The 72089-nt window shown below is 35.9% G+C and overlaps 4 protein-coding genes across 4 annotated transcripts; 3 read left to right on the forward strand and 1 right to left on the reverse strand.

The window, feature by feature from the left end:
* The first annotated feature begins 12881 nt into the window (after positions 1–12881).
* Positions 12882–15440, forward strand: LOC116118806 (monooxygenase 1-like). Its single transcript, XM_031404767.1, has 5 exons — positions 12882–12901; positions 13397–13568; positions 13736–13964; positions 14536–14698; positions 15197–15440. Exons 1-5 carry the CDS (start codon positions 12882–12884, stop codon positions 15438–15440), a joined length of 828 nt encoding a protein of 275 aa, XP_031260627.1.
* Positions 15441–16887: 1447 nt separating this feature from the next.
* LOC116118807 (monooxygenase 1-like) lies at positions 16888–20413 on the forward strand. The gene is made up of 5 exons (XM_031404768.1): positions 16888–16973; positions 17133–17285; positions 19593–19649; positions 19749–19920; positions 20045–20413. Exons 1-5 carry the CDS (start codon positions 16888–16890, stop codon positions 20246–20248), a joined length of 672 nt encoding a protein of 223 aa, XP_031260628.1. The 3' UTR covers positions 20249–20413.
* Positions 20414–20487: 74 nt separating this feature from the next.
* Positions 20488–27071, forward strand: LOC116118789. Its single transcript, XM_031404758.1, has 2 exons — positions 20488–21053; positions 26737–27071. Exons 1-2 carry the CDS (start codon positions 20730–20732, stop codon positions 26788–26790), a joined length of 378 nt encoding a protein of 125 aa, XP_031260618.1. The 5' UTR covers positions 20488–20729; the 3' UTR covers positions 26791–27071.
* Positions 27072–59440: 32369 nt separating this feature from the next.
* LOC116118808 lies at positions 59441–59899 on the reverse strand. The gene has a single exon (XM_031404770.1). It carries the CDS (start codon positions 59897–59899, stop codon positions 59441–59443), a length of 459 nt encoding a protein of 152 aa, XP_031260630.1.
* Between the last annotated feature and the right edge of the window lie 12190 nt (positions 59900–72089).

Consider the following 72089-nt stretch of genomic DNA (forward strand, 5'->3'; position numbering starts at 1 on the left):
GAGGCTCTCTAGAAAATCCTGGATGTAAAATATCAAAGATTTCCATGCATCAGAGTCAGCTGGATGTCTTAGAATGCCATCTTGGGGACGCTCATGATGCCATCTCATATCTGAAGCTGTTTTTGATGACATAAATAGTCTTGTAATCTTTGTTTTAGTGGAAAATAACGTAACACTTTCCTAGGAATCTTCTTGCCACTCTTGTTAGGATTAATCGCATTCTTCTCAACTGTTTCCATCTAGATTCACCACAAATCAAACAATTTCATCATTTGCATTGTCCTTCCAGAAAGAACACAATCATTCCCACAAGCATCTATTTTTTCATAGTGAAGACCCAGATCTCTTATAAGCTTCTTGCGTCACAAAGATTTGGTAAATTTTCACCACGCGGAAGTGCTTTTTAAGCAATTGCATTATGCAATCAATGCTTATCACTTATTCCATAAAGACATTAATCTGAAATAATTCCACAATAAATGACAACTTTGAGAACTCATCACAACCAGGATAAAGTTGTTGTTGGGCATCTTCTAATAGCTTAAGAAATTTAAGGGCTTCTTTATTGGAACCAAGGTGAAGCATCAGGTTCAACATTATTAGGATTGTTAGGCTCGATAGTGTCGCACACAAACATCTTGCATTATAGCATCATTAGGTTAGGTCCAGCTGCATCATGAATCATCCCAATTATATCATCTTTTTCTTTGTTTTTAAGTCATTAGGGACATGTTTCTTTTAGGGATGAATTCACCATGTATAACCAACGAGTATATCCTTTGACGATTCATGCATTAACAAGTGACCATGTACATCTTTTGTTTTGTGCAAAACTTATATAACTTCATACAAGGGACAGGGATCACACACCTAAGTTTGTGTGACTAAAAGCAAGTCAAGAAAATTCTGAACTCCGTCCTATACTCATTACACAATCTATCTGTACATTGATCCATTGTTTGTCCATTGCAATCCTGTTTAAGTATAATAATAATAATTAAAAAATGAAATAACTACTTGATCCAAATAAACTAAATGAAAAATAACTAATGAAAACATAGACAGTAATTTAGAAGTCATCCACTAAATCTAGTTCTACAAAGAAGATTACAACCTATATAATATATAGTTGTTGTTATAGATGAGTGCTAGATGTCCATATATAACTAAATGTTTGATTGATAGAAGGAAAACATGTACCTGAATAAGAAGAGACTTATGTTTTGCTAATATTATCCATTCCAAACAGAGAAAATGTCAAGAACAATGTATCATATACTGATATCTTAAAAAATATTGCAAGAAGCCAGAGTGGACTTCACCTGCCAATCATTTGGTCTGTCATCTCATGTCAGTTTTCAATAGAAAATGGGGGAGGAGACAAGAAAGGCAGACCATCAAGGATTGATCACAATTCTAAGTCTTCAATTATCTCAAAATTATCAAATGATCACAACCATGAAATAGGAATAATAAGTGTAGAATCAACAGTCTACATTTTCTAAAATCAAAATACAAGTTACTAACTTCTGTTTTTATTTTATTTTAATACAATTATCTTATAAAGATACAGAGTTAATTTTCTCCTATCTTGATCATGGTTAGTTTCTTCCTTCTATAAAAAAAAAAAAAAAAAAAAAAAAAAACAAAAAAACAAAAAAACATTTATCCCCTGAGAGATGAGTAATTACAATAAAGCAAACAGCAAAAAAAAAAAAAAAAAAAAAAAAAAAAAAAAAAAAAATAACAGATTTTACAAACTGAAAAGACCTCGGAAGCTTTTTACGAATTCATAAATGCTGCAAAAAAATATTCTATTATGCTATACAGGTAGCTCAGTCAGACCACTGTTTTATCATCCAAAACCAGAGAGTCAGTAACAAAAGTAACACTCATGATGTCTTCCACCTGCCCCTAGCCATTATAATGCCCATGGTCCACACTAGCAAATTTTTGTCGGTTGAAATTTGAAGAAATAGCTAGATTTCCTTATTGCATATCGTTTTATTTTGTTTCATGTTTGTAGGCTGGGCAAACCATCAAAACATTAAGCTCTTTTGTATGAATTTGTTCTAAAATTTTAAATAGACAAAAAGATATAAATTGAATTAATTCAATAGAATAATGAATAATGTGATAATAAATAAATAATCACTGAATGTTCTAAAAGTCATCAGACTCTACTAATTTTTATATTTTTTTGGACACTTTCTACAAACAGATGATGAGCTTGTATTAGATACAAAATTCAAAAATCAGAAAACGAAACAAAATTCATCAATATAAGATAATGCAAAAAGATGATGGTTACTGACCTTTGAAGTTGAATATTGTCTGGGAACTCTTCGATAATTGTAATTGTTTGCCGCCTTGTTCTTGATTGCCCCAGGTTTATTATAAAATAAAAAACTTCAAATAAAACCCTAAAAAAAAAAGCGCCATGAAAAGATAAGAAGGATAAAAGTGCCGCCAGTTTACTTTTACAATTTGGGAAAATATTTACTCTTATCCTATTTAATGTAAATATATTTTATTTATTTTAATTATTTTATATAACTGTATCAAATAAATAATATAAAAACTTTGATTTATTTAATTAAATTAAATAACCACCTCTAAACGTGATAATCTCAATTAAACAATAATGTTACAGACACAAATATTTTTATACCGAAATTTTATACCAGTCTACGTGTCTCGTGATTCATACCAACAAACAAAAACAATTCACGTTATTAAATTTTTTTCTAGTGAACGGTCGTTCATCAAATATGGATGATCGTTCACTTAAAAATGGAACCCGTCCATATAATATGGACAAAAGTCCATGTAAGTGAACAGTCATCCATATTTGATAAACGGTCATTCATAGAAAAAAATTTAATAACGTGAACGGTTTGATGTGTGGTATAAATTACAGGACACGTAGGTCAGTAAAGATTTCGGTATAAAAATACCAGTGTCCATAATATATATATATATCAACTATAGTGGTTTAATGAGCAACCATGCTAAAGACACTGTATTTTACACCGAAATCTATACTGGCCTAAGTGTCTGTGATTCACACTAGCAAATCAGACACATTCACGTTATTAAATTTTTTTCTGGTGAACGGTCATTCATCAAATATGGATGGTCGTTCACTTATATGGATCATGTCCATGTTATATGGACGTGGTTTATTTACTACGGACGAATGTACCCATTTAAAGGACAGGCGTCTATCAGTAAAATAGATAATTTTTTTTTATAATAAATTCTAAATAAATTAAACATAGAATTTTTAAAAAGAATGTAATGGATGGGCGTCCATTAAAATATGAATGCTTGTCCAATATTTAACGACAATCGTTCATAACCTATGAATGGCCGCCCTAATTTTATAAAAAAATTTATTCCATTTTACTGATGGACGCTCGTCCTTTAAATGGGACACTCGTCCGTAGATAATAGAATCCGTCCATATAATATGGATAGAGTCCATGTAAGTGAATGATCGTCCATATTTGATGAAGACCGTTCACTAGAAAAAAATTTAAAATGTGAAACGTATTGGTTTGCTGGTGTAAATTAGGGATACGTAGGCCAGTATAAGATTTTGATGTAAAATATCAGTGTCTTTAGCATTGTTGTCCAATTAAACCACTATATATATAAATATATATATATATATAATATAGATATATATATAATATATATATATATATATATATATATATTATATATATAATTAAATCACTATATTTGTATATATATACGGACACTGGATTTTTATACCGAAATCTTATACTGGCCTACGTGTCCTGTAATTATAACCAACAATCAAACACCTTTCACGTTATTAAATTTTTTTCTAGTGAATGACCGTTATCAAATATGGAGACTGTTCACTTACATGGACTTCCGTCCATATAAGAGGTTCCATTATTAAGTGAACGATCATCCATATTTGATGAATGATCGTTCACTAGAAAAAAATTTAATAACGTGAAATGTGTTTGGTTTGTTGGTGTGAATCAGGGCCACGTAAACTGGTATAAAATTTTGGTATAAAAATATTTGTGTCCGTAACATTATTGTTTAATTGAGATTATAACCAGCTTAGAGGTGGCTATTTAAGAATTTAATAAAAAATAGAAAGCTTTATTATTATTTATTTGACACAGTTATATAAAATAATTAAATAAATAAAATATATTTACAATTAAATAGGATAAAGAGTAAATATTTTCCCAATATGTAAGTAAAACTGGGCGCGGCACTTTTATCCCTCTACATCTTTTCAATGGCGCTTTTTTAAGGGTATTTGAAGTTTTTAATTTTATCATAACATGGGCAGTCAAGAACAGGGGCGGCAAACGATTTCAACAATCAGAAGAGTTTACAGACAATATTCAGGCTTCAAAGGTTAGTTTTCTTTTTGGAGCCAATACAACATCATTGAAGTTTTATTTCTAGTGTTATGTGCTTTTTTTTCTTTTGCAAATTATTTTACTTGCAGTTTTCTTCCAAGAATCAGTTTTCTTGAAGGTAAGTTTTCTTTTACAACTTACTTTATTTCTTCCGTACATTAAGTATTTATATTGAGATGAAATCTCATAACTTTTAGGGTTTTAAAAAATATACTTATTTGATATTTATTAAATTTTTTTTAATGATAAATTATTGATAAAACACATAATCAAACAACACCAAATACATAAATCAAATTTGTGAAAAACTAATATTACTATCATATTAATAGGTCATGCGTCACACATCAACCACATAATACCAAAATTTGAGAAAAATTGTATTTATAATATAATATTAAATTACCCATGCGTCAACATATAAAAGAGTTAAGAAAAAAGTCATAAAAAGTCATAGCAATAATTACTTTGATTACATGTCTAATATCCTCTACAGCACCTCTGCTTTTAAATGATAGCTTGCTACTTTAGTTTTCGAGGACTTTTCATGTCTACTGCATAAATGGTGTCATCAGAGTTTGCTAATTATATGTATAATATTTTGACATTTCGATCTTAACTTCCTATTTTAGCTTTGAGACTTTTCATGTCTGCTGTGTCATCAGACTTTGCTAATTTTTATATATATTTTTTTTTTAACATTATTGATCTTACATTATTTAATTAGCATTTTGCAACCAAGAAACCAATCTTAAGGTAGATTCCCCGGTACTCACTCTGCTTAAAATACCATTACATAAATATATTCACAATGTATTCTTTTCATGACCCACTTTATTTTGTAGGTGCAGTTTGTTCTTCATTCATAACTTAAGATTTTGGAAAATGGATGAATGATTAATTGACATTGCGGTTTAAGAAAATTTTTCGTATATGGTCATAACTCAATAATGTTTTTTTCTTTCATTATTTATTTATAACTCGATGATTTATTTTTATAAATAATACTTTTTTTTAGAATACCAACAACATGAGTAGGCGTGGAGGTTTAGTTAAAGGCAAAAGAAAAACTAAGCCCACTGATAAAAGAGTGATCCTGCGGATAGTATCTCCAAGTATACAAAAAATCATCATGAAGCACAACTCAATAAGGTGCAATCTACTACAAATAGCATTGAAAAGTCATGTCTTAATCACCATTCTCGTATACAGCCAGAAAAAGCAACTCATCTATTGGTAAACATCATTTAGTCATTATTTTTTTAAATTTTCTTGATCACCAAGTCAATTCATTGTTATGTCTATCATGCACACTCATTATTAATATTGTTTGTTAGTTATTTAATATTCATCTAACTGAATTTACTTTTTTTATAATAGGAAGAATGGGCATACCGGACATGAGAACAATAAGATTTCATTATGGAGGATATTTTGTCTTTTCAACCTACACGAACATATGTCAATGTAGAGTGAGTGAGAAGTACTATGATTTGATTGGAGTTCGAGTTTCTCACATACTTTGCTTTGTTGGATTACATAAAGAAGAACTGTGACTTTGATATACTTCGGAGACAAATTGTTTTACCTGAAGCCAACGAGTATCCTCATGATCTTGTATGGGCTAGTCCAAATTGTTGATGATGATGACGTGAGAGACATGCTTGCAAGTTACAGAAATACTAAGGGAATGCATGTTAACATGTTTACTCTCTTAGAAAGGATGATATAGTGTCTTGCTATCCTGAAGAACATAATCGGAAATGTTTCGAGAGAAATCAACCAGACATTTTCGGAGGAACACACATCAGATGTTGGAATTGAGGCATGGACATCAGGTTTTAATTTTAATTTTTTCGTTTTACTTTCATGCATTTTCATTTTCTAAATGTCATACAGTTCTTAATTTGCTAATTAATATATTCATATGATTTTTAGGTCTAACACGAAAAAAAGGAAAACAAGAGGTCCTACGCGCTGCATAAAAATCATTACATTAGAAAAAGGAGAAAAATTGCCCATAGAATTTGATGAGGATCATCAGGCTGTTGATGAAAACTCAACAGATTTTGTTTGGTTTTTAGGACAAACAGTTCGGAATAAGTCATGTTGTCCTTTACAAATAAGGAGTGGAAAGAACTTAAAGAACATGAAATTGACCATATGTGGACCATTATCAAGGTAAGATGGATAAAATAAATATTTATAATATTTTGTATTTGTTTAATTATTAAAGTGTAGAATTTGAAACTTATTTATCTTATATGCTTTTCAGGAGAAGTTTGTATTGAAGAAGTAGAAGGAAGGAAAGAAGCCATTTTGGTCACATGAATGCGTTATATAGGGATTACAGATACAAATGAAGAAAAAATATTTTGATTCGAAACCAACTTACCAAAGTCGTTTGAAAAACAAGCCCAAACTTGTTCATATGGACGATTGGAAGTATTTGGTTAATTATTGGAGTGAGGCAACCTTTCAAGTAAGCATAGCTATTAAGTTACTTTTAGCATAATTACTATGTAATTATAAGATATAATATTATTGTTTATTTTATATATAAAGGAAGAGTAACAAGAATAAGACAATAGATCAAAGCGGTCTATGCCTCCTTACACGGAACTAAAAGTTATGCTCGACTCAGACATCAAATGGTATGAATTTGTTTTCAAATATTAGATTAAGTTTAATAATTCACATTCATATTTTTAATCATATGTTCATAACTTTTATTATGACAGCAAAAGAAAATGGATATGCTCCTTCTCGTGTTGAAGTTTGGATAGAATCTCGCAAGAAAGAAAGATAAGCAAGTGAATCCATTAAGAAGACATTATTGTAATAGCTTTGTATTCTCTTTAACTACTTATTGATTTTTTATTACGCCACACATCCAAGCTAATACCATAAATTGTTTTGTAGTCACAGTTTGATCAATAAAAAGCACAAGTAGAAGACAAATCTTATGAATGATGATGAAATATTGAAGAGGTCCTTGGTCCAGAGAAGAATGGCTATTTGCGTGCTTATGGTCCAGGAAAAGTATTACCGAATATTTTGGAAGTAGACCAACTAAAGCACACTTATGAAACAAGTACAAACAACTAGGAAGAAGCAAATGAAAGGGTGGAGGAGGCAAAGAGGGAAGCAAATGAGAATTAGAAGATGTGAAAAGCAAATGGAGGAGATGAATAGACGATGGGAAGAGAAGTTCATGACGATGCTTACAACTAAGGTCAACAATCTTCAATAAATAACCAAATCCCTTTGGATAAAATTGTAAGTTATTTTGAAAATTGCATATATACTATGAAAACCATTTTGCTTTTACATTAATCATAAAGTGATATGCAATGATTACATAATCTATATGATTAATCTAAGTTCTTTTTCAAATTTGATATTGCAGGTTGGTGGAAATTCTTAATGGTCAGGAAGATTGCTATGACATTGAAGATTCATATTTTGTAAAAGAAAATTAGTTGATAACATTTTAAATGACTAGGAGAAGGATTTTATGAGTAGACAATTATTTGGTTGGAAATGACTTTGCTAATGTATAACTTTTTATGTTAGAAATTTTCGTATGACGTCATATTATCTATTTAATATAAAAGAATTCCTATAAATTTGTTAATTATTATTAAATTTGTTAATTATAGCAATATTTGTACAATTAATTTTAATTGAAGCAATAAATTAATAAATTTTATATAAATTATTTGTTCCATAGCAAATAATTATAATTTTAGCTACAAATTAAAAGTATTATAGCAAGTTATTTCAATATTTAGCTATGAACAAACTATGTCCAAGTAGCAACTGAATTTCACATATAGATATGACTTCAATATGTCCATAGCAAATAATTATAATATTAGCTACAAATCGAAAATATTCATAGCAAGTAATTTCATATTTAGCTATTAACACACTATGTCTATAGCAATATTTTTCATATACAGATATGACTTTCATATGTTTGTAGCAAAAAAATTAAAATTTAGCTATAAATTCACTATATATGTGGCAAATGATATTTTTATTTAGTTACGATTTTAGCTGTCACCGTAGCCAAAAAGTTAATATATTTGCTATGGATATTATTTTTGTAGCAGACATTTTCAAGATTTAGGTATAAATTTATATTTTTGTAGCTAAAATGCAAACATAGCTACACAGACTATTCTCCGTGGCTATAAAGGCAAAGTTTTTGCTACAAGCTTATTATTGTTATGGCAAAAACTTTAAGTTTTTAGTTACAATATTAATCTCATTTATAGCAAAAAATATAAATTGTTAGCTACGTAAGCAAAAAGTTACATGGCTAAATCTTAGCTAAGCCCACTTCTAGCTACGATAAGCTACAAAGATTGCATTTGTAGCTAACCATTAGCTACGTAAATTCATACTTTTAGCTACAATGAACGCCATGGTAGAAATGCATAATGTGTAGTGAATGTAGTTGAGTAGGAGCCTTAAGAAATTGACTCAATTTATGACTGAGTAGGCTATATCAGGTCTTGACAAAGTGAGATATTGTAAGGCTCCAATGGTACTTCTATAAATTATTGGATTATAAATAGCTCACTATCCTAAGGGTTAATTTGTTGCCTATAGCCATCGGTGTAGAACATGACTTGGAGTCCATCATTCCAGTTTTTACTAGAAGATCTTTGGCATATTTTTCCTGACTCATTGAATGCCTAAGTCATTTCTAAGAACTTCAAAGCCTAGAAAAATTTTAGGGAACCCAAAGTCTTCAAAGCAAACTCAATATTCAATTTGTGCAATTTCACTCACAAATGTAGCATCACTACCAGTTAGGAGAATATCTACATAGACAACGACATAAGCAACCTGATCATTGTGTTTGTAGATAAACAGACTAGAGTCAGCCACAGAATTGACAAAACCCCACTTGAGAAAAGCAGCTCTAAGTTATCAAAACCAGGCTCTTGGGCCTGTTTTAGGCCATATAAGGCTTTGACTAGTTTACACACATGGAGAGGGTTTTTGACATCCACAAAACCTTGAGGTTGAGACATGAAACTATTTCACTCAACTCACCATTTAAGAATGCATTGTTTACATCTACTTGTGAATATCTCATCAAAGGTGACTGCCAAGCTTAGCAACAACTCGAGTTGTAGATGATTATTAATGATGAATGTCTCTAGGTAATCAATTCCAGGAGTTTGTTGGAACCCTTTGGCCACTAATCTGGCTTTAAACCTTTGAATTGAACCATCTGCATTATGGTTAATTCTAAATACCCATTTGCACCCAACTACATTCATGTGAGGCTTAGCTGGAACTAGTTCCCAAGTATTATTAGCGACCAAGGTAGTAAATTCACTGTTCATGGCTTCTTTCCAGGCTAGGTGGGAGAGAGCTTCAGCAACACTTACTGGTTCAGTTGTGTCAAGGTGAGAGGTGACTAGCATTGTTTTATGAATTGTGGTTTTGGATCTAGTAAGCATAGGGTGAGTATTTAGAGGTTGGGGAGTAGCAGGTAAGGGAGCTGTAGGCTGTGTATTTTTGGTAGAGTTATTGGAGGGAATATGAGAAGAAAAATGGTTGTCAAAAGGCAGTTCTACAGCTAATTGCATGCGGTCAGGTTGAGAGTGGGAAGTAGTATGAGTAATGAGTTGTTTTTCAAATGGTCGGTCAACAACTAACTGGATGCTATCAGGATGGGGATTGGAAGTAGTGTGAGAGAAAGGTTGTACTTCAAGTTGAACAGATTCAGAAGGGTGACTAGATAGTGTTTTGGAACTTGAGGGAATGTGAGATGACATATGTATAGTTGTATCTTGCTGATCATGTGATGCAATAGGACAGTTAAATAAATGTTCTTGTGACTCAGTAGGTGTGGTAAAAAGATGCTCATGGGATTCAGCATGTATGGGTGAAGCAGAGAAGACAAGAGGGATTTGAAAAAATGAAACAGAGGAGTGATTAGCAGACATATCAGAATTGTAATCTGATGATGCAGAGGTGGATGTGTTATTGAGAGGAGATGAAGAACTTGTAGCAAAAGGAAAACTAGACTCATCGAATTTAACACTAGGACAAATGTAAATTTTGCCATTAGAGTCCAAACATTTGTATCCTTTGTGATTTAAGCTGTAGCCAACAAATGTGCACTTGGTTGTGTGAAAATCAAACTTGTGAGCACTGTATGGTCTAGTAAATGGATAAGTTGCACATCCAAACACCCTAATAATGGAATAGTAGGGTTTTTGTTTAAATAAAACTTCAAAGGGAGAACAGTTAGACAGAACATAAGTGGGCAATCTATTGGTGAGAAAAGTGGTAGTTTGAAAGGCAAACCACCAGTATTTCAAGGGCATACAAGCTTGGGCTAACAATGTCAGACCTTGTTCCGCTATTTGTTGGTGTTTTCTCTCTACTCTTCCATTTTTTTGGTGAGTGTAGGGACAAGGATGTCTAAAGTGAATCCCATGGTCAAGAAAATATGAGGATAGACTTCTATACTCACCAACCCAGTCAGTTTGAACAATTTTCAGAACTGTATTGAACTGTCTCTCTGCTAACTTATGGAACTGTTTAAAAATGGTTTGAGTTTCAAATTTAACCTTTAAAGGAAAGATCCAAGTGAACCTACTATAGTCATCTAAGAATTGAATGTAGTATCTAAAGCCTTCAGGAGATGGGACAGGTGATGGTCCCCATAGGTCAAAATAGACCAATTCTAATGGTTTATCAGCTCTAGTATTAGAATGAGGAAAGCTGGACTGACTTAATTTTCCAAACTGACATGCTATGCAAAAATCAAAAGTACTTTGAATAGAGTTATTGAGCTTCAACGAATGTAAAATTTTAGCAAGAACATGTGCATTGGGGTGTCCTAACCTTCTATGCCACAACATACCACTGGTTTTTTCAACAGGAAAAGACTGAAAAATATGCACTTTATTATTGTCAACAACTTCATTACACTTGGATACAAATGAAGGAGAATTAAAAGCAACATTATTCTTGTCATTATTCTGAAAAATACAGTCTCTGCTAATATTATTGTGCTCACTACATTGTGAAATAGAGGATGACAGAGACTGTTTTGATATGGTAAAATCTTGAGCAGATGAATTAAGGGCTGAAACTGGAGATGTGAGAGAATCAACAAGAAGGTGTGAGGGCAGTGAAGCATCCGGAATTTGGAGTTGATATAGTCCAGCCTTAAGCTTTCCTTGAAGAAGGACAATTTTGGATTGCTTGTCCTTTACAACACAATGATCAGCAAAGAATTCAACTATAACACTATTGTCTCTAGTGAATTTAGATATGCTTAACAAGTTTTTAGTAATGTGAGGCACACATAACGCATTTTTAAGGTAAAGAGATCTAGCATTGCATGGTAATAAAGTGAAACCAGTATGTGAAATAGGAAGTAACTCACCATTGCCAACCTGAAGCTTCTCATTGCCAGTGTAATTAGATTACATTGTTAGCTGAGATAGATCTGATGTTACATGGTCTGTGGCCCCCGAGTCCATGTACCAAGATGTATCTTGGACAGTAGAGGGTGTAGCAGTGTAATTGGCAGTATAAGATGGATAGTATGGGGATTGTGTTTAAGATAGAAAGGCTTGATTGTTGGTATTGGTGCCTCCAGCTTGAGCTCCAGTGTGTACTTGAGCCTGTCCTGAGTGAGAAAAGGCTGTAGTGGAGAATGCATTCTGAGGAGAAGGATTATGGCCAGGATGAAACTGATGAAAACTTTGAGACTGTTGAGGATGTAGTGACCCTTGAAACAGTCCTGAAGATCTGAAATATCCCTGACCAAAATTTGCTCTACCAAACGAATTATATCCTCTTGTAAAGCTGGTATCGAACCTATGATAACAGTTTAAAGCAAGATGGCCAATCTTGCCACAAACTTGACATATAGGTTTTCCTCGGCCTACTCCTCTACCTCTCCCTCGGCCACCAGTAAATGGGGCATTGTAAAACTGGTTCTGTGGTGTAAATTGACTTGTGCCAGTGACAGTTCGTTGGGGAGTGAAACTGTGAGGAGTAAAGTCAAGGAGTTGTCCAGTTTTGAACTGAAGCTGAACATTTTGCTCATTCTGAGACTTCTTATTGGTCATATCAGTTGAGACATTAGCTAAGTGTACTGAGCTTCCATGAAATTCATTACTAATCACAGAGTTCATAACTAAGTTTGCCTTCTCTAGCCTAAGTTCATATTTTTGCAGAATAATCTGAGCTTCTTGTACAGTAAGAGGATCTAGCCTAGACTCCAAACGTGTAGTAATGTTAACAACATCAACATCATACTCTGAGCTAAGACCATCTAAAATGTAATTCATGAGCTCCTCATCGGTAACAGTGATACCACTGGCTGATAAATTTTCAGCAAAACCTTTCATTTTAACGAAATAATCATGGATACTGAGATTATCCTTTTTGTATTTTGCAGTAAACTTTTAACATGCAATGTTTTTGTTCGAGACTCAGTAAGAAATTCTTTCTCAAGAGTGATCCACATATCAGCGGAATATTGACACTTGGAAATAACTGAGAACATTGACTTAGAGATTGAACTTAGAAGCCAACTTACCAGCATTTTATCAGTCTTCTTCCACTGATTGTACTCTGGATTTGGCTTTTTCTCTATCACAGCATCTGTTCCTTCAGCTTGAACTTTGACAAACGGTGCTGGAGGTAACGCCCTACTTGAGGTACGTAGTTTTGTTTCTTCTTTCGCTCTTATTTGAGTTGATTTTGGTAAGATGGTTTGTTTGAGTGTTGTGATGAATGTTTGCCCTGAAATTGGTTGAAAATAGAAGAAGTTCAGTGTACCAAGCTTCGCCGGGGCGAAGAATAGTCTTCGCCGCGGCGAAGATGTGTTGAAACCATGGGGAAGCTNATTCACTGAAATTAATGTTAATTAAGAAACCAAATATATAGTAATCAAATATATTAATATTTTGAAGCCTTTCAATTAGCAGGAATATTGGGGAAATTCGTTGTGTAAAAAGAAGTGATCTAATTGAAGCTCTAGTTCAAGATCTCCCACTTGGCACTATAAGATTTGGATGCCAAATTCTCTCTGTGAAATTGGATACAAATTCTTGTTTTACCATTCTTCATTTGAATAATGGCAATACAATTAGAGCCAAGGTAATTTACATATTCTTCGATACTAATGAAGCTCATAATAATTTCATATTTAATTATTCTGGCGCCCTCATTTATTGAATATTACATTCTGGCTCTCCAAAATAAATTTGTATCATATCTATGTAGTCATTCTGAGGACGTATAAAAAAATTATATGTGATTTGCAGGTGTTGATTGGATGCGATGGTGCCAACTCTGTGGTTGCGGATTTTCGTGAGTTGAAACCCAAGAAGCTTCACTCTTCATGTGCAGTGAGAGGATTTACTTATTTCCCAAATGGTCATGGATTTGTTCATGAGCTAGTCCGAACAAGAAGAGATAACACTTTGTTTGGAATGGCTCCAGTCGCGGATAACCTAGCTTTCTGGTTCTTTATTCACCAATGGCATCTTCAGGGTACGCACATTTATGACTAATTAAGCTTTTAAATATTGGTTTATTTAACGATCACGATTCTCTCATCACTTGAGAAAAATAATTAAGGTTGTAATTAATGTTTATAGATCGTTTATGAGAAATGTTTCAGAACATGAGAGAATTAGACTTATAATATTCTATGGAATAATTAATGGATCAAGATTTTATCATTTAGAGTATTAATCACAAGGAGGCAAAAATAATTCTCACGTAAGCAATCCTAAAAAACTTATGTTTTCGTGCATAATCACCCATCATTAACTTAATTTCAATATAGATAATTGTTTTCTTTGTTTCTTCTTACAAGTCGATGTATAACTCTGTACCATCCATTAAAAAAAAAATCCTCAATTTTCTATAAGATGGAGTTCATTTTATGAATATCAATATCTATAACTACAAGTCATATATAGGACATACTTAAAAGAGGGGTAAGGAAAACCGTTTTAGATCATGACTAATTGATAATTAATATGTTAGGATTATTTTCATTTAGTCTATTAATTTATTTCATTAGCTTTCTATAACATTTTTATCATGTTAATTGCAGATTCAAAGGTGTTCAAAGATCAAGAGATGATCAAACAAATGACTCTAGAGTCCGTCAAGGATTTCCCTTCAGAAAAGATACAACTGGTAAAAAATTGTGACATTTCTACCCTAACACTCACCCATCTGAGATATCATGCCCCATGGGACATATTATTAGGCCTGTTAGATGGAATAGTACTTATTTAATGCTTGATTCATGTTTACTTTATGCTAATTTAATTAGTTATTTTGTAACAAATAATAGAGGTCCTCATTATTTGGTAGAAAATGATTGGCAAATAGCTAAAATATTCATTATTTTCTTAAAAAATTTTACCAATCCACTTTACAACTTTCTGGTGTGTATTATCTTACTAGTTCATTGGTAATACATACAATTATAAAAATTTCAGAGTTATTTACAAAAACAAAAACAATGAAATTTTAAAAGAACCAATAAAGGCAATGGAAATTTTTTTAAAAAATTATTTTAAACCCATTCCTTTTCTTTATTGTCTAGGTGCCATTTTTTATCCTAGAATTAAACAAGAAGGTTTAGAAAATGGTTTAGAAAATGGTTTAGAGACATTAACTGAAAATTTACAAAACTTAGCATTTGTTAATCAAATAGGAGAGGTAAAAAATTGTCTTGCAGAGGTATATTTCCAATATGAAAACAGGTATGGGAACCCGCAAAGACACGAAATACATAGGAAAGTTGCATCAGAAGAAACAAATGAAGACTTCTACACCTGGAGTGCATTTAATAGGTCGAATAGGAACCGAACCCGAAGTACAAGCGCAACCTCCTCTTTAGAAGCACCAACGGCAACAACGAATCTACTGTCTACCATGCAGTCACAGAGTAACAAGCTTCAACAATATTTGGGAACTCCTGAAATGTTACCAACAGATCCACAATAAAGAGCCAACTTTGATGTCTTGGAATATTAGAAAACCAGAAAATGTATTTTTCCGGTATTATCAAGACTTGCCTTGGATGTTTTTGCTGTTCCAGTCTCAACCGTCTCATCCAAACAAACATTTAGTGCAAGTGGATGAATTTTAAATGAAAAGAGAACTAAACTTTCACAAAAAATGATTGAAGTCCTCACATGTCTTCGAGATTGGGAACGGTCGCGCCATCAAGATCAACACGAGGTTCTCGACAATACTTTAATAGAATCATTTCAATTTTGTAATATAGATGATATGGATGAGAGACATCATAGTCAACCCCAAAATTAGTTGTTTTGTAAATTGTAACTTGTAAATTAATTATCAATTATTGTACTCTTTTTTCCTTATCAAATTTTTGTCCCATTGGGGTTTTTTTGGTGAGGTTTTTAACGAGGCAATAATTATTGTAATTCCTTATTTTATTTTCTGATAAATGAATAAATTTAATTTTTCTTATATTACAATTTTAATGTATTAAAATTGAATTAATATTTGAAATGTTAACAAAAAAAAAAAAAAAAATTAATTGAATTGAATTATTGATATTTGAAAAGAAGTTAACTAAAAACAATTACATTTTATTCATTTATAAATTGTTAATTATTCATTTGAAAAGTTAATTAAACATTTAAACTTAAACAAAACAAAACAAAATAAAAATAAAAAAGGGGGTTGACCTAGCCCGACCTGTACCCTAACTCGGCGGGTTAGGGTTGGCAGGCTAGGTTGGGGCCAATCCCCCAAAATTCGCCGGCCTAACCGAACTTGCCTTTGTTGGCGGGTGGGTCAGGACCGACTCGCCAAAATGAGTAACCCACCATGGGCTGGGTCAGGTCGGGTCGGACGGGTTACTTTTCCATCTCTAAATCCAATGTTAGATCTGGATTTTATGTGTTGTAGTATTCTTTTACTTTCTCACACAATAATATTATTCTGAAAACTTTGACAAAGTCAAAAATGAAAAAAAAAAAAAAAATTGTAGTAAAGTCTTCCTCGTGTGAACCTCTACGCGAACATATGCACATGCGTCACCTTTTTTATTAATTAATGCATGAGAACAACTTTAGGTTTCGATTTACCTTAATAAAAGTATTGGTTAATTTAATTAAAGAAACCCATTACATAATCAGACCAATCATAACGTGCCACCTTACTTGAATTTATATGAATTATATATTCTCCATGGCATAATATATTAATGCACTACAAATTATAAAAGATATAATACTCAGTGAAATCATCACTCACCTATGACCTCGTTTGCTGCTTGATCCCCAAGAAAATTCAACTGAAATTAATTAACTAACCAGGAAACTTAGTAGCTCATAACTCAAAGTCTCATCAAATCTCAAGATATAAATAGAAGTAAGGTTAGTACTAGCTAGTAGATAACAAGAAAAGAAAGAAAGAAATGGATCATGCAATATTTGAAGATCTTGATGTTGTAATCGTTAGTGGAGGCATCTGTGGCCTTGCCACTGCCCTTGCTCTTCACAGGTATTCATCTTCTTAATCTTATAACCATCTTCATTTTACAGGTTTTGGATTATGTAATTTATAAATAGACTTGTTTTGGGTGAAAAATAAAATCTTAAACTCAAAACATGTAAGATCTAGTCGATTTTGATCGAACTATGTTGACATTTAATGTTGCAGGGAGGGAATGAAGAGTGTAGTGATGGAGAGATCAGAAGCATTGAGAGCAACAGGAGGTGGAATTGCAATTCAGGCAAATGGATGGAGAGCTTTGGATGAGCTTGGCCTTGGAGTTGCCTCGAAGCTCAGGCTAAATGCCATTCTTCTTGAGAAGTATGTTTAATTTTCTCTTTCATCCATTAATTTCGCAATATTTATTACTGATAAACGCCGCCCATACCAACCACTTCAATAAATTATGTTAAAAGAAGATTTAACCGCCCGAGTTTTGGCCAAATATAACAATCCCCCTTTGGTACCGGCAACTATTCTACCTCCTATTGGTACTAATAATGATTCTCAACCCCCTGCCGTTGGTTTCTTTTTATTACTTTTAAGTTTTAACCATAGAAAGGGTAAATGACCTCAATACCCTCACCTGTTATGCCCATCAATCACAACTAACTCCCTTTCACTTCATCTCTCCTAGCACCCAACATCCATGTTAAGCTTAAAAATTTCTTAAATTATGTAAAAAAATATCACAAATTTTAATAAGAAAATAGAAAAGAAACTAAAAAAAATGGAAAAAATAAAAATAAAAAGGCCCAACAAATGGAAAAAAATAAATCCGGAATAATGAAAAGAAAAAGAAATATATGAAAATAAATAAATAAAATGATCTAAGAATTGAAAAACTTATTTTTTAAAAATTAATACAAATCTGAAAGAAAAAAAAAAAAAATTGAACTTGGCAAATATTTTTTAGATTTTAGTTTTTTTATTTTTTATCTCTTTATATTTTTGTTGTTTTTTTTACCGTATTCTTAATTTTTCAAAATCTTTAAGGCTGCATTTGGTTGAAAATTTGGGGGTTTTGGGAAAAGTTTTTTGAAAAAAGTTAAAAAAAAAGTTGAATTGGGCGGGTATTACGAGGTAAAATTTATAAATTAATAAAATCTCCTTTATGTTTGTTTTTTTACAAAATACCCCCTATAATAAAACATTAAAAGTTAACAAAAATACCCCTAACCCACCCTCAAACACCCCCAGCCGGCGACCACCACCGGAGGTGGCCGGAGTCGCCGTATGGGCGCATGACCGGTTGGATCTTGCCGGTCATGCGTCGCTATGGCCTTTTCCGGCCAGATCCACGGTGGATCTGGCCGGAAAAGGCCAGATCTACGGTCAGATCTGGCCGTCAACGGCCAGATCTGGCCGTATTTACTCTCAACGACGGCCAACAAACGGTCGTCGTTGATGGTCAACGACGACCGTTTGTTGGCCGTCGTGACCGAGTGTTACGGCCAAAGATCTGGCCGTCAACGGCCAGATCTTTGGCCTTAGATCTGGCCTTTTCCGGCCAGATCCACCGTGGATCTGGCCGGAAAAGGCTAGATCGGCGCACTGCCGGCCAGATTCAGCCGGTAGTGCGCCATTCTACCAGATTCCGGCCATTTTCCGGTGGTGGTGGCCGGAATCTGGTAAATTTGGATTATTGGGGTGTTTTTGTAATTTAAAAAAAATATTTAGGGGTATTTAATTAAATTATCAAATTTAAGGGGTTTAAAAAAAGTTGAATAATTTTGGGAGTAGTATTCCCAAAAATCTGAAATTTTGGATAATTTACTGTTTAACTTTTTTGGGAATACTAAAAGTAGTATTCCCAAATGTGAAACAAACGCAGCCTAATAGTTTTTTTTTAATCCTTTTTTATTTAGTATTTGTTTTTTTAAGGTTAAGGATGTTTGTTATTTTGTTTTTTTTTAATTTTTATTAGTTATTTTACCTTTTTGATTTCAAAATGAGTTGTTAATAAATGTTGTGGTAAATTAGTCAAGTTCAAAATATGATTAGGGTAATTCGTAATTGAGTTTGGTCAAATTTAGTCACTTCACGTATTTGTCGGGGCTTATGTGGTAGTTTCAAAACTTTTTGGGTAATAGGTTTGATTTACAAGTAGGGGGTGTAAACTATTAGCCCTTATAATGATAAAAAATTCAGATGCATTTTACTCTTTTATCCTTGATTCCATTAAAACTAACCCAAAAATCTTTAGAGGCCGATGGCACATGGCAGGAAGTTTAGAGTACCAAATTCCATTGTGATACTGGTAATTAATGTAGAATTGATGGATAGGTACTGCTAAACCAAATTCCATTGTGATACTGGTAATTAATGTAGAATTGATGGATAGGTATTGCTAAACCATTCCTGATGATGAAATCCAGAATTTTGTTGGTACCACAAATGATGTATATATAGTTCGATATTGATGAGGTTATCCATAAAATCTCTATATTTATATACCATAGGAATTTCATTTATATCCAACATTTAATCCTATGCTAAAGACATTACTGTTATCTACCATGCATTAATGTTTAATTTTATATAATGTTATACATCTCTTATCCCAAGTTATAATTTCATATGATTACATATTATTTTTTTTTAACTATAGTCATTATAAAAGCACAGGGTTCGAGACATATTTCTGAATGGTAGCAAGCGACTAGAAGAGTTAACCTCCTTCTCGTAAGTTGTTTTTTTAATATTAATATATATTTTCACTGAAATTAATGTTAATTAAGAAACCAAATATATATTAATATTTTGAAGCTTTCCAATTAGCAGGAATATTGGGGAAATTCGTTGTGTAAAAAGAAGTGATCTAATTGAAGCTCCAGCTCAAGATCTCCCACTTGGCACTATAGGGTTTGGATGCCAAATTCTCTATGTGAAATTGGATACAAACTCTTGTTTTACCATTCTTCATTTGAATAATGGCAATACAATTAGAGCCAAGGTAATTTACATATTCTTCGATACTAATGAAGCTCATAATAATTTCATATTTAATTATTCTGGCGCCCTCATTTATTGAATATTACATTCTGGCTCTCCAAAATAAATTTGTATGTGATTTGCAGGTGTTGATTGGATGCGATGGTGCCAACTCTGTGGTTGCGGATTTTCTTGAGTTGAAACCCATGAAGCTTCACTCTTCATGTGTAGTGAGAGGATTTACATATTTCCCAAATGGTCATGGATTTGCTCATGAGCTAGTCCGAACAAGAAGAGATAACACTTTGTTTGGAATGGCTCCTGTTAAGGAAAAAGTAAAATGTGTTTAGTTATTAATCTGTTACAGTTAGGATTGTTCAGTTACAAGTTGTTAGCAATCTGTTACAGCAGTTACATTTAGTTACGTTTCAATGTTTCTGTTAACAGAGCACTATAAAAGTGCTACTTACTGTACAGTTATCTTTAAGCTGAATACAATACACTTTCGTGAGCTTCATTTACTTTTTCTTTACTTTACCTTTTCTTTCTTTTGTCAAGCTTAGGTTAAGAACTGATTTGGTATTAGAGCCAGCCCCATTTGAGCTGAGTGATTCACCAGTGGTGGGCTGCCAAACTACCTCCATTCATAGGCAAGTGGACCATATGGGCTTGACCGTGAGGGCGAGTGTTAGAGATCCCATATCGATTAGGCACACTCAAGCCAATGGGTTTATAAGAGTGGACAATCCTCCCACTCAATAAGGCCTTTTGGATGAGGAGTTACGCCCAACTCCAACAAATGGTATCATAGCCATTAGACTAACATCAAAAATGGTAGATCTGTCACAGCTCACTCCCAATCCGAACAACTCTGGCAAAAAATTAACTGCCGATTCTGTCAATCTCACAAATACAGCTCCTATGTCTTCTTCCACGCTTCCAACAATCTCCCCAAAATTAACCAGAAACAACTACAGATTATGGAAATCGCAAATCTTGTTCGCTGTTGGTTCGCACGATTTAGAGGAGCATCTCACCGGATTAGTTTCTTGTCCATCTCCATTCATCAAAGTTCAAGCTGAGAGTTCTGATGGAGCAACTGAAAAGAAACCCAATCCAGCTCATAATCACTGGAAGAAAGTCGACAAGGTACTTGTAAGTTGGCTTCTTGGATCTATCTCAGAGTCCATGTTTAATGTTGTATCAAAATGTCAATTTGCTGCTGACATGTGGATAGCTTTAGAGAAAGAGTTCCTTACTGAGTCAAGAACCAAAACCTTACACATTAGAAACTTATTGCAAAAATACCAAGAAAGATAACCTTAGTATTCATGAGTACTTTGTCAAAATGAAGGGATTTGTTGAAACCTTATCTGCTAGTGGAATTGTAGTTACAGACGAGGAGTTGCTAAATTACATTCTTGATGGGTTAAACTCTGAATATGATGCTGCTGTAGTAAATATTACTACAAGGTTGGAGTCTAAGTTAGATCCCATTTCTGTCCACGAAGCTCAAATAATTCTGCAGAAATTTGAACTGAGGTTAGAAAAAGCCAATTTAGCGTTAAACACAGTTGTAGGTACTGAATTTCATGGTGGATCAATACATCTAGCTAGTGTCACCACTGATGAGTGCAGAAAAAAATTCCAGAATGAGCAATCTTCGTTCAATACTGGGCAGAATCAATTTCAACCAACACAATCTCAGTCTCTTAATTTCACTCCTCATACCTTCACACCTCACCAACCTGGCTTTGGAGCTAATAAATTTACATCACAGAACCATCCCTACTCTCCTCAATTTGCTAGTGGTAGAGGACGAGGCAGGGGAGTTGGAAGAGGCAGAATCATTTGCCAAGTTTGTGGCAAAAGTGGACATCTTGCCCTCAATTGTTATCATCGTTTTGATACAAACTTTTTGGGAGGAGGTAACTCAGTAGGAAGAGGTTAGTTTGGCAGCACCAATTTCCTGAGAACATCAGAAAACTTTCAAGGTTCATCATACCTTCCCTTCACCTTAACATAACCTCCACCACAACTCCTATAACTCCTATAACTCCACTTCATTACCTTATCCTAACTCAGGCTCACAAAATACCACTTCAACTTGCTTTCCAACTAGACCCAATACTGCTCCAGCACAATCACCTACAAGATCTCATTCACCCACATCTATCGGACACAATCAAGTGTTCTTATCTCAGACTCATCCACAATACTACTCCCATCCCACAACCAACTATATTGCTGCTCCTTCAACTGTCCAGGATGCATCTTGGTATATGGATTCTAGAGCCACTGACCATGTAACATTAGACCTAGCACAACTGTTAGTAAATTCCACCTACAAAGGCCATGAGCAGCTCCAGATTGGAAATGGTGAGTTACTTCCAATTACTCATACTGGTTTTACTTCACTACCTTGTTCTTCTAGATTCCTTTATCTCAAACATGTTTTATGTGTGCCTCATATCACTAAATATTTACTAAGTATTTCCAAATTCACTAGAGATAATAGTGTAGTAGTTGAGTTCTTTGCTGACCATTGTGTGATTAAAGACAAACAATCCAAGGCTGTTCTTCTTCAAGGAAGGCTTAAGGATGGTCTTTATCAACTCCAAATTCCAGCTTCACAATCTACTTCAACCTCAAATCAGGCTACTGGTCCTTCTACCACAGTCTCAGCCTTCAATTCCACAACTTTTTCCACACCACAAACCACCAAGTTCTTGTTTTCTCTATATTCTGTTGCTTGTAATAATGATACTAATAATAATTGTTCTTCGAATCTTTCAAGTAATGAACTAAATAATTCTGCCACTTCATTTGTATCTTCGTGTACTGATGACACTATTAGCAATAAAAGTCATATCATTTCATCTATTTCAGTTGCCAAAAGTAGTGGTTTGCTATGGCATAAACGCATAGGTCACCCTAATGCCTTTGTCCTTGCAAAAATTCTGCAGTCTCTATGGTTGAATCATACTGTTACTAATACTTTTGAATTTTGTACTGCCTATCAATATGGAAAACTGCATCAGAATGTATTCCCTAAATCTGCTTCTAGAGCTTCACATCCTTTAGAACTAGTATATTCAGACTTATGGGGACCATCTCCCATTCCCTCACCTGAAGGTTTTAAGTATTATATTCAATTTTTAGATGATTATAGCCGTTTTACTTGGATTTTTCCCTCAAAAACAAAATTTGAAACTCAACTTATTTTTAAACAGTTTCACAAATTGGCTGAAAAACAGTTTAATACTAGCCTAAAGTGTGTCCAAACTGATTGGGAAGGGGAATATAGGAGCTTAGTTTCTTACTTTAGTGATCATGGAATTATTTTTCGACATCCATGTCCTCATACCCATGAACAAAATGGCAGAGTAGAGAGGAAACATAGGCAAATAGTTGAACAAGGATTGACTTTACTTGCTCAAGCCAACATGCCCTTAAAGTTCGGGTGGTTTGCCTTTCAAACTGCCACCTACCTAACAAATAGGTTACCTACACCTGCTTTGTCTAATCTTTCTCCTTTCCAAGTACTGTTTAACAAAGTTCCAGATTATACAACTATTAGAGTCTTTGGTTGTGCAGTCTATCCTTACCTTAGGCCATATAATTCTCATAAATTTGATTTTCACACTAGTCAATCCACTTTTGTTGGGTATAGTATGCATCACAAAGGATACAAATGCATGGCTTCTAATGGCAGAATTTACATTTTTCAAAGTTTTAAATTTGATGAAACTACCTTCCCCTTTGCTTCCTCCTCATCTTTTCAGTCTCAAACAGCCTCTAATATCTCTTTCCCTGATAATGGTTCAACTCCCTCTTCTTGCTCCATCATTAATCAGTCCACTCCACAAATACACACCTTTCTTGTCAAAACCTTATCTCCTGTTGTAACTGGTCAGCACTTTTCCTGTCCATCCATGAATAATCAGCAGAACTCATCACTACTACACTCTCTTAACTTAGCAGATCAGGTTCATAAATTCTCTTATGTCAATCCTTGTGCTAATCTAATTAGTGAGTCTACTACAAATACTTTAGATTCAGAGAGTTCCACCAAGTCCACTTCAAGTTTAGATAGTCCTACTACACATCAATCTTCTAAATCTACTACTGTTAGTAGCTCTATAGGTCAAAGCAATCAATCCACCTCTGTCACCCTTACACATCACAATAATCATCTTAGTGAGTCCTCTTCTTGTGATAAATCACCTAAACCTGTTCATCTTACAATAGATCTTCCTTTTGATACACCATTATTCAAGCCAGCCTCACATTCAGATTCACTTGAGGGCATTAACCTTGTAGTTGACCTACCAATTGAGTCAAAACCTTTAAATAATCACCCAATGATTACTAGGTCCAAAGCCAAGCTTCTTAACTCTACGTTAGTCCCTTCTATCAACACTTCTTCTCACCTAGACACGAGTGAACCAGTAAGTGTTGCTGAAGCACTCTCTCATCCCTCTTGGAAAGCTGCCATGGATAGTGAATTTACTGCTTTACTCTCGAATAACACTTGGGAGCTTGTTCCAGCAAAATCTCATATGAATGTTGTGGGTTGTAAGTGGGTTTTCTGAATTAAACACAACTCGGATGGTTCTATTCAAAGATATAAAGTCCGATTAGTGGCTAAAGGCTTCCAACAAACTCCGGGGATTGATTATCTTGAGACCTTTAGTCCTGTCATCAAATCTTCTACAATTAGAGTAGTACTTAGCCTAGCTATCACCTATGGATGGGACATCCAACAAGTTGATGTAAACAATGCCTTTTTGAATGGGGAACTCAGTGAAACAGTGTATATGACTCAACCTTCTGGATTTATTGATCCTGCCAAACCACTCCATGTATGCAAACTGGTCAAGGCTCTATATGGACTTAAACAGGCTCCAAGAGCCTGGTTTGAAAAACTCAAAACTGCATTTCTGAAATGGGGATTTGTTAGTTCAGTAGCTGATCTAAGTCTGTTTATTTACAAGCTCAATAATCTAGTGGTTTATGTATTAGTCTATGTTGCTGATATTCTCTTAACTGGACGTAGTTCCCAATTAGTTCAAGAAATAGTGCACAAGCTAAAGGATGAATTTGCCTTGAAAACCTTGGGATCCCTTAAATATTTTCTAGGCTTTGAGGTATGCAGATCAGCCTCCAATATCCATATGTGTCAAGAAAAATATGCCAAGGATTTGTTGTTAAAAACTGGCATGATGGACTCTAAACCATGCTCTACTCTTATGGTGTTAGGAAATAAACTCACTCTGGAAGACAGTGAATTATTTGATAAACCATCCCTGTATAGGAGCACCATTGGGGCCCTGCAGTATTTGACTTTGTCCAGACCTGATATTGCCTATTCAGTTAACAAGTTGAGTCAATTTCTCAATGTCCCTACTCAATTACATTGGCAAGCTTGCAAGAGATTGTTAAGATACCTTAAAGGCACAACTAGCTTTGGGATTCAATTTCATAGAATTCATAGATTTAGTCTAGAGTGCTTCATTGATGTAGATTGGGCAGGAAATGTTCAGGATTGCAGGTCAACCAGTGGTTCCTACATTTTTCTTGGGCCTAATCTCCTTCAATAGAGTGCTAGAAAGCAAAAGGTAATGGCTTTATCCTCCACAGAAGCAGAATATAGAGCTCTTGCTCAAGGAGCTACATAAATAACATGGTTCAAAAGTTTATTTTCTGAAATGCACTTAAGTCTCCTTACCATACCGATTGTGTGGTGTGATAATCAGAGTGCTGGATCTCTTGCCTCAAATCCAGTATTTCATGCTAGGACCAAGTATATTGGGCTGGATGTTCACTACATCAGAGAACAAGTTATTGCTAACAACTTAAAAGTCCAATATGTTCCAACTGAACACCAAAAAGCTGACATCTTCACCAAATCACTGTCAGCCTCACGATTTGAAATTCTTAGAGAAAAACTAACAGTAGCTGCTTTTCCTGTGAAAGCTGATGTTCAATCATGTAACTCTATAAAAGAAACTGCAATTATTAGAGGAGAAGGAAACTGTAGTGGTTAAAGAAGAAGTGATAGTGCTCTAAAGTATTCTGATGATCTTTAGTTACTAAGTTGAAAAATTGTAGTGATTAGAGAAGATGTGATATTGTTCTGAAGAGTTAGTGTTTTGCAAATGGTCTGTGCTAATCTATGCTCTGTTGTGCTCTACTGTGCTTTGCTAGTTTTTCCTTTTGGTTAATTGTTCTGCTAATTTGTAGTGATTAGATAAGTGATATTGTTCTGAAGAGCTAATGTTTTGCAAATGGTCTGTGCTGATCTATGCTCTGCTGGTTTTCTTTTTGGTTAATTGTTCTGCTAATTTTCTTGTGATTGGATGTATTAAGTGCTATGTTGGATTGGTTGTCACTACAGAGAAGAGATATTTGGTGTGGGGTGTATTGCAGAGGTTGAATGTTGCATTAGTACTCGGTTGGTGACTGTTACTCCAGTGTAGGAATATGCTGATATGTGTGATGTGAAGTTTTGATTCTACTTATATTAAGTGCTCTGCTGGTTGGTGTTTTGCTGGTTGGTTGACTGATATGTGTGGTGTGTAGAAGAATTGCTTTGATATGGTGTATATTGCAGGTGTTGAATGATACTGCTTTGGTTGGTGCTTTGCTGGTTGGTTAAATGATATATGTGGAATGTTGCAGATTGCTTTGATATGGTGTATATTGCAGGTGTTGAATGATAATGCTTTGAGAAGGTGTATACTGCTAGTTGTAGTAAGCATGCAGAAAAACAATTTGGAAGTTGATAAGTAAGCAGTTGAATGATAATGCTTTGATGATGTGGTGTGTATTGCAGGTGTATACTGCCAGTTGTATTAGTTGTGCAGAAAAACAATCTGGAAGTTTATAAGTGAGCAGTTGAATGATAATGCTTTGATGATGCGGTGTGTATTGTAGCTGTATACTGTCAGTTATAGTAGTTGTGTGGAAAAACAATCTGGAAGTGATAAATGAGCAAAACTCCCAGTTCAGTTTACGGGAGGATGTTAAGGTAGTTAACTAAGCAATGAGAACTCCTAGTTTAGTTTATGGGAGGATGTTAATGAAAAAGTAAAATGTGTTTAGTTATTAATCTATTACAGTTAGGATTGTTCAGTTACAAGTTGTTAGCAATCTGTTATAGCAGTTACATTTAGTTACGTTTCAATGTTTTTTTTAACAGAGCACTATAAAAGTGCTACTCATTGTACAGTTATCTTTAAGCTGAATACAATACACTTTCGTGAGCTTCACTTACTTTTTCTTTACTTTACCTTTTCTTTCTTTTGTCAAGCTTAGGTTAAGAACTGATTGCTCCAGTCACTGATAACCTAGCTTTTTCTGGTTTGTTGTTCACCAATGGCATCTTTAGGGTACGCACATTTATGGCTAATTAAGCTTTTAAATATTGGTTTATTTAACGATCACGATTCTCTCATCACTTGAGAAAAATAATTGAGGTTGTAATTAATGTTTATAGATCGTTTAGGAGAAATGTTTCAGAATATGAGAGAATTAGATTTATAATATTCTATGGAATAATTAATGGATCAAGATTTTATCATTTAGAGTATTAATCACAAGAAGGCAAAATTAATTCTCCCGTAAGCAATCCTAAAAGTCTTATGTTTTCGTGCATAATCACACATCATTAACTTAATTTCAATCTAGATAATTGTTTTCTTTGTTTCTTCTTACAAGTCGATGTATAACTCTGTACCATTCATTAAAAAAATAAAAAATCTCAATTTTCTATAGGATGAAGTACATTTTATGAATATTAGTATCTATAACTACAAGTCATATATAGGACATGCTTAAAAGATGGGTAAGGAAAACCGTTTTAGATCATGACTAACTGGTAATTAATATGTTAGGATTCTTCAGATATGTCAGAGGCGTGGGTAGAGCCATAAACTAGATCTGATAATCTGTAACTCTGGGGGATGGGTACTTCGTAGGGTGGTTTTAGCACCATAACAATCTCATGCATAATCTCAAGTAACATGTAAGTCAAGAGCATATTACTTATGTGTTTACAAATCATACATATATGACATAATATTAAAAAATCATATATAGGGGTGAAACTGTAATTTTCTAAACATGTTTTAGAAACTGATGGTTTAACCCAGATTAAAAATTACTTCAACATCACATGATCTTAGCATACGTCCCATACAAATCATAAGCAAATATCACTTTTAAAAGTCAAAACTCATATAACACATTATAATTATAATTAAACCCAAGAGCAAAAATAATAATAATAATAGTATGAATATTTCCTATAAGGATAAATCATCCCAACTTATGAGATTTCATTGAAAATAGGGGGTAAAAGGCAAGTTTTTAAAATATACTTTCAAAACTGACGAAAAGCACCCCATTTTCCCTTTTCACCGAGAAAATTATTACCAACATCACAAATCTCAGTCCTTTATTTAACATTTTAACAGCCAAAATACCATGGAAATCAATTTTCTCAAAGACAGTCCAACTGGAAGCAAGCAAGTGTATTCAAACACCTCTCAAAATGCTATCCAACCGAGTGCATGCACCCAAAATATCCAGCCACCATCACAGTTTATTGAAACAACCAAATGCATGCAAGTTCAATTAGCAAGCAAATTTCATTCCATTTTAAAACTCAAAACAACCACTCTAGAATCTGTCCGAAAACATACAAAGAAAAATAAACCAAGCAAGCTTCACATTTAGCTCAAACCTCATCAAAATACAAAATGGCATACTAGAAATTAACATGCAAGCATAGATTTGAAATTTTAAGGAAAGTTTTCATTAAAACCACTCACTATTCTAGCTCAGCCGAAGCTTCCTGCACTCTCCTCCACTCTTCTCTCTCACTCTACCATTTTCAGCCGAAACCCATTCTCCTCTTTTCTTCTTCTTTCTTTCTATCTGCTCTTCTATCTTTTCTCTCTTTCTCCTTTCCTTTCTTTCTTCCCTTTTTTCTCTCCTCTCTTCTTCTTCTCCCTCTCTCTTCTTCTCTGTTTTTTTTTTCTTCCTCTGCTTTCGTTTTCTTCTTCTTCATTTGGGCGAACTGCCCAGTTTTTTTTCTTTAAAACTAAAGCAGTTTTCTGAAATTATATCTGCCCCCCAAAGTTCTCTTAATTTCACTAACCCTGCCACATAAGCTTTTCCTAGCAAAAGTGTCCTGATTTTTCCCCCTTCATACATGCAAACCCATCAAAATTTATTTCTTTTGTTTTCAACCCTTAACGCAAACTTTAAAAACTGACAGAAAAACCCTTTTCTTACAACAAATACCAAAAATCAAATAGAAAGAGAATTAATTAACTAAATTAGGAAATGGGGTTTTACAATTTATTTATTTTACTTTATCAAAAATGATATATTACTGAGTGCTTCAATTGCTTGTTCATTGATAGAATTTTTACCCATTTAAATATGTTTTTTTTAATTTATTCTTATATAAATTGGTTAATTTGGTATGTGCAGGAGTTAAAGGTAGTGGGTAGTATTAGCTTTATTTATTTATTTTCTCAGTCTAGTATTTCTGCTTGTTTGCTTAAACTGGAGCTAATAAATATTTTTAAACGGACAGTATCCTGACCCAGAATAGTAATATCCATTTCCTAACATTGAAAGTCTTGAAAAAGATTTCAGAAGCAAAAACTTGATCTTCATCACGAAGATTCTTTAGTTTCCTTTCTCATTATCTTGTTTACAATTATAATCAGCTAGTAAACAAATTTATGTTCCAATTTCACCAATTCTGTCATTTGATCTCTTCTCAAAGCTTAAATGTGTTGAACTTTCAGATTTATAAACTTTAGAGTTTGACCTTGCATTGGCCTAAACTGCCATTCATCGCAGTTGCCAGTTATGGATGTGCATAATACTTTTATCAAGGTATCTCGAAGAACTTAAATGTGTTGAACTTTCAGAGTATTAGATTTTGGAATTTCTTCAGAAATTTTATTATCTCATGGTTAATTGTGGGTAACTTCATTGTTATACTGTATTTTGTTGCTTTTAAATTTACCACTTGACTTTTTTTAATGAAGTTAAGCAGTTTATAAAACAAGACTCATTTGAGGATGCAAAGCCGAAAGGGACTTCAATTTGTTCGGTAACATTAATTATCAACAATGGGGTTGTGAAGGTGCAGCTTGTTTGAAGTTATAAACCAATCAAAAAAAGGTTGAATTAAGGTAGTGCTTTTTCCATTAAGAGTAACAGAATTTGGACTTTTCATGATAAGGTTCAATAATTTTTCATATATTGATGTTTATCTTTGTTATATATGTATAGAAACGGGCTAATTGTTATAGGGATCTTTTTTAACTTAAATTCTTGCTTAAATTGGAAAACAAGTTTATGCTGTGAGATTTGATAAGAATTGAAGAAAAACTTAGGTAAATTGAAGAGAGAATTTGATTCAATAATAGTGAAAAGCGTTAGTTTCTTAGCTCACTTTACTCTTTTATATGTGAAAGAGAAAGAGTGAGTTGAGTTTACAATTAAGTTTAAACTGAAGCAGGTGTAGTTAAAACTACACCGTTTCTATACAATTTCACAGGCCCTCATACGTTTGACAATTTATCAAACAACACCCAGTTTGTACTACATTCTAACATTCCCCCTTAAACTGATCTGGAGTAATGTTCTGGGTCTCCTGCTTCCTGCTTTCCATCTTCTGCTAATTCTTATCAGCTTACATTTCTCTGACTTTTCATGCTAACTCTCCTCCTTAAATCGATCTGGAATAAAACAAACAATAAATTTGGATTTGCTGCAGTTCTGCATTCACCTCATCAATATTTTCCTCAAGAACAGTCTTCAAAGAACTGTAACAGCCAGATTACATTCCCAGAAATTTCTACATTTAGTAGAATCTTCAACAGCTGCAACACTTTCATTCCCACAGTAGATTACTGCAACACTTACAATGGCCAGATTACAATCCCAGACATTTCTGCATTTAGCAGAATTTTCAGCAGCTTCAGCAGCTGCAACACTTTCATTCCCACAGTAGATTACTGCAACACTTACAATGGCCAAATTACAATCCCAGACATTTCTGCATTTAGCAGAATTTTCAGCAGCTGCAATGCTCACAACAGCCAGATTATATTCCCAGAAATTTCATCAGAACATTAATATTATTCCCACAGCAACAACATTGAAATCAACTGCAAACCACACAGAACCTTCAGCAGCTGCAACACTTACAACAGCCCACTGAATTCAACTACAAACCACACATGAATTCCATATTGCTCCAAATTTCATTTTCACAGCAAATACACATTATTCCCACAGCAACAACATTGAAATCAACTGCAAACCACACAGAACTTTCAGCAGCTGCAACACTTACAACAGCCCACTGAATTCAACTACAAACCACACATGAATTCCATATTGCTCCAAATTTCATTTTCACAGCAAATACACATTATTCCCACAGCAACAACATTGAAATCAACTGCAAACCACATATAAATTCCAGGCTGCTCCAAATTTCATTTTCACAGCAAATACACATCAACTACAAACCACATTATTCTCCCAGCAACAATACTGAATTTCAACTGCAAACCACATAGAAACTCCAGAAAAATCCACAGAAAAATCTCCAAACTGCTCCAGATTGTAGTTCACTGCAAAACACTTAGAACAAACAACCATCAGAATAACCAACATCAGTATCAAAATAGAACAAGAGTACACAACCATCAGACAAAGTTTCAGCTACTTGATTCCACTGCCTATAACGAGCAAAAAACAACCAGTCATCAGTATCAAACAGAACAAAGCACACATCATCATCAAACAGAATTTAGAATTTCAGATTCTTGATTCCACTACCTCTTGACTGATAACATTCAGTTTACTTCTTAATTCAATGAACTGAGTAACAGACAATGCTTTCGTCAGTAAGTCAGCAATCTGCAGTTTGGAAGGCACATATTGGATAGTTAGCTTTTTTGCAAGTACTTGTTCTCTAACATAATGAGCATCTATTTCTATATGCTTAGTTCTAGCATGAAATACTGGATTGGCTGCCAAGGCTGCAGCACTGATATTATCACACCAAATGACAGGTGTGACTGGAATGGATAAACCTAATTCTACAAACATGCTTTGTAGCCATGCAATTTCAGTGGCTGTTTGAGCCAGAGCTCTATACTCGGCCTCAGTTGATGAGAGAGCAACCACCTTTTGTTTTCTAAAGCTCCATTGGATTAGGTTTGGTCCCATATAGACACAACATCCACTGGTTGACCTTCTGTCTTCCATGTTACTGCCCCAATCCGCATCAGCATAGCATTCTATAGTTAAAGTGCTTGCTGCCTTAAAATGCAATCCATAGTTCAAGGTACCTTTAATGTATCTCAGAATTCTCTTACATGCTTGCCATTGAAGATCTGTGGGAGCTTGCAAAAACTGACTTAGTTTGTTGACTGGAAAACTAATATCAGGCCATGTAAGTGTCAAATATTGCAAGGCACCTACTGTACTCCTATAAAAACTTGGATCAGCAAACAACTCACTATCAGTGGAATGTAACTTGGTTCCTACTGCCATTGGAGTTGTACACGCATGACAATCCATCATTCTTGTTTTAGACAGCAAATCAACAGCATATTTCCTCTGTTTCAAATGAATTCCAGCAGTACCTCGTAATGCTTCCAGTCCCAAAAAATATGACAAAGATCCAAGTGTTTTAAGGGAAAATTCAGCATTTAAATCTTCCATAAGCTGAGTAATGAAGGAGTTATTTGACCCTGTTATAAGGATATCATCTACATACACAAGCACATAGGTTAGATGGAAATTCTGTTTGAACACAAATAAACTACTATCAGAAACTGAATTATGAAACCCTTTGCTCAGGAGAGCTGTTTTCAGCTTGTCAAACCATGCTCTTGGAGCTTGCTTGAGTCCATATAGAGCTTTATGCAGCTTGCATACATGGGTTGACTTAGTAGGATCCTCAAAACCGAAAGGTTGTTGCATGTAGACTTCTTCATTCAAGGTTCCATTTAGAAACGCATTGTTGACATCCACTTGTTGAATGTCCCACCCTTTAGTAACGGCTAAGGTGAGTATTATTCTAATAGTGGAGGCTTTAACTACTGGACTAAAAGTTTCAAAATAATCAAGCCCAAGAGTTTGTTGAAAGCCCTTGGCAACAAGCCGAGCTTTGTATTTTTGGAGAGAACCATCAGAATTGAACTTGGTCCGAAATACCCATTTGTTTCCTACAACATTTTTATCTGAAGGAGCAGGAACTAAAGTCCAGGTTTNCCCAGAATACGAAGCAGTGGCGAAACTGTCCGAATTCCCCTAATTAATTCCGTTTTTCAATTAACACCTCCATTTGCTTCCTAAACCAAAATAGAATAATAATGAGTACAATTAGGAAACAAATACGTATAAAATACTAAACATTAAGGGGGTTAAATATGACATTTTGCATTCCCATCACACATCAACTGCAAACCACACAGAAATTCCAGAAAAATCCAGAAAATCTCCAGATTGCTCCAGATTGTATTTCACAGCAAAACACTTAGAACAAAAAACCATCAGAATAACCAACTATTTGTATCAAATAGAACAAACAGAGCACACAACCACCAGACATAATTTTAGCTTCTTGATTCCATTGCCTACAATCATCAGAACAACCAGTCATCAGTATCAAACAGAACAAGAGCACACATCATCAAACAGAATTTCAGATTCTTGATTCCACTGCCTCTTGACTGATAACATTCAGTTTACTTCATAATTCAATAAACTGAGTAACAGACAATGCTTTCGTCAGTAAGTCAGCAATCTGCAGTTTGGAAGACACATATTGGATAGTTAACTTTTTTGCAAGCACTTGTTCTCTAACATAATTAGCATCTATCTCTATATGCTTAGTTCTAGCATGAAATGCTAGATTGGCTGCCAAGGCTACAGCACTGATACGATCACACCAAATGACAGGCGTGACTGGAATGGATAATCCTAATTCTACAAACATACTTTGTAGCCATGCAATTTCTGTGGCTGTTTGAGCTAGAGCTCTATACTCGGCCTCAGTTGATGAAAGAGTAACAACCTTTTGTTTTCTAGAGCTCCATTGAATTAGGTTTAGTCCCATATAAACACAGCATCCACTGGCTGACCTCCTGTCTTCCATGTTACTGCCCCAATCCGCATCAGCATAGCACTCTATAGTTAAAGTGCTTGCTGCCTTAAAATGCAGTCCATAATTCAAGGTACCTTTAATGTATCTCAGAATTCTCTTACAGGCTTGCCATTGAAGATCTGTGGGAGCTTGCAAAAACTAACTTAGTTTGTTAACTGGAAAACTAATATCAGGCCGTGTAAGTGTCAAATATTGCAGGGCACCTACTGTACTCCTGTACAAACTTGGATCAGCAAACAACTCACTATCAGTGGAATGTAACTTGGTTCCTACTGCCATTGGAGTTGTACAGGCATGACAATCCAACATTTTTGTCTTAGACAGCAGATCAACAGCATATTTCCTCTGTTTTAGATGAATTCCAGCAGCACTTCGTAATGCTTCCAGTCCCAAAAAATATGACAAAGATCCAAGTGTTTTAAGGGAAAACTCAGCATTTAAATCTTCCATAAGTTGAGTAATGAAGGAGTTATTTGACCCTGTTATAAGGATATCATCTACATACACAAGCATATAGGTGAGATGAAAATTCTGTTTAAACACAAATAAACTGCTATCAGAAATTGAATTCTAAAACCCTTTGCTCAGAAGAGCTGTTTTCAGCTTGTCAAACCATGCTCTTGGAGCTTGCTTGAGTCCATATAGAGCTTTATGCAACTTGCATACATAGGTTGACTTAATAGGATCCTCAAAACCAAAAGGTTGTTGCATGTAGACTTCTTCATTCAATGTTCCATTTAGAAACGCATTGTTGACATCCATTTGTTAAATGTCCCACCTTTTAGTAACGGCTAAGATGAGTATTATTCTAATAGTGGAGGCTTTAACTACTGGACTAAAGGTTTCAAAATAATCAAGCCCAGGAGTTTGTTGAAAACCCTTGGCAACAAGCCGAGCTTTGTATTTTTGGAGAGAACCATCAGAATTAAACTTGGTCCAAAATACCCATTTGTTTCCTACAACATTTTTATCTGAAGGAGCAGGAACTAAAGTCCAGGTTTCATTTTTAAGCAGGGCATCAAACTCACTCTTCATTGCATGTTTCCACTCAGGACTGTTCAGTGCTTCAAGAACAGTGTGAGGTTCAGGTATTACTACACTGGTTGCTGAACTAATACCTTGAGAATGATATGTAGTTTCTGATAAATTTACAGAGTGATCAGACTGAGAACCAGTGGCTGGAATTTGTGACAAGGCAGCATAGAAATCAGTAGCTGTAGTGGTTACTAAGGCTGCAGAATTTTCAGAACTAGAACCTGAAATTGTAGTAGTTGGTAAGGTTTCACAGTAACCAGAAGCTGCTGTTTTGGATCGAGTTAACATGGGATGTGTGTTTGTAGCTACAGTCTTGTCAGTATGCAATTTTGTAGGAACCTTGGATGTAGTGAGATCAACCTCAAGTGAGCATAGGGGAAAGGAAAAAGAGGATGGTACAGTAGGGAGAGTAGAGACTGATGTATATGGGGAGGAAGCAGATTTGTTAAAACTATGGTTTGGTTCATCATTGGAGAGATCTGTTTGAGGTGTTGTTTGAGGTGTTTGGGAGGATGATAAGCTATTCGTGGGAGGAATAGTTTGTGAAGGGGTAGACCTATGTGGAATTGCAGAATTAATGTCCATTGTTGTGCCATTTTTGAATTGTTTGTCAGAACTAGTTACTGCAGAGGGATCCTTCAGTGTGCATTTTGTATCCAAACTGTTAGGAGCAATAGCGTATGGAAAAGAGATATAGGCAGGATATATGTCAAGAGGAGTTGTAGGAGCATTGGTTTGTTGTTGAGAATTTGAGGTAACATTTAAACTAAAAGGAAACTCTTGTTCATTAAAATTGACACTAGGAGTGATAACGATTTTTCCATCCGGTTTTAGACATTTGTAACCTTTATGGATAAGACTATATCCTACAAAGACACACTTAGTTGAGTGAAAACTGAACTTATGACGATTAAAGACTCTAAGAAAAGGAAAACAAGAACACCCAAACACCTTCAAATTTTCATAAACCAGAGCTTTATTAAACAATTTTTCATAAGGAGATATATTATCTAAAACTGGAGTAGGCAATCTATTAATCAAGAAAACAGAAGTTTCAAAAGACAACCACCAAAATTGAAGAGGCATAGATGCATGTGCAAGTAATGTAAGCCCTGTTTCAACTATATGTCGATGTTTTCTCTCACAACGTCCATTTTGCTGATGAACATGAGAGCATGAGTGTCTAAATTGAATTCCTAACTCTGTAAGATAAGAATGAAGTGCAATGAATTCTCCACCTTGATCAGAATGAAGGCATTTTAACTTAGTATTAAACTGTCTTTCAGCCAAATGATGAAACTTAATGAAAATGGACTTAACCTCAGCTTTAGTTCTAAGTGGAAATAACCAAGTATATCTACTATAATCATCTAAAAAATGGATATAATACCTAAACCTTTCAAACGATGTTAAGGGTGCAGGACCCCAAACATCACTATGGACAATTTCCAAGGGAGCTAAAGCTTTAGTATGTGAGATAGGAAAACTAATATTATGCATTTTTCCCAGTTGACATGCATCACAAAAAGAAGTAAAATTGCTATCATAATCAGATTTGACTTTTGCAAATTTACAGTATTTATGCAGTGAAGACAGAATTCTATGCATAACCCTAAAGTGAGGATGTCCTAACCTTCTATGCCGTGTTAAATGATGCTGAATATTTTTGTTGGTAGTAGAATGAGATGCAGAATCATGCACAACAGTTTCAGCAATATTGGTTGACTTAGAAGTAGAAATATCAGTAATCACATCAGTCACATCAGAAGTATCAGTATGAATTATAGGCAAAACAAGGAATTTTTGAACACAAGAACTTTCAAAATAGTCACTTTTATTTATAGGTAACCTAGTACATTGTGCAGGAAATATGTTATCAGAATGATCATACGGTATGTAAGGAAAATCACAAGAGGTAAGAGTAACATTTGGACTAGAATTAACAATTGTCTGAGTACTACAACTATCCTGACTACCCGACTGTGAACCATTATTGACAATGTTTTTATAGTGAAAACTATAACTATTTGAGTCAGGATGAGGAAAAACAGATGATGAAGTGGAAACAGATTTTGAATGGGAGATGGACTGGGGAATATGCAGCTGATACAGTCCACCTTTAAGATCCCCTTGCAGTAACGTTGCTCTGGTTAACTGATCCTTGACAACACAACAATCAGCATTAAACTCAATAATCACATTATTGTCCTTAGTGAACCTAGAAATACTAAGCAGGTTTTTGGTTATTTTAGGAACACACAAGATATTTTTAAGGTATAGGCATTTAGAATGAAAAAAGCTAGGCAAAGATGTGTTACCAGTATGAGTGATATTCAGGTGCTCACCATTTCCCACTTGAAGTTGACTCACACCACCATATTCCTTGCTAAGTTGCAGTTGACTGAGAGCTGAAGCTACATGATCAGTGGCTCTAGAATCCATGTACCAGGTGGGATCAGTAGGAGTGAATTGAGTGGCATAAACAGGCTGGGAATTATGACTAGTACCAGTAGAAACAGTAGCCATAAAAGCTTGATTGTGACCTGGATTAGTAGATTGTTGGCTAGGTGGTCCAAAAACAGAACCTGGAAGGGAATTGTGCGATACATGGACTTGTTCTTGTGAGTGACCACTGTAATCAGAGTTAAAACCAGTCTGGCTAGAATGAGAGCTATATTGTGGTTGATCAGTGGAAGACAATTGCTTTGAAGCAAAGGCTGAAGTAGGTGAGTACTGGACAGTGTTTGGATTCGTAGGTGAGTACTGGATAGTGTTTGGATTCATAGGTGAGTATTGGACAGTGTTTGGATTGTTGTTTGTGTTGTGTGGTTGATAGGAGAGAGAATTAGGAAACTATGGATGTCCAGACAAATAATTCTGGTGCAGATTCCCATTATATGCAAAGTTGAATCTGTGGTAGCACTAAGTAGCTGAATGACCTGCTTTGTTACAGACTTGGCAGATCAGTCTATTTCTGTTATAACCACGGCCTCTGCCTCTTCCATACTGAACAAAACCAAGTCCTTTAGGATTAAAAGTGGGAGTGTGGTTGTAGGGAAAATACTGAGTAGTTAAACCAGTAGGGAAGTGGTTTGATGGCAGTGGATATGTTTGTTGGACATGAGGATTTCCTAAGGAGTTTAGAGATGGAATAGAATTAGAGTTCCCAGCAGCAACTCCATAATTTTTGTCACTGGTCAGTCCAGGGTGTCCACTTCCACTTCCAATATTATTTATAGTTGCAATACAAGCTGAACTATTATATAGATCAACTGAATTGAACTTGTCTAACCTAACTTCATATTTTTGAAGCAAAAATTGTGCTTCTTGAAGTGTTATTGAGTCTATTTTCGATTCAAGCCTAGATGTAAGATTTACCACCACAGGATCATATTCAGGCCCTAATCCATCCAGAACGTACTGTAACAAGTCATCATCAGATATAATCATACCGCTAGCTGATAAACTTTCACTAATTTCTTTCATCTTTTTGANTATATTCCTTGCTAAGTTGCAGCTGACTAAGATCTGAAGCTACATGATCAGTTGCTCCAGAATCCATGTACCAAGTGGGATCAGTAGAAGTGAATTGAGTGGCATAAATGGGCTGAGAATTGTGACTGGTACCAGTAGAAACAGCAGCCATAAAAGCTTGATTGTGACCTGAGTTAGCAGACTGTTGGCTAGGTGGTCCAAAAACTTGTTCTTGTGAGTGACCACTGTAATCAGTATTAAAACCAGTGTGACCAGGATGAGTGCTATACTGTTGTTGATCAGTGGGAGACAATTGCTTTGAAGTAAAGGCTGAAGTAGGTGAGTACTGGACAGTGTTTGGATTTGTAGGTGAGTACTGGACAGTGTTTGGATTGTTGTTTGTGTTGTGTGGTTGATAGGAGAGTGAATTAGGAAACTATAGATGTCCAGAAAGATAATTCTGGTGCATATTACCATTATACGCAGAGTTGAATCTGTGGTAGCACTGAGCAGCTGAGTGACCTGCTTTGTTACAGACTTGGCAGATTAGTCTATATCTGTTATAACCACGGCCTCTGCCTCTTCCATACTGAACATAACCAGGTCCTTTAGGATTAAAATTGGAAGTGTGGTTATAGGGAAAATGGTTAGTAGATAAGTAGTTTGATGGCAGTGGATATGTTTGTTGGATGTGAGGATTCCCTAAGGAGTTTAGAGATGGAATAGAATTAGAGTTCCCAGCAGCAACTCCATGATTTTTATCACTGGTCAGTCCAGAGTGTCCACTTCCACCTCCAATATTATTTATAGTTACAATGTGAGCTGAACTATTATATAGATCAACTGAATTGAACTTGTCTAACCTAACTTCATATTTTTGAAGCAAAAATTGTGCTTCTTGAAGCGTTATTGAGTCTATTTTCGATTCAAGCCTAGACGTAAGATTTACCACCATAGGATCATATTCAGGCCCTAATCCATCCAGGACATACTGTAACAAGTCATCATCAGATATAATCATACCGCTAGCTGATAAACTTTCACTAATTTCTTTCATCTTTTTAACATATTCAAAAATGCTCAAATTGTTCTTTTGAGTTGTCTGTAACAGATTCTTAAGATGTAATGCCCTAGCCTTTGAATCTGTAACAAATTCATGCTCTAGGACTCTCCAAATATCAGTAGAAAACCTACATTTAGACACTGTACCAAACATACTTTCCGATATTGAAGCTAGCAGCCAACTAACCAAAAACTTATCGGTTCTCTTCCACATACTGTAACTCGGATTAATTTTGTCCTTAACTGTATCATTCTTAACCCTAAGTTCTCCACTCAGTTGACTCAACTCATTATCAACATTCATATCAGACAAAATTAAGGGAGAAGGACATGGAATTTTACCGAGCAAGTGGTCCTCGAGCTCATGCGATCCTACAGCAAACAGAACTTGCGAGCTCCAAAATCTATAATTATCTCGAGTAAGTTTTGGATTTATCACCGGTAAACTTGAAGCCACCGAAGACGACGATCGACTTAACACTTCCTTCAGCATTTCCTCAAGGCTATTAGGCAGAGGATTTGAGCTTAAATCAGGATTTTTAGCCATTGACGTTAGTCAAGGCTCTGATACCATGTGAGTTTTGATAAGAATCGAAGAAAAAACTTAGGTAAAATTGAAGAGAATATTTGATTCAATAACAGTGTAAAAGCTACTGTTTCTCAGCTCACTTTACTCTTTTATATGTGAAAGAGAAAGAGTGAGTTGAGTTTACAATTTCGTTTAAACTGAAGCAGGTGTAGTTAAAACTACACCGTTTCTATACAATTTCACACAAGCCCTCATACGTTTGACAATTATCAAACAACACCCAGTTTGTACTATATTTTAACAATCTTAAGGATGCCTTTAGTCATTAGATTCTTTATGGATAAGCAAAACAGGGCTTCTGACATCAATTATGTACATGATACTAATAGTTCCAAAATAGATGATTGTATATTTATGTCATACATATGTCACAGATTATATTTTCTATACACTCTTAATTTTGAGAATCCAAAGTGAGAACATCATAATTAAGATGAAATATTTAGTTAATTTGGTTCATAATATTGTATTTAAGAGTTTTTTTTTATTAATTTGATCATATCTCCTAAAGATAAATGCCAGGTGTCCCACCCCATGTTAAAAGAGAAGTTCTTATCTTAAAAGATAGTTCGATCCACCGATCGATATATTTCATTGATCATATATTGGTTGTTATCAAGAAAATGGTTATTAGAAATGATCAGTCAATCAATATATGTATCTTTTATCATTAGTTGCTACCTAAAACATGAATATACAAAATTATTGATCAAATTATTTCTAAAATTTTAGTTTACCCTATACAACAATGGTATCAAAGTACATTGGAAAACAAAATTTTAGTTGATCTTATCTTGGTTGCACTTTCAAGTACATTACTAATTCACTAATGAAGAATGAGATCATTTCTTAAGAAATATGATAGGGTTTGGGAATTGGGATAGGATCTATTTATATGAGGAACAGAGACTTCCAAGAACAAGAGACGGATAGATTAATTGACAGAATTCTTTATTGATAACCACGATCTGTATTTAGGCTATTATATAGTCTTCCAATTGACTCCAAAAGAACTCTAATTCCTATTCTAATTGCATAATAGAGTAATTATAATTCCTATTTCAAAAGACATCATGATTACAAGATATCCTAGTTGTCTAATTCTACTTAACGTACCCTTTTTTGATATCTCCTCAATCATCTGAGAATCGGGTTCCTAACATTTCCTTCCCCATTGGATCAACCTTGTCCTCAAGGTTGCAGGGTATTACAACATAAACTGCAGCTATTGTCGAAGCCAAGACCTCTAATCGTGAACAACCATAAGAAATCATTTGGCGAAATGAGGGTCAAGGCAATAAAGAGACAACCAAAGTTCCACTGTTGTGTCAAAAATCAACACATTAAAAAGACACTCCCTTCACACACCAAGTAAATCCAAGAGACGATGATGAACTGAATTGAGTTCCCTTAAGCTTTCCCAGTGACAACTTCAGAGGTTGTGCCAAGGACGTTGTGATAGGCGACTTGAAGTGAAGAGCTGGGCAACATCGCCAAGGAAAGAGCGGAACGCGTGGGAGCCTCAGTCAGGGGTGTGTGCAGTGGTGGAGGATTGTTGTTATTATGACCAAAATGGACCAAGGGAAGGTCAACAGTAGGCTGGTGGCCGGAGACAATTGCAACATAATTGACAGAATGGCTGATGGAGCCCACTTGAGAAATGACTTTAGATTCCAGGGAAAAGATCGTGGGTTGTGGTTGTCATATGGCTTTATCCAACTAGGATTCCAATACTAGGAGTTGTCGTGCAATTTTGTTGAGAAGACTCGCCTTTGAATCAAGCTTCTGACCTTGCAAAGATTGAATAGCTATCAACCTGGTTACCTGGTCTCCAGATCTTCTAGATTGTGAAGTCGAGGTTCATTTGGAGTTGCGTGTTTCACCAACTTCTCTTGATAATCCACAATTTCGGAGGGTCCAAAACGAACCTCCAAAGATTGTAGAAAAGAATCCCAAGAACGAATTTGTCCACTGGAGGACATCCAACAATACCAGGAAAGAGCCTGTCCATCCATGTGAAATGAAGAACTGATCAGCCGTTGTTTAGATGGCATGTCAAAGTTATTGAAAAATTGTTTCGCCTTAAATGTTCATCCCACCGGATCAGAACCATCAAATCGCGGCAAAGTGAATCAAAATGGGTTAAAAGATGTTGTTGTTGTTGCCTTAAATTTAGTCACTTGATCATCCAAAGTATGTGTTCCATCTGCTATGGAAAAAGAACGAGAACACCAATGATAGGGTTTCGGATAAGATCTGTTTATATGAGGAACAAAGACCTCCAAGAATAGGAGACAGATTAATTGACAGAGTTCTTCATTGATAACCATGATCTAATTCTAGGCTATTATATATAACCTTAAAGTTGACTCCAAGAGAACTCTAATTCCTATTCTAATTGCATAATAGAGTAGTTATAATTCCTATTTTAAAAGATATCATGATTACAAGATATCCTAATTGCCTAATTCTATTTAACATACCCTTTTTGGATATCTCCCCAATCAATCATCCCTAAATCGGGTTCCTAGCAAAATAACATTTGTACACTACGTGAAACCATTTCTCAGTAAATGACATTTGTAAGCTGTGTGAGATCGTTTCTCAACAAATGACATTTGTACGCTACGTGAAATCTTTTCTCAATAGATTATATTTGTACATTGCGTAAATAACAACTATTGATAGTGGATATATCTTTTGCAACGTGTCATGTGGTTAGTCATTATACGGTATATATACTTAATAACAATTTAGATAAGAGTTAAAGATGTCAATGTGGATTTTGAGAGAATATGTGAAAAAGAGAGAATCTGAGAAAGTAACTGAAAGAAGCAAAAAGGAATTTTTCTTCTTCACTGAATTGAATACAGTTAGGGATGATACTTCCCTTTTTATACAACTTATTCTTTACAAAAACGATAGTGCCTTAGCACATATTAAAACGACACCGTTTATGTTTTTATAACTAACATTCCCTCTCAAACAAAACCGTATGGACTGATCTTTCTTCCAATTGCTCTATGACTAACATGCTCCCTCAAACAAGGCCACGTAGCTTATGCTAATTTCTCATGATAACACCTGGTATTTCAATAAGAACACTTGAAGCCAAAGAAAGAACTACCTGTCTCAAATCCAAGCGACTGAGTAATGCATAGCTAGCATGATTTCCAAAGCTGAACTAGCACACAAAAAAAAAAAAAAAAAAATTCCTGCTGAACCATAGCATATAAGAGTTGGAATTGGGCCTAACTTCTCACCCAAAAGGCCTTATTGAGTGGGAGGATTATCCACTCTTATAAACTCATTGGCTTGAGTGTGCCCAGTCGATATGGGATCTCCAACACTCCCCCTCACGGTCAAGCCCATATGGTCTACTTGCCTATAAATGGAGGTAGTTTGACAGCACATCGCTGGTCAATCACTCAGGTCAAATGGGACTGGCTCTGATACCACGTGGATTTTGAGAGAATATGTGAAAAAGAGAGAATCTGAGAAAGTAATTGAAAGAAGCAAAAAGGAATTTTTCTTCTTAACTGAATTGAATACAGTTAGGGATGATACTTCCCTTTTTATACAACTTATTCTTTACAAAAATGACAGTGCTTTAGCACATATTAAAACGACACGGTTTGTGTTTTTATAACCAACAGTCAACCCCTGTGACATTTATTATAATAACAAAAATTTCTCTAGGGTTTTTAAAATATCGAAAATCACCCTACTGTTAGTAAACTATTAGTCACTTATTATAACTTATACCAATATAATTAAATTATTAAATATTTATCAAATTTCCATCCTATCATTTTTTTTAATAATTGAAACTTAACGATAGATTCGTTATTTCAAAAGCTTTAGGAGATTTTTACTATTAAATCAAATAATATAAATCAGTAACATTATCAATTCAGATAAATATTTTATTATTTATTAATTTTCATTTAAAAAAGAAAAAGAAAAAAAGAACTACTGTACTAGAGAGAATGTCAACCTCATATTATTTAACACCAAAGAGGTATTAAAATGAGTAACTGGTCCCATAAAAATGATTAATTAGTAGCACAAGAGATTAATATAACATGTCATGAACCACATAATAAGAAAAATATCATATAATTAAACCAATACTATAATGAGACATTAAAATAATTCAGATTAGAAGAGCTAATTAAACCAACAAGCTAGTTATTTAGGAAATTAACAAATCTTTATAATGACATGTTATAATGTTGAGTCAATTGATGTTGCAAATACTTTTAAAATAGCAAGTGATTTATAATTTATATAATTGAAGGAAAAATATTAATATTTTTGTTGATATAAGTTAAAGGTCAACCGTCTATGATTGTTTTGCAAATTAATAAGCTAATTTACTCAGTTTGATTGCTGTATTTGATCTGCTACATTTACACGTTCTCTGCTTAATTAAGACTCCTCTGATTAATAATACTAATATATTGACGACACATCATTTTCTTATATGGCTAATAAACGATATGTCGGTCGTTTTACAAGATTAGTAAATGTCGATATATGATTGATGATATTTACGTTCACTGATGAACCCACGTTGTGGCTGTTGCCCCCACTGGACCTAATGTGGTTGTTAAATACTCTTTATAGTATGTTTTATCTGTCCATTCACCCTACAGTAATGAACATACGAAAGCATTTTTTTTTTTTTATATATATATAATAACTTTAATTCAAGCAAATATTATTAATAAGTATCAATAAATAAAAAGTAAATACTATGTATATCTCTTCTTTTATTTTGTTATTTTATGTTTCTTTAGATTGAAACAAGTATTTGAAAGAACAAAATTTCGAGTCTTAAAATAATATACTAACAAAACTTTATAATTCTCTTAACTATTACAAAATTTTCTTAATAAGATGAGACCAATGAATTAAAGTACATATAGAAATAAGAAAAATGTATTAATGTCACTAATATTATAATGAAAGTTGTGATATAATGTTCTTAGAAAAAATGCATTAAATATATTAAAAAAATATAAGGAAAAAAATATTCAGTATCTATTATATTGTTGTGTGAGAATTTACAAAAAACTCAGAACGAGTGGTAGCTCAAAGTAAGCAATGCTCGGTTGAATATAAGCAAGCACTGCTCGGCAGAGCGAACTATTCAGACAATATTACAAATGAGTCTTATCCCCTAAAATCAATGGGAGAATTTCGATGTCTTCTCAGGCAAGCCTAGATTGAGCGTGATTACATTAATCATGGGATTAACTTCATATGTTTAAGCCACAATTCCTAAAATCACTCCACTTACCGTTATTAATTCCAATTTATAAATAACCCTAAAAAAACTCATGGTAAGGGGTTAGAAAAATTAGAGAGAGAGAAAGAGGGTTTATTCTTGTAATCCTGCATATTAATACAAGAACAATATGTTGGATATAAAGAAATGCTCAACGGTGTCGTTTCTCACTTAAGTTAGAGTAGATGCCTATACGGTGCCATTTTGCTTATGTTAGTTGAGTGATTAAAAGTCAGTCCTCTGTACTCACTGATTAAGTTGAAAAAGAAAATTTCAGAAAATTTCCTAAAGTTTCAGCTCGTTTCTTCTCTGATTTTCTCTCTCAAAACCTAATCTCACATGGTATCAGAGCACTGTTGACTAACGTCGAACATGGCAGATGATACTAAAACCTCTCAATCTAACAATCTTGAAAATGCCATCCATAATTCATCTAGCTCACCTTTCTCAACAATCTTAGCCATTTCTTCAAGTCTTCAGGTCATCAATCCAAAGCTCACCAAAGACAATTATAGATTCTGGCGCTCACAAATCTTGTTTGATGTAGGAGCGCATGACTTTGAGGATCATCTAACAGGTCTTGTTCCATGCCCATCTCCTCTTATTACATATAAAATAGATAGCTCGAAAAGTAGAAACATTGATCAAATTGATGATTGTTTGGTAACTGAAAGGATAAATCCAGCTTATTCTTTGTGGAAAGAACTGACAAGTTCTTAGTTAGCTGGTTACTTGCCTCAATTTCAGAAGGAATGTCTAAGTCTATTTTGAAATGTCAATTTGCTTCAGAAATCTAGTTTTCTCTTGAGAAAGAGTTTATTACTGACTCAAAGGCTAGGGCTTTGCATTTGAAAAACTTTCTTCAGAACACAACCAAAGAAAATCTTAGTATCTGTGATTACATTAGAAAAATGAAAGGCATTGCAAATAGTCTTTCGGCAAGTGGCCAAATTATTTCTGAAGATGATTTGTTGCAACTTATCTTGGATGGATTAGGTCCAGAATATGATGTTGTAGTGGTTAATCTTACATCAAGAATTGAGTCATCAAATGATTCTATGTCACTGCAAGAAGCACAATTTCTGCTTCAAAAATATGAAATTCGACTGGACAAGTTTAATTCTGTGGATTTTCATAATATTTCAGCACACTCCATAGCAACAGTTGACACTAAAGATTTAGCAGCATCAAACAATGTTTCTCTGCCCTCTAACAATACCTATAATGTGTCTCAAGTTGCTGGTCATTCTCTTGATGTAACTAACCATCACAATATGAGTGGTACCTATCTTGTTTCTAGTTCTCAATATGGACAAGTTGCCTTTCCTAATCAATTTGGTGAATATGTTCACTCACAACCTCCCTTCATTCAGCAATTTGGATACAATTTAGGAGCTAATAGACATGTTTCTTATAATCCATTTAGAAGAGGTTGTGGCAAAGGAAATGGTAGAGGAAAACCTGTGTGTCAAGTTTGCAACAAGACAGGCCACATTTCTATTTAGTGTTATCACTGTTTTAATTCTAACGACAATGGTGGTTTTCAATACCTAGACAACAAAGTCAATATGGAGTTTTCAGTGGCTCAGCTCAATAGCACTATGGTAGTTTTCATGGTCCAAGTTACTCGAGTTTTCATCAAGGATCAAATAGCTTTCATATGCCTAGCTATAAAGGCTATCAAGGACCTAACTTGCCTCCTACACCCCAGAATTATAGGGACTTTAATTACTTAAATCAATCTTACAATTCTGGTTTTATGTCAGCACCACTGTCTCAACAATCTCAGCACTTTGCTTCGCAATTTCCTCAGCACTCTGCTTCGCAATTTCCTCAGCACTCTGGTGACATTAATCAAGTTCACTTTGTTGCACAAGCTATCCCACTTCCCAGTGAGATACATAGTTCTAGTCCATGTGTGAACACCTCTTCTCTGACAACTTCATCACATTCATCAAATGGAAATCAGAGACCTAATAGGATTGTCTTGACAGCTTCATCTTTTACACCACAAGACCCTATCTGGTACATGGACTCCGGAGCCACTGATCATGTGACATCTGATCTAACTCAACTACATACAAGCCAGAACTATGATGGATCAAGTCAACTTCAAGTGGGTAGTGGTCAGTTTCTACATATCTCTCATATTGGTTTTACATTATTACCTAGCAAACTGTAAACTAAATGTCTACACTTAAAACATGTTCTTTGTGTTCCTAGAATAACTAGAAACCTTTTTAGCATTTCCAAGTTTACAAAAGATAATAATGTTGAAGTGAAATTTAATTTTAATTGTTGTGTTGTCAAGGACAAAGTCACTAGAGCAATTTTACTGCAAGAAGAGCTTAATGCAGGCTTATACCAGTTGACTCTCCCATCTCAATTACCATCTTCTTCCTGTTTTTCAAACTCACATACCTTTTCAAAGAATAGCTCTTATACTGCATCAACATGTTCTAAAAATTTATCAAACCATTCTGTTTGTAATAACAATAGTGTAGTTTTGAATGCAATTCCCAAGAATAATGGAGTTTCAAATATGCTTTCCCAGAATAATGATGTTTCTATTTTTAATTCAGTTGTATCTAGTGCTTGTGATGTTTGTGCTAAAACTGTTTCTGAATGCAATAATACTAAATGTGCTATTACGAGTATTGTTTCTACTGATTATGTTGCTTGCATTGTTTATTCTGCTTATCATTCTGATTGCTCATTGTCTCATATTCCTGACTATACTTTTTGTAAGGTTACAAATTCTACATGTGACAAACATTCTATTTACTTAGCTAATGTCAATAACACTAATCCTATGATTTGGCATAAGAGACTAGGTCATCCTCACTCTATTGTTTTTAGGAAGACTATACATAGCATGTCTCAATCTTATTCATCTTCACTTAAACAACTTTCTTCTATGGATTTCTATGATGCTTGTCAATTAGGCAAAATGCATCAGAATACTTTTCCTACCTCCTTTTCTATAGCAACAGCACCTCTTGAGCTTGTACATAGTGACATCTGGGGACCTTCTCCCTTAGCATCCACTGAAGTATTTAGGTACTATGTTCAATTCCTAGATGATTTTAGTAGATATATATGGTTGTTTCCCCTTAGAACCAAAGCTGATGTCAAATCCATCTTTGTTAAATTTCATCACCTTGTTGAAAGACAATTTAATTGCAAATTAAAACATCTTCAATCTAACCAAGGAGGTGAATATAGAAATCTTATACCCTATCTCACTACTGAAGGTATCCAATTTAGGCATTCATGCTCATACATTCACCAACAAAATGGTCGAAGTGAAAGAAAACATAGGCATATAGTTGAAACAGGATTAACTCTTCTTGCTCATGCATTTATGCCTTTAAATTTTTGGTGGCTTGCATTTGAAACTGTTGTATTTTTTATAAACATAATGTCTTCATCAGTTTTGAATTTTTCTTCTCGCTATCAAGTTTTGTTTCATAAAACCCCTGTTTATTCTACTCTAAAGGTATTTAGTTGTGCATGTTTTCCTTTTCTAAGAGTCTTAAATAAGCACAAATTTGATTTTCATTCATCCAAATGTGTTTTTGTGGGGCATAGCCTAATTCACAAAGGTTATAAGTGCTTGACTTCTGCAAGAAAAATCATCGTTACACTTAGTGTTAAGTTCAATGAAACCGCATTTCCTTTTTCAAATGGTTTTCTTACTTCTTCTATACCTTCAGAATCTTCTTCAGATGACTCCTATCATCCTTCTAATTCACATTTTCCTTTTGTAACTATGCCTAATGTGAGTTCCCTTGCAGTACCATGCTCTAATACTAAGTCTTTTTCGTCATTACATCAGTATCATATTCCTACTGCATCTTATTATCCTGCATCTATTTCTAAAAATATTGAACCTGGTCCTTCCTCTTAAACTCAACCATTGTCACCTCATTCTCCTCCTTTAAACTCATCTATTTCATATTAGTATAATAGGATGAGGTTGTAGAAGTTAATGTAGGGTGCACTTTGTAAGGTTGTAGAAGTTAATATAGGGTGCACTTTGTAAAAAGTAAAAGTAGTTTTCTTAAACATCAAAACACTACCGTTTTGATGTTATGGCTTGATGTATAAAGACAAGCCAGTTACCTTTGTACTATTCATTCAGTTTAGTGGAAATATTATAATAGGTTTTCCAGAATTTTTGCTCTTTTCTCATTTTTCCTTTTTCTTGCTTCTTGATTCCAAAGTCATTCATGGTATCAGAGCCCTAGACCAATGTCAAAGGCAATCTCTGTCCCAAATTCTGCCAAATTTCAACTTTAAACTACCTTGATTCAATTTTGACCTACTGGAAATGGATACTAGTTTCACCAATTTCACGAATTCGAGCTTTCCTCCTACCTTGTTGACTATCTCTGTAAAATTGGGGGAGAAAAACTACACTTTCTAGCATTCTCAGATCTTGCCAACTTTAACATCTCATGGACTTGACGGCTTCGTAATTGGAGAAAGAAGTTGTCCGTCGATGTTCCTAGTTGAGAAGGTAGATGACTCAGGGAAAACTTTAAAGAAGTCAAATCCAGATTATTTCACTTGGAAGAAAGTTGACCAATTCCTAGTAAGTTGGCTTCTATCCTCTATATATGAATTCATGTTCAGCCATGTAGCTAAGTCTAGCACCCCTTATGAAATATGGAACCTGTTAGAGTTACATTTTCAGTCGATATCAAAAGCTAGAGCATTGCACCTCAGAAATATGTTGAAAAATACAAAGAAAGACTCTTGTAGTATAACAAGTATGTCTTAAAGATGAAGGAACTAGGAGATGAATTAATTTCAAGTGGTGTTCATATAAGTGATGAAAAGTTATTACTCTATATACTGGATGGTTTGGAAGCTTAATACAATGTAGTGGTGGCAAATCTGGTGGCAAATAGAAGTGACATAACACTACAAGAAGCCAATTTTTACTCCACAAGCATGAAATTCGTTTGGAGAGACAGCATAATTCATTTGGAAACTTTCATGAACAATTAGCTTCAGCGTTGATAGCTGGAAAACAAAGCTTTAATGACACTTCCAGTATCCCGCAAAATAAAACTTTGGTTATGCCTGAAACTAACCTCACCACTGATCAGTAAAAAATGCTCAATACTCTAGCTATGAACAATTTTGCTTTACAGACTCAACAGTTTCCTACCACTCCGCAACACCAATTTTTCAATAATCCCTCTTTTGGAGCAAGTAATGCAAATCAGACAGGTTATAGACCTAACTATAATCTGCCTCATCAGAATTAGTTTCTTCCAACTACATATAACTCTAGTCATTCATTCTCTCTGTTATGTTCATGTACAATCCTCAAGGAATGAGGGGTCGAGGCAGAGGACAGGGTCATTTTTTACCAGGCCTCATAAGTCAGGTCTGTGGCAAAGGAGGGCACTATGCACTCCAATGTTATCATAGATTTGACCATGGTTTCCAAGGTTTTGCCAACACTGAAAACACTGGAACACCTGCTGGTTTTATCAATACTGGAGTAGCTAATCCATAGGATCACAAGGCTACTTTCCAAATTCATCTACTCATGAAGCTCAAGCTCTAATGGCCAGAATTATGGCAGGACAACCAACACTAAACTCTGTATAATAAAGCCCAACTAACAACTCTGGGTTAGTTGGAACATCTCAGTCACAACCTACTAGAGTTTCTGTTAACACTTTTCCTAGTCCAACCTCAGCATCATTTCAAGAAGAAGGATCATAAATAATTTCCTCATAGAATGTGCCTATTGCTTCTCCTCAAATTGTCGCTGACTAGACATGGTATGTCGATTCAAGTGCCACCAATCATATGACTTCTGATGCTAACAACCTGCTCATCAAAGATAATTATCATGGTGGATCTAACATTCAGGTTGGAAATGGTCAGCATGTTCTTGTCACTCACACAGGTGAGTCTCTTTTACCCTCTAACACTTGTCCTAGAGTATTATATCTTAAGAAAATGCTATGTGTACCTCATATTGCAAAAAAATTATTAAGTATATCTCATATCATAGAGATAATGGTGTCATTGTGGAATTTCATTGTGATCATTGTCTCATAAAGGATAAGGTCACCAAGGTTGTTTTACTACAAGGCTCTCTTAAAGATGGACTATACCAATTTTGCATTCATTTCCTCCTCTACTAAGAAAGGTGTATCTCCATCTTTCTTTGACTATAATAAAGCATATGTTGTTTCATCAGGTTGTGGTGTAGAAAATAAGTCGTTTGCTAGTACTGGAACTTGTTCTTCAGTTTGTAACAAGGAAGTTGGTAGTATTAGTGATAGTCTTGGAGCATTAGTTAGTCAAGCTAATTATATGCCAACAAATGACTCTGATGTAAAAGTTAGAATTACTAAGCTGTGGCATGCTAGATTGGGGCATCCACATGAGAAGAACTTGAAATGTGTAATGGATACAATGAATGTATGTGGCTCTTTTGGGAATAAAATACCGTTTTGTAAAGCTTGCCAATTCGGTAAAATGCAACAAGCTACTTTTCCTTTATCACATTCTCATACTAAAGGTCCTCTAGAATTGGTTTATTCTGACCTATGGGGTCCTACACCAGTTTGTTCCTCTGAAGGCTTCAAGTATTACATGTTATTTGTGGATGATTTTAGCATATACATGTGGATCTATCCCTTAAAACTAAAGTCTAAAGCTTTCATTATATTTACACATTTTCATAGACTTGTTGAAAGGCAATTTGAAGTTAAATTGAAGAGCTTACAAACAGATTGGGGAGGAGAATTCAAACCATTTGCAGGTTATCATCAAACCTGTGGGCTTGTTTTTAGACATCCTTCCCCTTATTTGCACCAACAAAATGGAAAGGAAACATCAAACCATTACTGAATTTGGGTTAACCCTGCTAGCTCACGCTGCCATGCCCCTTTGCTTTTGGTGGCAAGATTTTTCTACAGCAACCTTCATTGTTAACAGACTGCCTTCCTCTTCTACTGCCAACATTTCTTCATTTCAGACATTGTTTAAGCAAGAGCCAAATTACAATGATTTTAAGGTGTTTAGGTGCTATTGTTACCCATATATTCGGCCTAATCAGAAAAACAAGTTTTCCTATCACACTGAAAAGTGTGTATTTCTGGGATATAGTTCATCCCACAAAGGCCACAAATGCTTATCTTCTTCCGGCAAACTTTATATTGTCAAACAAGAAAAATTCAATGAGGATGATTTTCCTTTCAAATATGGTTTTAAGTGTAATTTTTTTAAAGATACTGATCTTGCAGGACTGACACCAGCACTAAATTCAGAAGGAGTTTCTTCCACTAGGGATTTCTCTCACTATTTTGACTCTTTAGCAACAGGTATTCACTCTGCTCCAGTTGGTGATTCTGCTCATCATGTTTCGGTTAACTCTTCCACAAATTTAGCTCCTGCCTCAACTTCCCAGTCCACAAAATTAGCCCAACCAAATATAGACATGACTACTTTAGTTCTCTTGGTTCCCAACTCACTTGTGCCAGCCGAAACTGTAGCACAGCCTTCTGCAACAACTCCAATAATGCCTCACACAGATACTAACAATGTACCTATTACTTCTCCCAGTCTTATCTCTTCCTCAGCAAGTCTGAACTCAGTCTCTCAACCTGATGCAAATGTGTCCTCAAATCTATACCTCTTAGCTCACCCTACTGGCATCTAGTAAGAGGTAGTTTTGCCCATATCTAACCCATCACCATATACCAATAATTGCCACCCAATGATTACTCGTTCAAAGAATCACTCTCAAGCACATACAAGGCAGGCTTTTCTTTCTACTTGTCATATTCTACTTGAGCCAAAAATAGCTTTTGAAGCTTTGCAAGTACCTAAGTGGAGAGCAACAATGACTAATGAATTTTAGGCATTTTTGAGAAACAATACCTAGGAATTGGTTCCTCATACATCAGACATGAACATAGTTGGGTGAAAATGGGTCTTTAAGACTAAACTTAAAGCTGATGGGACATTATTAAAGTATAAAGCAAGGCTGGTGGCTAAATGTTTTCAGCAAACACCTTCCTTGGATTACTTTGACACATTCTCTCTAGTTGTGAAAACAGCCACCATCAGAATCATATTGTCCTTAGCTATCCATAATTAGTGAGATATCTAACAAATTGACATTAATAATGCCTTCCTCAATGGAGAACTAACAGAGATTGTATTCATGGTACAACTAGAAGATTTTGCTGATTTAACCTATCCTAAACATGTGTGCAAGTTGCATAAACCTTGTATGGACTGAAACAAGCTCCTAGAGCTTGGTTTGACAAATTGAAACATGCATTAGTTTGTTGGGGATTCACAAATTCTATATTTGACACTAGCCTTTTCTTCTACAAGAGAGCCCATCAAATGATATATCTATTAGTATACGTTGATGATATCCTCATCACTGGTACTGATCCTACTCTTATTTCTCAGATTATTCAAGACTTGAACAAACAGTTTGCTCTTAAACATCTTGGTGTGCTATAATATTTCCTTGGTTTTGAGGTTAATCGCAATGAGTCAGGATTACACCTTACTCAGTCTAAGTATGCTCAAGACTTGTTAATTAAAGCTGGTATGTTTGATTGCAAACCTTGCAATACCCCAATGGATACAGAAGTGAAACTAGGGAAGGAAGATAGTGCCTTTTATGATCAACCTTCACTCTATCATAGCATTGTAGGTGGGTTGCAGTACCTCACTCTTTCTAGGCCTGATTTGGCTTTCTCCGTTAATCGTCTAAGTCAATTTCTCCAGTCTCCCACCATTGCACATTGGACTGCTTGTAAGAGAGTTCTTCGCTATATCAAAGGAACTCTCTCACATGGGTTAATTTTTCAGAAAAACTCAGAATTCATCGTTGAAGGATATGCTGATGCAGACTGGGCTAGTGATGTAAGTGATAGACGATCAACCAACGGGTATAGTATCTTCCTTAGTGGGAACCTTGTCCAATGGATTTCTAGAAAGCAGAAGGTTGTCTTTTTATCCTCAATAGAGGCTGAGTATAGAGCTCTTAGTCAAGCATCCACTGAATTGGTTTGGATTCAACACTTGTTTCAAGAACTTGGTATAACTATTAACAACACTCATGTTTTGTGGTGTGACAATATGAGTGTTGGTGCTCTCTCTTCGAATCTTGTTTTTCATGCACGCACTAAGCACATTGAAATAGATGTGCATTATGTCCGGGAGTTAGCTGTAGAGAAGAAGCTATGTGTTCAATATGTTGGTACAAAATATCAAGTTGCAGATATTCTAACCAAGGCACTTCCAAGTTCTAGGTTTCAAACTCTCCGAGCCAAGTTAAAGGTAATTGTTGCAGTTGATAATGAATTAGATAACAGTCTTCTTAAAGACAGTAGTTTGCTTACTGAAGATGAAAATCCTGTGAAGTTTCATTCTGATTGTTGAAACATTGACTGCTCTTGATAAGTCCCCGGGGTCTTTTGCTGAAGAGTCTGTTATAAGTCCCTGGAGTCTTCTGCTGAAGATTTTGATAGTCCTTGGAGTTTTTTGCTGAAGAGTCGTTAGTTTTTCTTTTGATTTGCTGAAGTTTTTTTATGAAGATTTGGTGGAGTCATAAAGAACTGTCCTAGTGTTTTTTGATGAAGATTTGTTGGAATCATAAAGAACTATCCTGGTGTGTTTTTTTTTTTTTTTTTTTTTTTTTTTTTTTTTTTTTAATGAAGATTTTCTGGAGAGTTTGGAACATTTGTTGATTAGTCTTATAGTAATTGCTATGATACATGCTGAAGACTATAAAAGAAATAAGGTTCATCTTATGGGGAAATATTGATGTACACTGGCACATTACTATAGACGTAAAAATCTACCTATACGGAAGGGGGTCTGATCCCTTGAGGTTGACGCCACTAGTGATCCACTGCACCTACACACGTAGAGAAACAAGCATGAAGCGAACGGAAAACACCAGGGTGGTGTTTGCCGTAGGCACTCCGACGCTCAAGTCAGTAAGGTTGAAAGAGGCTAGTATAGTAAGGGCTAGGGAGTAGAAACGTTACTAGAAGTTTAGTCGGGGACTATGACTACGACTACGACAGTGATGTGAAGCTCTCAAGTAGGAGCTTCGGGTGTGAAGGTGTAATGTAATCTAATCTCCCTTGTGAGAGGGCTGGCCTCTGCTAATATAGTGACTGTCTGGTCTCCCAGTCCTGGTGGGAGTAGGAGTCCTACTGTGACTCTGATACAAACCCTAGAAGAATTAGGACGGTGGTGAGCTGTCTTACCAGTGTTCGAATAGGAAGGTGATCCCGAACAGAAAAGTAACCTCGAGTTGGAAAGTGACCTAAATAGGAAGGTGACCTCGAATAGGAGACCGATCTGGAATAGGAAAGTGATATGTGGGTGTCGTGGACTCTGGACTTGCTCATAGGTCTATGAAGTGAACTGGGATTTTAAGGCTTGGACCTGATGGCTTGGGTCAACTATATCTCGTATCAAATGGGCCTAATCCGATGGGGCCGTATCGAGATTAGGCTTGGTCTCTTCCTCATTCAGTCCTGTTCTCCTATTTGGGCCAAGGACGATTTTTGGCCCTAATAGTTTGCCCCCTACTCTCTGAGTTAAGTTTTTCTTAAGTCAGAGAGTAGGAAGCGATCAAGGCACGCTCGGTCTCCCTTCTTGGACCGCCGATTATCGGCGTAGCTGACCAGTTTGATGTAGATGATTCGTAGTCAAGGGTCGCTCGATATCAAGGCTGATCCGAAATGTGCAATCACCCAAAAGAGTGTGCCCGATCAGTGTGAAGGGTCGAAGGGACTGAGATAACAAGACTTTTGGGGCTCATGTGCTCATTCGATGTGTCCTGCCGACTGGAGAGCTAAAATCCCATGACAGGAGTATCCGCTCGGCCTGTCAGGTTGAATGAGTTGGAGACGATGTTAAATTAAAGGTTCATTCGGTTGGGGTACTCGGGTGATCGAGTGGGATGGAATCGGCTCGGCCGGCTTGTTGGACCGTAAGACTTGCCTTGTGATTCCACGGCGCTCTTTACTGGATGCCAAAGGGCCAAACAAAATGCACAAACATTTGACCCACGGCTGCCCACTCGTCCACTATGGAAGACCGAATGGGCGAGGCCCCTTGGCTTGATTGCCTCGAGGGTGAATAAGTGCTAGACTGCTCCTAGCCAATCGCCCTGATTGGGAGAATCTCCTAGATGTGAAGCATGAGAATGTCGGCTTCGTTTTGGGAGCCAACCTGTTGCAATGTGCTGGCTCGGTCGGGTAAGAAGGGCGATTGAATCTTTAGACAGGTTAAGTTGTGTGTTGATCGGTGGTGTGGGGTGGGGTGCGTGGTGATAGTCAAAGTTTGAAAAGACCGGGTCGGTCGGTCGATCAGTGGCATAGGAAGAGTGGTGATCTAATACTTGGTTCCTGGGGAGTGAGGATGGTGGAGTTCATTCAATCAGTCGGTTGGCTGGGTAGAATGGAGATCCAATACTTGGTTCCTGGGGAGTGAGGATGGTGGAGTTGAGTCGGTCGGTCGGTCGGTCGATCGGGTAGAGTGGAGATCCAATACTTTGTTCTTGGGGAGTGAGGATAGTGGAGTTGAGTTGATCGGTCGGTCGGTTAGTCAGGTAGAGTGGAGATCCAATACTTGGTTCCTGGGGAGTGAGGATGGTGGAGTTGAGTCGGTCGGTCAGTTGGTCGGGTAGAGTGGACATCCAATACTTGGTTCCTAGGGAGTGAGGATGGTGGAGTTGAGTCGGTCGGTCGGTCGGGTTGAGTGGAGATCCAGTACTTGGTTCCTGGGGAGTGAGGATGGTGGAGTTCAATCGGTCGGTCGGTCGGCTGGGTAGAGTGGAGATCCAATACTTGGTTCCTAGGGAGTGAGGATCGTGGAGTTGAGTCGGTCGATCGATCGGTCGGTAGAGCGGAGATCCAATACTTGGTTCCTGGGGAGTGAGGATGGTGGAGTTGAGTCGGTCGGTCGGTCGGTCGAGTGGAGTAGAGATCCAATACTTGGTTCCTAGGGAGTAAGGATGGTGGAGTTGAGTCGGTCGGTCGGTCAGGTAGAATAGACATCCAATACTTGGTTCCTGGGGAATGAGGATGGTGGAGTTGAGTCGGTCGGTCGGTCGGATAGAGTGGAGGTCCAATACTTGGTTCCTAGGGAGTGAGGATGGTGGAGTTGAGTCGTATGCTTGTGTTCTGATTTTGGTGCAACCTAGTGGCCGAGTTGTGCGAACTCTCTGTTGGGTTGGGTCGATGACTTGTTGATTTTGAGGTGTAAGAACCCTTCACTAGGTCTGGCCGACTGAATGTGTAGCTTCATGAACTGGGCAGGGCCGATCGAAGGTGTGGATCCATGAATCATGCAAGGCCAATCCGGAGATGAAATATGGATCAAGCAGGGTCGATTCGAAGGTGTAAATTCATAGATCGGGCAGGGCCAATCCAAAGGTGTAAATTCGTGGATCCAGCAGGGTCGATCCGAAGGTGTAAATCCGTGGGTCGAGCAGGGTCGATCCAAAGGTGTAAATTCGTGGGTCGAGCAGGGTCGGTCCGAAGGTGTAAAAAATCTGAAAATCGAGCAGGGTAGATCTAAAGATGCAAATCCGTGGATCAAGTAGGGTTGATCTGAAGGTGTAAATCCGTAGGATCGAGCAGGGTCGATCCGAAGGTGTAAATCCGTGAATCGAGCAGGGTCAATCTGAAGATGCAAATCTATGGATCGAGCAGGGCCGATCCAAAGGTGTAATTACGTGGATCGAGCAGGGTCAATCCGAATATGCAAATCCGTGGATCGAGCAAGGTCGATCCGAAGGTGTAATAAACATTTGATCGAGCAGGGTCGATCTGAAGATGTAAATCCGTAGATCGAGCAGGGCTGATCCGAATGTGTAATTACATAGATCGAGCATGGACGATCCAAAGATGCAAATTTGTGGATCGAGCAAGGTTGATCCGAAGGTGTAATAAACATTTGATCGAACAGGGTCGATCTGAAGATGTAAATCCATGGATCGAGCAGGGTCGATCCGAATGTGTGATTAAGTGGATCGAGTAGGGTCAATCTAAAGATGCAAATCCGTGGATCGAGCAGGGCCGATCTGAAGATGTAAATCCGTTGGATCAAGCAATGTCGATCCAGAGGTGTAAATTCGTGGATCGAGCAGGGTCGATCCGAAGGTGTAACAAACATTTGATCAAGTAGGGTCGATCTAAAGATGCAAATCCGTGGATCGAGCAGGGCCGATTCGAAGGTGTAATTACGTGGATCAAGCAGAGTCGATCCGAAGATGCAAATATGTGGATCGAGCAAGGTCGATCCGAAGGTGTAATAAACATTTGATCGAGCAGGGTCGATCTGAAGATGTAAATCCATGGATCGAGCAAGGTGGATCCAAAGGTGTAATTACGTGGATCGAGTAGGATAGATCTGAAGATGTAAATCCATAGATCGAGCAGGGTCGATCCGAAGGTGTAATTACGTGGATCGAGCAGGGTCGATCCGAAGATGCAAATCTGTGGATCGAGTAGAGCCGATCCGAAGTGTGAAAGCTCATGAATCGGGCAAGGCTGATTCGAAGGTGTCAGTTGCTGAATAATGCTTCATTGAATTCAGGGCGTGATACCGACTGTCTATGAAGGCAGTGGATGAGCCCACACATCCTTTTTAAATAAAAAATGAAAAGACAACAAATATTTAGATTGATTTCACCTAAAAGTAGTAGCATGTGGGATAGATTGCGTTCCAATTGTTGCTGATGTCTTTGCCTTTAGGAGTTTGGAGTAGGTAGGCACTCTTCCCTGCTTCTTTGGTGACCTTGTAGGGCCTACAATCGATCTGAGCTCTGGCCTCCTGTCATTCTACATTCAGTCATACCTGGCATGAATTGCCTGATTCATCTCATCTTCCTCCCACCTTATTCGAATCATTGCTCTGGCCAAGGCGTCTTCCATCGTGGTGCAACCTAGCTTCGTCAGTTCTTTGTATAGTTCACCATCTGGGAGGAGACATTTTTTGAAGGCGTCTACGGTTGTCTCAAGGGTACAGGAAAGGATGGAAATCTTCTCTTTGTTGAATCTGCTGACATACTCTCTCAATGGCTCTCCCCTCCTCTGGTATACTCTATATAGATCGACCGACAACTTCTCGAGTTTCTTGCTGCTGGCGAACTGCTCCACAAAGTTGTCAGTGAGCTGAGCGAATGAGTCAATGGAACCGTTCGGGAGATTTGTGTACCACTGGAGTGTTGGACCGAATAAGCTTGAACCAAAACTCTTGCACATGCAAGCTTCCTTCAGTGCTCGGGGTATTGAGACAGTGAACATCTACTGCTTGTACGAGGCTATGTGATCATCTGGGTTGGTTGTGTCATCGTAGGGTTTCATGCTGGGAATAGTAAACTTCTGGGGCACGTCGGCTAGGGCGATCTCATCCACAAAGGGTGAATCCGCGTAACAGTGAGGCCTGCTCTTCTTGGTCGGGATCGACATTCCTGGGATGTGCCTCATCACTGCCTCTACATCAGCCAGCCTCTTGGCCAGTACCTGTTCCATAGGAGGGGGGATACCACTAGGTCATTGTGTTTGATTGGGTCAACCATTGCATTCGTCCTTGGCATATTCCGTTAGGTCATCCTGCGCGGTGTAGTTTGGTGGATCATTCCTTCGTGCACACCCTAGTAGTCCGGATCTCCGTTCATTCCCTCCGGTCAAATGACTCCCATGATAACTAATCTAGTGTTTCGCCCTACATGAATGGTCAGGGGGGTTGTTTGATATTCGTTCAGTCTGTTAGGATGGGTGGGCTCAAGTGTTATAGTTTGGTTGGGTTGGCCGTTCAACCCGTGAGGGTGAGCCGAGCCGAATGGTGTTTGTGCAGGGATGGTTGACTAGAGGTGAGGCTGGATGGTAAGAATGTGTTGGTCTTGCAAGTGTGGACTCTCTGTCTTTTGGGCGTCTTGATCTCGAGATTGGGGTGGATCGGATGAATGGGGTTCTGTTGGCAGATCCTTTCCTCCATGAGTCAGGATCAAGTCATCGACCACTGATGAACTTAACGGAGGTGGCCTTTTATCGGAGGCCGAGGGTCTGTGCTCTGGGGTTTAGAGAGGACGCATGGATGGAACTGGGGCGCGGAATCGATTGGGAGGTACCTGGCAAGGCAGAAGCTTCGGATCATAGAACTGACTCGCCTTCTCTTTAAGAGACTAGTTTTCGGCCCTGATGGATGCGTTTTCCCTCCGGAGTGCATTGTTCTCAGCTTCTCGTGCGGCCATCTTGTTTGAATTTTGTTGCATGAGAGCGGTTAGAGCCTCTAGTATAACCTCGAGGCCGGAGTTAGCGTTGTCCGAAGGGTCAACCATGGAAAATTTCTCTACGTAGCAAGGTTCATCAAGCTGAATGATTGCTAGAGGCCCCACGGTAGGCCCCAAACTATAGATGTAAAAATCTACCTGTACAGAAGAGGGGTCTGATCCCATGAGATTGAGGCCACTAGCGATCCGCTGCACCTGCACACGTAGAGAAACAAGCGTGAAGCGAATAGAAAACACCGGGGTGGTGTTTGCCGTATGCACTCCAACGCTCAAGTCAGCAAGACTGAAAGAGGCTAGTATAGTGAAGGCTAGGGAGTGGAGACGTTACCAGAAGTCTAGTCGGGGACTATGACTACGGTAGTGATGTGAAGCTCTCAAGTAGGAGCTTCAAGTGTGAAGGTGTAATATAATCTAATCTCCCTTGTGAGAGGGTTGGCCTCTGCTTATATAGTGACTGTCTGGTCTCCTAGTCCTAGTAGGAGTAGGAGTCCTAGTGAGACTCTAATACAAACCATAGAGGAATTAGGGCGGTGGTGAGCTGTCTTACCAGTGTTCGAATAGGAAGGTGATCCCAAACAGAAAAGTAACCTTGAGTAGGAAAGTGACCTAAATAGGAAGGTGACCTCGAATAGGAGACCGATCTGGAATAGGAAAGTGATATGTGGGTGTCGTGGGCTCTGGACTTGCTCATAGGTCCAGGAAGTGAACTAGGATTTGGAGGCCCGGACCCGATGGTTTGGGCCGACTGTATCTCGTATCAAATGGGCCTAATCCGGATGGGGCCGCATCGGGATTGGGCCTGGTCTCTTTCTCATTCAGTCCCATTCTCCTATTTGGGCCAAGGATGATTTTTGGCCCTAACAATTACTATGTCCAGTTTAAGGGGAAATATTAGTATAATAGAATAAGGTTGTAGAAGTTAATGTAGGGTGCACTTTGTAAAAAGTAAAAGTAGTTTTCTTAAACATCAAAACACTACCGTTTTGATGTTATGGCTTGATGTATAAAAACAAGCCAATTACCTTTGTACTATTCATTCAGTTCAGTGGAAATATTATAATCGGTTTTCCAAAATTTTTGCTATTTTCTCATTTTTCCTTTTTCTTGCTTCTTGATTCCAAAGTCATTCATCAACATCAAATGATATCCTAGTCACTTCTTCACAATCCCCTGTTGCTTCCCAACTTGGTCCATCATACACATCTCTTAAATCTCCACAATCTGTTCCCTCAAATCAGTCATTCTCCACTTGTCTTCTTGAAGTTTATCTATGTCACCTACAGTCCTCGGTTTCTCCTAAGAAATCAGCTGTCTGTCCTAATCTCCATCCCATGATTACTAGAGCAAAATCAACAGCTCTTACTAAAGCCAAAGCAATATGTTCTAATCATACTGCTTGTTTAGCAACAATTACTCTTATTCCTAAGCCACTTTCAGTTTCTGAGGCTCTCACTTCACTAGAATGGAAACAACCTATGACACTTGAATTTGATGCTTTGCTAGGCAATAATACATGGTCCCTTGTCCCTTTCACAACTGATATGCATGTAATAGGGAATAAATGGGTTTTTAGAACCAAATTTCATGTTGATGGGACATTGCAAAAGTATAAAGCAAGGTTAGTTGCAAAGGGGTTCCAACAAACTGCTGGGTTGGATTATTTTGAGACATTTAGCCCTATCATCAAACCTTCCACTATTAGAATTATACTCACCTTAGCTGCTACTTACAATTGGGATATTCAGCAAATAGATGTAAATAATGCTTTTCTGAATGGTGAACTTCATGAAAATGTTTATATGTTCCAACCTCCTGGTTTCATTGATCAGACTAAGCCCACTTATGTATGCAAACTTCATAAGGCTCTCTATGGCCTAAAACAAGCCCCTAAGGCCTGGTTTGACAAATTGATAAATGTTTACTTGGGAAAGGATTTCAAAATTCTGTTTCTGATACTAGCATGTTTATTCATAAGCAAAGAGGCAAAGTTACATATGTACTCATATATGTGGATGATATTCTATTCACTGGATCAGATAGTGAATTTGTTCATCACTTGGTACAAAATCTCAATGATCAATTTGCACTTAAAACACTTGGAGCTATGCATTATTTTCTTGGTTTGGAAGTGACTAGGAACTCAGCTAGCATTCATCTTAAGCAGTCCAAATATGCTACAGATTATTGTCTAAAACTCAAATGTCAGTAGCTCATCCGTGTGTTACTCATATGGCTCTTGGTAGTAAGTTGTCCCCTACAGATAGTGCTCTCTTTGACAATCCTAGTCTTTACCAAAGCACTATAGGAGCATTACAATACCTAGCACTTACCCGACCTAATATTAGTTTTACAGTCAATCGGCTTAGTCAATTTTTACAAGCTCCCACTATCCAACAATGGCAAGCTTGTAAAAGGGTACTAAGGTGCCTCAAAGGGACTCTTCATCATGGATTATTATTCAAACTAGCTGTTGATTTGCAAATTGAATGTTATGTCGATGCTGATTAGGCTAGCAGTCCTGAAGATAAGAGGTCAACCAGTGGATATTGTGTATACTTGGGGCCTAATCTCATTCAATGGAGTTCTAAAGAGCAAAAAGTTGTGGCATTAAGCTTTACTGAAGCAAAGTATAGAGCACTAGCTCACACAGCCACTGAAGTGGCCTAGTTGTAGTCTCTTTTTACTGAATTAGGACTCGCACTTGACAAGTCACCTGTCATCTGGCGTGACAATGTCAGTGCTGGTGCATTGGCTTCAAATCTAGTCTTTCACGCTCAAACTAAACACATTGAGATAGATATTAATTACATAAGGGAACAAGTACTTGCTAAGAACATTGCAGTTCAATATGTTCCCTCCAAACTTCAGATTATTGACATTTTAACCAAGGCACTATCAGCAGCTCAATTCAATGCACTAAAAAATAAGTTGAACATAGTAATAGCAGCTAGTGGAGAATGCACTAAACAAGCCATTGACCAAACTAAATGTAGCAGTAGCTAGTGGCTAGTAAAAAAAAAATGAGTGATGCTTGTTGTTTGATGTTTGCATTATTGGAGTTGTTTACTATATTTGCAATGGGAGCTGGTGTTGAGTTGTATAGAAGTTGTTATTTGAAAAGCAACTGCTAAATTGGATTACTATATTGGAGAGTAAAGCTGGTGTAAAAGGTAAAGCTAGTGTCAAATTGAACTACACTGCAGTTGTTTTTTTTCACTTGAAGATATCAGATTGCTCTGCTCTTTAAAGTCATCTGAAGCTGTGTTGAGCTGCACTAAAGTTACTTGAAGTTGCTACTTGAAGATTGTTTGTAATTCTTTAGCAATTTTATTTGTAAATTTTTTTTAGCATTTGTAATTTGCTGTCAGAAGCAATTGTAATTGTGCACTTTGATGTATTAAAAGGTCAAATAGGTGTCTTAGTAGTGTCAAGCTACGACTGCAAACCCAATCTAGCTTTAGGGGGGATGTTGGATATAAAGAAATGCTCAACGGTGTCGTTTCTCACTTAAGTTAGAGTGGATGCCTATACGGTGCCGTTTTACTTATGTTAGTTGAGTGATTAAAAGTCAGTCCTCTGTACTCACTGATTAAGTTGAAAATAAACATCTAGAAAAGTTCCTAAAGTTTCAGCTCGTTTCTTCTCTGATTTTCTTTCTCAAAACCTAATCTCACACAATAGACGTAGACTTGAGAGTTAGCTTGCTGAATCACTTTAAAAAGGGTTATTATCTTTTGATTTATTTTTCTTAGCTGATTATTTATAATCACGCAACAATTCAATCTGATTCCATCAAAGTCAATCAGATCTCTCTAGTTAGTGCGATTTTTCTAGGCATGGTAATGTTCCTCGGAATTCCGGGGACCCGTCCCGTCCCGCCCCGCTCCATATGGGGCGGGGAAGCCTCGGTTTTTTCGGGGATAAGGGCGGGGGTGGGGGGCGTTTTAATCCCCGTCCTCAAGGATGGGGCAAGGGTGGGTGATGCCTTTCCCCCACCCCGCCCCGCCTCGCCTCGTATATAATATATAAAATTAAAAATTATATATATATATATGTACTTATACTTTTCGCTAATTCTCACATATTTCACCTAATTACACAATTATCCTACCTATATAAACCCATATTTTCCCAATTTCCCTCACCCTAAACAATTGAACAAGAACAAACCCTAAACATATTTATGTATAATTAATTATGTTTAAATGATTAATTTAAGTGTTTGTTGTATGGACGAGAATTAACTATTGTGTTTGGTAATGCTCAAATTAATTTATGTTTATATAAAATTAACGGGGTGGGGACAGGCCTCCAACATTCCCCTTTAGGGCAGGAAAGGGGAATTCCTGTCATCCCCGTAACGGGGATGGGGCGAGAGTGGGGAGTGATTTTGAGGGTGGGTATAGGTACCGTGAATGAGATCCTCACCTCGCCCCGCCCCGCCCCATTGCCATGCCTAGATTTTTCGTTTACACACACACACAGAGAGATATATATATATATATATATATAAAGGTGCCCCCATTGGCAAAATTTTGTGGCTTAAAACGGATGGGTTAATTTAACCAACTTCCCTCTAGCTTTTCCCAAATTTTATGACATCCTCTTCAATTTGAGAACTGTGGTTCATCTCCTTTATAACAATAAAGTATTGATAATCCCCTAAAATATATTTTCTTTTAAAAGAATTTTAAGGATACAGTATTCCAAAATACCCAATCCCACAACATGGGAAAGATAAATCTTTCCAAAGCTCACACTCAGTGGACATTCACCCACATGAGAGCGAGTCAAGCCTAACAATTTCAGGAACCCGATCCAGATAACTCGCATAAGGGGATGCAAATCTGCCTAATTGGGCCTCATATGTTCTTATATTTGGGTTTCAGGTTTTTTTAATTAAGATCATATTTATATTGAAGAATTAATCCATTGACTATTATTGTATTTTGTTTTAATATTGGACAGTTTATCACCAGGGGGGTCCAGACTAGTTTGTGCGTAGCTCAACTAATCTCCTGGGGCTCTGGAACTGTCAGTTGAGTAAGAACTTCAATGGTAACCTTTATCAATGTCTGAGAGGACTCGAACTCAGGAACTCATAAAACATGTTTTTGCTATTTTACCATTAAGTCATCCAGTGGTGGTTCCTTACCCCTGTTTTGACAACTAATTTTACATTTCTCATATATTCTAACCTTGTGTATTGTGAGGACCCTTTTACATAAGAATTATTATTGTACCTTGGAAGTCAATCTGTTCACTGACCATTTGCACCAAAAAATTTTCCAAGTGAGGCGGAATTTTGATCTTTTGAGGACAATGCTACTGCATGCCTTGACATTGTTCTTTCATCTTCTATACACGGCTGGTTTCCAACATTCTCTACTTATTACTTTTATGAGCACAAGTTAGTGATACTTGAGTAAAATCTTAAGGGAGGTCAACTATATACTTAAAGGAGGTCAACGATAATTCTCAAGCCACAAAAGTGCTTCAAATGACCGTAAAGTTGTTTTGGTTTCAAGTCAAATCATGGGTTAGGAACCCATTATTAAGGGTTTGAAAATTGTTTTAATTAAGATAATGACATAGATTAATACAAGTAAGATCTTGTCATACCAAACCAGATAATTAGTGTGTGCTTTAGTTTCTATCATTTAACATCATTATCCTACTTTATATAATTACGCAAAATATTAAAAAAAAAAATAAGGAACTCCCCACTTGCTTGTTGGTCTCTCCACAAGAAAGAATCTCAATTAGTTGTAAAGTTGAAGGTTCTGATTAAAATTTTAATTGCTTAATTAATTATTTATATTATATTAATCATCATTTACAAGATCTAATCACCACTAATTGGGAGCAAGACAAAAATTTGGAAACGTTAATCCACTTTCTTAATTAGTGGCAATCCCATCTATCACCCACCCTAGCTAGCCTAGCTATTCTAAAATTTAATAATCAAGTATCTAATTAATTTAATTATTGTTTTTTCATGTATTATAACTAATTGGGTTGGTCTGACGGTTAAAGAAGTTTGCTCTCTTTTATTGATTTTTTGGGTTTGAATTTAAGTTTGTAAAGTGTTCAATTAATTCTAAAGATTAGTTGAGATACGCATAAACTGACTTAAACACTTCATTACCACCAAAAAAAAAAAAAAAAAAAAAAAAGAGGTAATTAGATTTGGATTTTGGTCGAGCTAAAGACAATCAACAGTACTAATTGAATAGAATAACAAAAGCACTTAAAATAAATAAGTTTTTCAAATTCACTTTAAAATGATCATGTTTGAAGCTACTTTTTACAGGGAACAAATTAATTACACTCAAATGTATTTAATTATGTTGATGGCAATCTAGTAGTACAAGCACAAATGCAAACTAATGAGACAAGATCTCATGATCAATCTAAGAAAAAAACACTAGAAACAGGATCTTCTTAAATATATAGTTTATAAACATGAATCTCAAATTAATTTTAAACAACACATCTCTTATTTAATAAGATCATCTCCTAATCTAAGTCTTACCCGATCTTTTTTTATTTTTACTAGCATGTTTTTTATACGATAAATTAATTTAGTAAATGATATATACAAAAATATTACATAAAACCGGCATCATATGGTCGACATAAAAGTTTAATATATTTTTTTTTTAAAATATATTCCACTTCTTATACTAAAAATCAATCGGTTTACATCATCGTTATGTGTTGGCTCCAACTCTAAATAATGTACTACTTTAATTCCAAAAATTAATGACGTAAGCTTATGATTAATCAGAAATTGATTGATGTAACTGTGAGAAGATGAAACATACTAATCATCTTTCACACGTAAATTAATTTTGAAAACATAAAAAACACTCCCATATATAAAAGGTAACAATTTCATCTCCATCTGAACCCTACAATCGTAAGCTATTTTAACCTTTAGAATTTCTCTCTCAAACATCTAAAACAAAAAGCTTTCGACATATCCACAGGAACCCAATTGGCAATTGTTTGCTACTGTTAAAGAACTACAAAAGTTTGCTTCATCTGATGTGGATTGCAAATCTAACAAAAGAGATTTTAAAAAATATATATATATAAAATAAAACAGAACACACAAAACCCTTTTTTTTGTACATGCACTTAAAAGAGATTTCCACTTGGAAAGATCTCATGCGTGCCAAACAAGATCCACCGCATCGCTCAATCGACATGTGGCGCACGTCACCCCCATAAGTGGAAAGGAGGCTTAACTTTTTTTAATTTTAATTTAATTAATAAATTAGGTTTTACCAAGAAAAGATAGAACAAAGCAAGGGGAGAAAGGAGATGAAAATTATATAAATTAAAAGTCATCACTAGCTTGTTAATCTTGGACCACCCCCAAAGCTTGTTTGAAAGGGAATAGGTAAAGTTAGAGCTACAAAGAAAGAAATAAAGAATCCCCAGATTCCCCACTACTAACCACTATCTATAATTGAATTTAGCTCAAAAGTTTGTCCATGGCCACTTGGGAAACTCACATTTTATATACACTTTGATATAGGGTTTTTGTACTTATGGCTAATTAATTAAAAATTAGGGTGCTTAATTAAGATAATATTTAACCAATGGTTAATTTATTCACAAAATCTCACGTTGAATTATCTATTAACTATTAATCAAACCCTCTTCAAAATGACATATGTTCATTTATATATTATTTCTTGAGATTTTTTCTTTTTCTTTCTTTTTGGGGGTGAGATTTATGAAGAAATATAGTTAGTCAATTCAATATTGTAATATAGAATGAAGTAAATCCATTTTAATATTAACAAAAATACAATATGGCATGAATATGTGGAGAGATCATTAAGCATATTTTAATACAACGTGAAAACCAGTTGAAATCCATAATATAATTAGTTGGACCACCACTTTGATATATAAATTAATGAGTAATGCTACAGTTATCGACGGTAGTGCACCGAATTTGTGCACCGAATGACGTGATAAAATCCTGACCGTTTATTAATATTAAGTTAAAATTGATCAACGGTCAGGATTTTGCCACGTCATTTGGTACACAAATTTAGTGCACTACCATCGGTGGCTGTATTATTTTCCTAAATTAATTATAATCTAGCTAAATGCACAAAATGATTTAGTCGATGAACTTTTTCCCTTTTAAGTCAATTTAGATCACCAACCTCAAATTATTTTACCATTTTAACAATAATAAATGGGATATAGTGACACACTTTGAGATTTAATTAATTAGGATAGCAAGCTTTATCACAATGTGCTTTAGTTCTTTTATTTCTTCAATCTTGATCTTATCCATATCAATTAACAATACATGGTATAGTAATAGGGAGGGGTTTTAACTTGTATGCTCCTTAATAAGAAAGACATTTCATTATTTAATAAGTGAAAAAAAAAATTAAAAAGGTTTAATTATTGCACCCACATGCTCCCAAATGCATTGAGTCTCTAATTTAATAGAACGGGTATGAGTAAACATTAATAAATTAGCCTATATATGTTGTCCCTACAAAATCGCACTGATGTCAGCACCAACCAATCAGAGTTTAGGAAGGTTTTGTACCGTCCAGGAGCTGTCACGTTGCCCCAAGACAGAAAGGATACAGTTGTCACTAACCTAGTAGATTCAAGTTTTGTCTATGAGTGGATGAGGACCGCACACCTGTCCCAATTTTATCAAAATAAAAAGAAAATGATTAAGAAGTGGGTCCCCACACGTCATGACAACTTGCAAAAGCAGTCATTATATTGGCTTAAAATGTGTATAAATGAGCAGCTCTCTTCACGAAAAGGAAGGAGGGCATATGAGAGTTAGGCATAGATTTGAGCTTCATTCTTTCTCTCTGTAAGCAAAGTATTTCTTCATCTTTGTATGTCGGCAATATCATAGAAATAGTCAGAGAACAATAAAATAACAGTGGATGTAGGATTTGCTTTAAGCATCCAAACCACTATAAAAACCTCTTTTGTCAGTCTATTATTTATGTTTTCTGCAACATATATAATCTTATCACCATATTCAAATCTTATGGATCCATCACGTGTAATTTCTAAGACTCTCTTAGTACTTTACACGTGCGAGTCGTTGGTATCCAAAATCAAGCATCAACAATATCGTTATGAGATACAAGAAGCACGTATTATATTATGTTGAGTCAATTATACACATGAATTTTCTTGGCGAGTTAGATCTAAATTTGAATTAGTATTATATAAATCAAGATCTATTGCTTGTTGAAAAATAACGCCAAAATACACATAATAATAAAGCAGAAAAGTAAAAAAAAAAACAATCAATTTACCCTAATTCATTTCCAATAGAGGAACTATTAAGACCAAAAAATGTCCTCGGCCTCAGTAGGCCCAAAGACGAAGATACCTTCAACAAAGCTCGAAGCCGTGGCCCAATATCGATTGAGCCCACAGCAAAGTTCGCATATTGGGTCTGCTCATTACACCTACCGTGTTGCTCACTGCCTAAGCCCAATCAATAAAGGCCCCGATTTGTTTAGGCCTCATCATCAGCTTGTCTGGGCCTAGACCCACCTACTGGACTTAGGGTTTACTTAGACCCCAAGGTTGCCTACTTTATATTTCGGTACTATTCGGATTCTACTAAAGAGATCTATTACTATCCTAATTGGTCTTAGATCCGCATCTTAAACCAACTAGGACTCCCTTTTCCACTAAGGTAAGGGAGTCAAAGGCTCTCCTTTTTTACTAAACCTCAACTCCCAAGTACTCACAGTCCTACTAGGACTCGAAGATCCTACAGCTGCTATTTGAACAAGAAGTCAGTCCTCTCACGGGGGGGGGGGGGGGAGATTACACCTTCCCGTAGTTCCCACTCTTGAGAACTTTGCATCACAACCGTAGTTATAGTCTCTAATTAAACTTCTGGTAACCTTCTTTTTCCCTAACCCTCACTAAATTAGCTTCATTCAGCCTTGTTGACTTGAGCGTCAGAGTGCTTAGGCAAACACCACCCCGGTGTTTTCAATTCGCTTCACGCTTGTTTTCTTGCGTGTACAGGTACAGCAGATTGCTAGTAGCCTCAACCTCATGGGATCAGACCTTATTTCCATAACGGTAGATTTTTTGCATCTACAGGAACTACATCCGACATTCAAGATAGAGAATATTTTATTGAGTTTCAGAAATTTGCAGCAATACAATAGTAATGACGATAGTTCACTCTTTCTCTCTTCTCTCTCAATATTTTCTCATATTAGGTTTTTCACTATTACAATATTTTCTCACACTAGGGACCCTTGAATGCATCAAGGTAAGCCGATAATCTGTCAAGGTTGTGCAAAGTATAAACTATATCCAAAACTGTCATCCCTAATTGGCTTATAGTATGAGTAGATATCAATAAATTAATTTAAAACATTTTCAGATAAAAAGAAAAAGAGAATGTATTGTATATAGAGATATTAATTTTCTTTTCGGGTTCAAATATAAATTTACAAGCATTATTTAGACAAGATCCCTCGTTATCCCTAATTAGGTTATGGTATGAATAGATATTGTTTAGTTAATTTAACATATTCTGAGATAAAAATAAATGGATACCTCTAAATGAAATATACTATTTCTTTCACAAAATATATACCATGAAATCAATCTCATCCTAAATTTGCTTCGAGAACAAGAATGATTGAATTTAGATCTAACATATTTCATTTCAATGTATATTAATTGTATAAATTACATTAAATTTTAATTATTTAAAGTGCTTAATCCAATAACTTAAAATCGTGTAAAGAAGAATATGGTACTGGACTTATCCCTACTAGGAAATATACATAAAAGTTTCTAAAAAATTTTACCAAAGATTTGTTACAATTTTGAAAATATAAGAGGTGGGCAATAGAATCATTTAAAATATGAAGATGGGCATGTATAAAATGATTCAAATTAATGCAATTTTCTCATTATTTAGACAACAGAGGCAGTGAGGATAGGGATACAATGATAGAATTTTCAACCATTTGTGGATTCTATATTGAATAAAATTACAAATATACTCATTAGTTTTATGAATATCGAAAAATAACAAAATAATTTCCCTTTTGCCTTACTCTTATAGAGGTACAATCAAAATGTCATATGATTAGATAAGTCCAAAATAATTTAGCTTAGGATCAAACCCATGATTTGAAAGATAGGACAAG

This window comes from Pistacia vera, unplaced genomic scaffold (genome assembly GCF_008641045.1).
Source record: "Pistacia vera cultivar Batoury unplaced genomic scaffold, PisVer_v2 Contig86, whole genome shotgun sequence".
Lineage (NCBI taxonomy): Eukaryota > Viridiplantae > Streptophyta > Magnoliopsida > Sapindales > Anacardiaceae > Pistacia > Pistacia vera.

Bases quoted from the DNA above. Each gene is read 5' to 3' on its own strand.
- LOC116118807 (XM_031404768.1), top strand. From the start codon at position 16,888: ATGGATCATGCAATATTTGAAGATCTTGATGTTGTAATCGTTAGTGGA. The intron at 17,286-19,592 runs GTATGTTTAATT...ATAAAAGCACAG, and splicing joins AATGCCATTCTTCTTGAGAA to GGTTCGAGACATATTTCTGA. The intron at 19,921-20,044 runs GTAATTTACATA...TGTGATTTGCAG, and splicing joins GCAATACAATTAGAGCCAAG to GTGTTGATTGGATGCGATGG.
- LOC116118808 (XM_031404770.1), bottom strand. From the start codon at position 59,899: ATGTTCACTGTCTCAATACCCCGAGCACTGAAGGAAGCTTGCATGTGC.
- LOC116118789 (XM_031404758.1), top strand. From the start codon at position 20,730: ATGGTAGATCTGTCACAGCTCACTCCCAATCCGAACAACTCTGGCAAA. The intron at 21,054-26,736 runs GTAAGTTGGCTT...TGTGTATTGCAG, and splicing joins AGAAAGTCGACAAGGTACTT to GTGTATACTGCCAGTTGTAT.
- LOC116118806 (XM_031404767.1), top strand. From the start codon at position 12,882: ATGTTTTTGTTCGAGACTCA. The intron at 12,902-13,396 runs GTAAGAAATTCT...TTCAATTAGCAG, and splicing joins ATGTTTTTGTTCGAGACTCA to GAATATTGGGGAAATTCGTT. The intron at 13,569-13,735 runs GTAATTTACATA...TGTGATTTGCAG, and splicing joins GCAATACAATTAGAGCCAAG to GTGTTGATTGGATGCGATGG.